General features: G+C 42.9%; 1 protein-coding gene across 1 annotated transcript; it reads right to left on the bottom strand.

Annotated features, from left to right (window-relative positions):
- Nucleotides 1–5,149: 5,149 nt before the first annotated feature.
- Nucleotides 5,150–55,875, bottom strand: LOC124722670. The gene is made up of 2 exons (XM_047247814.1): nucleotides 55,686–55,875; nucleotides 5,150–5,664 (listed from the first exon to the last, which is right to left on the bottom strand). Exons 1-2 carry the CDS (start codon nucleotides 55,873–55,875, stop codon nucleotides 5,150–5,152), a joined length of 705 nt encoding a protein of 234 aa, XP_047103770.1.
- Nucleotides 55,876–72,089: the final 16,214 nt, after the last annotated feature.

Below are 72,089 nucleotides of genomic sequence, written 5' to 3' on the forward strand. Positions count from 1 at the left end.
CCATGAAATCCAAGTTTTCTCACCTCCCGCCTAACTGTCATAATACTTGCAGTGGATCCTGATGCAGTTTGAAATTCCTGTGTGATGGTCTGGATAGATGTCTGCGTATTACACATTACGACCCTCTTCAACTGTCGGCGTCTCTGTCAGTCAACAGAAGACATCGGCCTGTACGCTTTTGTGCTGTACGTGTCCCTTCACGTTTCCACTTCACTATCGTATCGGAAACAGTGGGCCTAGGGATGGGTAGGAGTGTGGAAATCTCGAGCACAGACGTATTACACAAGTGACACCCAATCACCTGACCACGTTCGAGGTCCGTGAGTTCCGCGGAGCGCCCCATTCTGCTTTCTCATGATGTCTAATAACTACTAAGGTCGCTGATATGGAGTATCTGGCAGTATGTGATAGCACAATGCACCTAATATGAAAAACGTATGTTTTTGGGGGTGTCTAGATACTTTGATCACATAATGTAGCTGAAGCTGGAGACCGGACCCACAGATGCAATACGCCGCCAATATGGCAGACAACTGGAGATAAGTTTATTTTGTCTGGTATTTGCTTGTGTTGAAAGACTTGCCATTTTGGAAGAGACTGATGGTTTTGTGAATGTGAGGGAAAGGGACGACGCTAAGTTTTGTATGAGTTTCAATCAAACAAGCACTCCTGACCAAAGACAACCAGGGGATCTGATACATAATGTTGTTCCAGTGGAGAATGTACCTCAGTTATTTCCAGTTGTTGGCGCAGAACTGGAACAAATGCTTCTACAGATGCAACTATTGACAGTAATCAACTGAACGATTTGAGTGATACTCATTTGTTTGGTGTGAGTTTATTTAATGTAAATGAACAGGAAGATGTGGAAGCAGATGCCAAACTTGGTCTGATGTCTGTTGAGACCAGAAAACAGAAGGAGTATATGGAGGAAGTAGGACAGAAAGTACCATAAAAACAATTTTGCGGAGATAAACAAAAATTTTAATGATGTGAAACTAATATGGGAAAACAATCTGATGATATTAGTCGTTTCGCTATTGAGCTCAAACAACAGACTAGTAACCTTGAAAATAAAACTGAACAAGCAAAGTTTGGCTAACGAGCTTAAACAGCAGTCTCGTAGTCTGGAGAGGGGAAACAATTGAAAACTGAAATTAATATTAAATTGGAAAATCAGACTGATGAGTTAAAGAACACGTAGAGAGAGATTTGTATTTGTTTGACACTAACATTGACGAACGAATTTCTCAAGTTGAAAAATAAATATAGGCAATCCTCAGAAAGTCTGAAAAGTCAATTGAGAGAGATTGTTAAAAAGGCAGCTATTGGAAACACACACAAAATACGGGGATCGAGCAGAAAGGTGCTACTGTAGAATTTGTTAGTGACAATTACCATGAAGCTTTGGACAGTAAAATTAATGCCGAAAGTGCAAATTGTTTGAGATTTGTAAAGGCTGTGTCTGATCATTTCGAAGTGACGGAACCTAACGTAGATCAGCTGACTAACCACGCTGAAATTAAATTACATGAGCATGAGAGCACATTGTCTAAAGCAGAGCATAATATCAGAATTGGTCTAACAGTGTTGATTGTAATTTGGTGACGAAATCTTCTGAAGTTGCTTATATTACCAACAGACATGTTTTACGTTTTGATAGATCTTGAAATGTGCATCCAAAAGAATTTTGGTATGATTTTGAAAATGTTTATGGACTTATCGGTAAAATATCTGTTTTATTACGTCAGAATTCTTGGAATTAGTTAAACGTGGGGTGTGATAGCTACTCGAGGCATTTTTAAAAGAATATTGGGGCAAACAGAAAGAAATGGAGCTGCAAAATAGTTTCTGAACAGAGGAATGGCTTAATCCCAGAAAAGAGAGTGTAAGGACGTTTGCCTTGAACTGAGTTACTAATTTATCGTATTTAACGAATAAACTGAAGCGTGAGCAAATCATCATAGGTTTAGATGGGTAGCTGCCTATGAATTAGCGTAATAAAGTTATTGCGGCTCCCAAGGATGGCACTGGCAAGTTTATTAGTTACTTGGAGAACGTAGAGAAGTTTATTCAGGAAGAGGAGCAGGCTACGCGGAACTTTAGACCCCAAAATAATGTGGAAAACCGATAAAATGTAAATGTAAGCAGAATGTGTTCCAGAATAACAGTGAGAGAGGTGTAACTAGGTGGCGCCATGCTACAGCAAACAGACCAATTCACAGGGAGCATGGACCTGAGTATAGGTCGCTTTCTACAATTTGTGGCGATAATGATTTTCAAAATAGACCTCAAGTGGGAGACCCAAGTTGGAACTGAAGCAGACTCATAGAATACGGGAAACTAGATCCCATCTGTGTGGCCGGCCGGTGAGGCTGAGCGGTTCTAGGCGCTTCAGTCTGGAACCGCGCTACCGCTACGGTCCTATACTTGAGTATTGCTCATCAATGTGGGATCCGTACCAGGTCGAGTTGACAGAGGAGGTAGAGAAAATCCAAAGAAGAGCGGTGCGTTTCATCACAGGGTTATTTGGTAAGCGTGATAGTGTTACGGAGATGTTTAACAAACTCAAGTGGCAGACTCTGCAAGAGAGGCGCTCTGCATCGCGGTGTAGCTTGCTGTCCAGGTTTCGAGAGGGTGCGTTTCTGGATATATTGCTTTCTCCTACTTATACCTCCCGAGGAGATCACGAATGTAAAATTATAGAGATTCGAGCGCGCACGGGAGCTTTCCGGCAGTCCTTCTTCCCGCGAACCATACGCGACTGGAACAGGGAAGGGAGGTAATGACAGTGGCACGTAAAGTGCCCTCCGCCACACACCGTTGGGTGGCTTGCGGAGTATAAATGTAGATGTAGATGTAGAGGGTTCGAATCCTGCCTCGGGCATGGATGTGTGTGATGTCCTTAGGTTAGTTAGGTTTAATTAGTTCTAAGTTCTAGGGGACTGATGACCTCAGATGTTAAGTCCCATAGTGCTCAGAGCCATTTTTGAACTATCTCTGTGTAGTGGTGAATATTTGCAGAATGGGTAACAGTAATGTGAACACACTAGCCATGCGCTTTGTGTAGAAAAACAAACAAATGATGTAATTTCAAACTAATGACAGGAGTGATAGTATGAAAGCTTCCACGATCGGATGACATTGCTGCTGGTAAACGTTTTGGGGTATGTGTCAGCGAAATTCTTGGTTCCCAACTTAGTAACATTTCGACAGTAGCACTGCAAAATCGCTAAACAGTTTTTTGTCTCTAACGACGCGACAATCGATAGTTAAATTTTATCTTATTGCGTGTAACTCAATTCACGCCACCTTTTCTACAGTATATATGTCGCTCTCAGACGTCCGATCTGTCAGTCCGTAAGACTCAATGTAGGAGCAATGCGGCTGAAGATGCCCAGCGCCGTTCCGAGCGAAATGTTTGAAACAGAAGAGTTTCGTGGACCACGACCTTATACCCCGAAAGGTTTACCAGCGTCGACAGGAGTGATATAACTAAGGCTAATGAGACTAATGAAGTTCGAATATGCATGCTAATGGTGGCTTAGAAGGGTTTTTTGGAATAGGAAGAACAAAGTAAACATTTGCAGTACAGGTAACTTGTTGGATGGTTTAAGCGTAAATGACAAAGCATCTGATATACAGGAAAGTGTGTACAGTGAAATGGACGAGGAATCTTGTATAGAAGATAGCGATAGCACAGATAATGAAGGATTGTAGGAGCTAAACAAAAAAGGATTAAGAAAATACTGGAGGGAGTTAATGAAGATTTATGTGCAGTAATGGAAGATGTGCAGGCAGATGGTGACGCTAATGGCGATCGGTCAATTAGTGAGGGTTTGGAGGAGGATAATGTTGAAATGGAATCTGAGGGGATTGATTTGTCGAAATCTTTTGATCTGTCATTAGTGGACAGATTGACTAATGCTGAAAAGGTGATTAGTGAGAGCAGTCCTACAAACAGGTGCGTAATCTCTAGGTGAAGAGAAGGTTTGATAGAAGGCAAAATGTATACAATTTACTGGATAAAGATGACGTCAGTAATAGTGGGAAAAGACAGGACCACCAGTAATTAATTTACCCTGTTGTATCACATCTTTCTAATAATTCCAGGTCGGAGCATTGACATGTTGATTGGTATAGACTTTTTTAATAAATACAAACAGAAGTTGGATTTTGATGAAGATTCTGCAATTGTGGGTATAAGTGGGAAGGAAGTGAATTATATTTTTAAGGAAAGAGAAACTGACAAATGAGGAAATTGACCATAATCCTATAAGATATTGTGGAAAAAGGAACAGCTGGAAGGGTATAATCAGGGCCGAGCAAGCCCAAGTGCCGCCCCGTGCGAGCTGCTAAATTTTTATTTTTATTTTTATAAAGCATTTGTGGAATTTTACTGAAACAAATGTGTAGAAAATGTCAGCAATAAATCGAAATTTTTTGTTTTTACTTTTCAGATCTACCTAGGTTTCGGCCACTGAGTGGCCAGTCTCAAAGCTTTTAATATGTGCTTATATTTAAACTGTCATGTTGACAGTTAGTTCAGCTTGACGGTATATATGTAAACATAACTCAAAGCATTGAGAATAGCCACACAGTCCCGAAATCTATGTAGATCTGGAAAATAAAAACAAAAATTGCAACTGATTGGTGACATTCTCTACAGATTTGTACAAAACAGTCGCTGGGCACCAGCTCAAAAATGGAGTCAAACCTGATTGAAGAAATATAGTTAATTTTAATAAGCCTTATGAATTTACAAAAATGTTCAAATGTGTGTGAAATCTTATGGGACTTAACTGCTAAGGTCATCAGTCCTTAAGCTAACACACTACTCAACCTAAATTTTCCTAAGGACAAAGACCCACACCCATACTCGAGGGAGGACTCGAATCTACGCCGGGATCAGCCGCACAGTCGGCTCGGCTAATCCCGCGCGGCATGAACTTATAGTTAACGTAAATAAACATTTTTCAGTGGTTGTTAACAGATAATGTATTCAACGGAAAACAAAATATATTTACAATTTAACGATAATTTGGTTTGAACAATAATATTTACAATAACTATTTAATGCCGAACAAAATAAGAAACAACACAGTAAATAACCAAGACACAGATCATTATACAAAAATTTTAAGAAATACTAGACAAGTCGAACCTTCCTGGCTTTTGTTTGTGCAAGCTCTTTCACACGATCTCTGTAATTTAAGTCCTCTGCAAGCTCGTGTTCAATCGATATTGTTGCAAGATCATTCAAACGAGTTTGGCTCATCGTTGATCGGAGGTATGTCTTTATCAATTTCAGTTTTGAGAAACCCCTCTCTCCACTCGCAACTGTCACTGGGAGTGTTAGGAGAATTCTCAGAGCAATGTTAACATTACGGCAAAAATTATGTCTTCCTATAAACTTCAGAGTCTCTTTTGGACCTATTCCAGGTTTCAACAATGTTGAAAGCACCTTTAGTTCTTCCCTCAACTCCAGTGCATCAACGTCGCTTGACTCATGATCTTGCAAAATCGCTGTGAGGTTTCTACACTTTGTGTTCAGGCTGTCAGGAGGTGCATTCTTCAGATCACCGATGTCGTAGAGAGAATCAAAATAATCACAATGAGATTTCAGTTGATTGAATCTCTCATCCAAAAATGTGGTTACTATATCTAAAAGATAATAGTAGAATTCAATCTTGTAACATTTTGTTGGGTAATCTATTGTCTCATCCCTTCCTTCATAGGTAAAGTGTACTGGCTTCTTACTTCGTCGCCGGGAAACGCTTACCCGTGGTAACGTTAGATCTTCTAGCTCTAATTCTGTCGCCAATTCTTTTGGAATTCGTCAAGAAAGGCACAAACTTTTCTTCTGTTCTGCAGGTCTCAAAATATGCTTTCGTTTTTTCAAGCATTTCCACAGCTTCAGAAACATTTATGTCAGTGGTCTGGAGGGTCTTACTGACTACACTGATGTGAAGCAGAACGTCGTACCAGATTACCAGAGAAGTGAGAAAGATGTAATTTTTGATTTGATTCGCAAGTGACGTTGCTTCGTGAGCGGTCATGCCATCGAATTCTTCTGATATCTGAACCAGTGCATCATAAACGCCTCCAATTTGAAACCTCAGGGGAGTAAGTGCATCGATGCGACTTTCCCACCTTCTGTCGCTCAGTGGCTTCAGCGACAGGTTAGGCAGATACTTCTTCAAGACATCCCAACGTCGTACGGAGGACGCGAAGAAGTCATACAAGCTTGCCGAAAACATGGAAACAGCATATTTAGAAGACATAGCGGCATCGTTTACAACAAGATTCAATGAGTGATTGCTACATGGTACACAAAATGCTGTCTTGTTCATATCTGAAATTCTTTTCTGGAGACCAGACTTCTGTCATGTTAGCTCCATTGTCGTATCCTTGCCCTCTGATATTACACAAAAGGATTTTTTTTATCTTCCAAGAACTTGAGTACGACCTGCGTCAAAGTGGAGCTTGAAGAATCGGGCACTGTAAGAAATCCCAGGAAATGCTACCGAATTCGGGTCTTGTCTCCTGGACGAAACGTACCACAACTGTCATCTGTTCAATTTTTGAAATATCTGGTGTGCAGTCCAGAATTACAATCTAATATTTTGCAGATTTCATCATTAATAGAATGTTGTTGGTTATAGATGATCCAATAAGATGAATTGTTTCATTCTGTGTTTCTTTCCCAAGATAATGATGACCCTTCTTCTCACCTTGCTTTGTTCTGTGCAGGTGTTCCATCACAGTGTCGAACGTTCCGAATAATTCAACGAGTTTCAAGAAGTTTCCGTTGGCAGACTGAAAGAGTGTACCTGTACTTTCTCTCAAAGGTATACATTGCCGAGCTACGGTCACAGGTTCGAATCCTGCCTCGGGCATGGATGTGTGTGATGTCCTTAGGTTAGTTAGGTTTAATTAGTTCTAAGTTCTAGGCGACTGATGACCTCAGAAGTTAAGTCGCATAGTGCTCAGAGCCCTATACGTTGCCGACCCAGGAAATTGTGTCTTCCAGTTTAGGCTCGCCTTCAATCCCTTCTCCGGTGGTGAGTAGCTCGGCTGATGTTCCTCTGGTATTTTCCGAATCGGTCGCCTAATTTCAATTCTGTGTGATGTTTCAATCTCGGAGCTTTCGTCTCAAAGCAGGTCTTGAGTCCAGATGAGGTATGTTGGACATGTCGTAGATGGCCCACCGGCAGCAGTGTTACTGTATGCGGTGGTCGCGGTACTGTGTTTGTCAATTTTCTGGTCATCTCCTGAAAATAAAGATGTAGCTGCAGTAGCTCCACTAGTTTCTGTACTTTCAGGATCTATTTTTCCACCCTCGCCGCTGCTAGTTCGTTCTCTCTTCGGCTTGAAATATCGTTGTAGTGCATCCTTTTGCTTCTTATCGTCATCTTCCTTCAGCGCCCGTCTTTTCCTATATTCACTGCCAGACAGTCTTTTTCTATCGTCGGACATATTTCGATCCAGCCTGTAAAGAACGATTACCTGTAACTAATTGTTGATGTCAGTGTACTAACTTTATTTGCAACACACTTCGCAGACAGTTTCCTGATATTCCACTGCACGTAAACGGAAAATTATATTACTGTAGGATACACTGTTCAGGAGATGAAATCATAAGAACTGAGCCTCGTGAAATTGAATTTCAGGCCGAATTTCACTACAGACGCAGGTGAAACGGTCAAAGAATGGGGCGGAAGACAATGGAGAGACGAAGAATAAGAAGATGGAGTAACATAGTAATGCAATAAATACACACCCGGGCATCGACGGGTACTAATGCTAGTCGAAATATATTAACTCACAGCACTGCGGTTGTTCATGTCAAAGAACTAACACTCGTCATCTGTCGTAATTTCCATGTGTCACTTCTTTCGTGTCTGATTATGGAATAAGAGGTAACAAATTAGTCATCGCCGTATCTTCACTTTTCTTCGCATTATTTTCATTCTAGCTTTTGGGACGACGCGTGCTTATTTGCTAACTTGCCAATTTTTGATGTAACAGATCATAAGAAAAATAAGTTTTCCTATTCTGCAATCTTGAAATAGAAAAATTCTAACTTATGAGTAACGTGCACGCGCAATACTAATTGTACGTTATATGGAAAGCACTTACCTATTACATTCCAGGTTGCGAGAAATTCGGACGCACCAATTCTTCTGTTCTTACGAAACGCAATGAAAGTTCTTCTGACCAATCTTGACTCCCTCGGCCAACTACCAAAACGAATTCTCTAGTTTTCGTTGTAGAGAATGCAACAAGACCTATTGCCTGGAGTCACGTGACGAGGTACAGCGGGGATACGTTAAACTAGCGCCCAAGAAGAAGCAAGAAGCTCACAATAAGTATGCGACCGATGATATAGATAAATGTATTATGAGGCAGCAATTCCTCTGGCATTACGACCGATAGAAAGAAATACGAACTCTGCGAAAACTACACAACTTTCGTCAAACAGAAATGAGCTTCAAAGTTGGCAAGGAAACCCTTAGAAGCAATGTTCTGTCTATGGATTTTCGTTTTAGAAGGTGTCAAAATTAACGTTTTGTTTTGTGGGCCGGCCGTTGTGGGCGAGCGGTTCTAGGCGCTTCAGTCTGGAACCGCAGGTTCGAATCCTGCCTCGGGCATGGATGTGTGTGATTTCCTTAGGTTAGTTACGTTTAAGTAGTTCTAAGTTCTAGGAGGCTGATGACCTCACATGTTAAGTCCCATAGTGCTCAGAGCCATTTCAACCATTTTGTTTTATGCGGACGAGAGGGCATTGTTGCTAAAAGACCATACTTTCAGGTTTTCATCAGAATCAAAGCGACCAGTAGTTTACCAAGATGAAACATGGATTCACACGCATTATACAGTAAATAAATGTTGGCAAAGTGATAGTGTGCGAGTAGTATTGTCAAACAAAAGTGCCGGTCAGAGTTTAATTATTCTTCATGCAGGCGGAGACAGATGTTTCATGGCTCCAAAACCAAAACGTCCGACTATCACTCAGAAACGGATAGCAAAAATTTTCAAAAATACGTCGAAACCCAACTTATGCCAGGCTAATTAGCAATGTATTTATCCCTTGTAATTACTCGCAGCATATTTACCCACTAGGAATACTTCTAGGCATTGTAGGTGTTGGACATGTTTGACTGTAGTAATGTTCAACCATTTTTTTCCATAATGCGGGAAGAATAAAACACTCGGAAACTACCATTGAAGGGCTTAGCAAAATTGATTCAGGCTTAACATGTAACCGCAGTATCGAACATTGCATTCGAATTTCTAAATTAGATTTAGACCTCCTCAAAATTAGCTGTGAGTAAACGCACGGCGCGTAGCAGGCTGACAGCTCTCCACTCATAAGAATACTGGAGTGGAGTGTACGCCAGACTGCTCCCCCCTCTCTGTTCCTCCGGCGTAAATACGACGTCCTGCCACAGTGGCGAGGAAGAAATTAGTCCTCCTCCCTCCCCTTGTTCACCAGGGGCGGCCGGCAGTTAGTTGAGGCGCCATGCCACAGTTTCCGAAGCCGCTCCCTCCGAGGTTTGGTTTCGAATCCCCTCTTGGGGGGGGGGGGGGGCGCCAGATTTGCCGCCCCTCGGAAAGTGCCGCCCCGTGCGTCCGCACGTTTCGCACGTGCCTTGCGCCGTCCCTGGGTATAATGAATATGGTGAATAAGCAGGAGCGGATCCAAGGAAGTGCTGGCAGTTCCAAATAAAATAGATGGAAAGTTGGATGTCATGAAGTAAATAGGAGCTGGGGGTAAAGACGTCAGAGGACATTGCACTCTTTGCAGTGCTAGGTAACTGACGATCCCAGGCACTTGAGTTATTGGCTATATTACTCAATTTTCCTTTCGTATTGTCGTTCTTCCTCTTCTGTCATTCTGAACTTTGACTAGCATCTTTAACCTTCTTTGCTATCGAGAGAAAAATAGAAGTGTTAGGGGGTGCTGTTGTGCTGAAATTAACTAGAGAAAGTACAATGAAATTCGGGAGAAAGGGAAAGTGTTAATCATTTTGACATAGTGACAGAAAGACTGATGAATGTGGCATATAGAAAATTAAATAATAATGGAATAAAGTAAGTGGATGCAGTGAGATGTGTTTTCATGATGAAAATTAAGAAATGGGTTTTGAGGTAGTAAAAATTACCAAGTGTGCTTTTTAAAATGAAGTAACTAACTGCACAAGGATGCATTGTTGTGATGGAAGGTGGATAATGAATTTTGAAGTAATAATGTGGAAAATTTCCATGTGTGACTATTAAAACAAACTAAGTAATATGGTGTTTTGGAAGGTAAGTGGAAATATTGAATGTACCTACTAATGTTGATATGACTAATCACGAAATGTGAAAAGATAAGAGTGGAAGAGAGTGGTTAGAGAAGTTTCTGTAAATAAATTCATGACATTTTGATGTACTCTGTTCTGTATTGTGGCAAAGATTTTACAGTGAAGATTTTGTGAGGCAATATGGCCTACCTACAATACATGTGACTGTAGATAAACTGTGTGTTATGTTGTGAATTTGGTAAAAAGTGCTTTATATGAATATGTGATGCCTGTTCTTTCGGACAAGTCCAAAAAAAGAAACCTAGCAGAATCCGCAGCTGTGATACATATTATGTAAATTGAAGATGGAGGAGGGGAGAAAGGGAGTGAAAGGGAAGGAACTGTTGATGTCTGCTGCATCAGGACTTTATGGGGAATCAGCGACGGTTAGTGAAAATGTATGCTGGATCGGGATTCAACGCGGGAACCTCTGCTTACTAGGCAGTTACGTTAGCCACTGCATCATCCGGACACAGTATTACCAGCAGTTCTGCAGACTATCTCATCACGCTCCCGGTCAACCCATATTCCCACCTAGTGCCACCTATCCACAGTTCTCTTCCATGTCCTACACGCCTGCTAACTTTGAGATTCCCGCAGCAGGTTGAACGCAATTGTACGTTCGCAGTGAAGCTGGTGGCCCATTGTGGCGAATCAATTATATGAATGCGTGGTGTCTGCTTTTCGGACATGTGTGAAAGAACAGACACGACACATTCATATAACTGATTCAGTCATGTTCTAAAGAACAGACACCATGCATTCACGTAACTGATTCTCCTCGATGGGCGATGAATCCACGACCTCCAGTGCAGATGCACAATTATGTTCGACCCCTGTGAGAATCTCAAAGTAGTGAGCACGGAGAACATGAACACGGACTGCGGATAAGTAGTGCTGGGTGGGAATGAAGGTTGACTGGGAGACGTGCGAGATAGCCGATGCAATGGCGATAAACACTGTGTCTGGATGGCGCAGTGGTTATTGCAGTTGCCTAGTAAGCAGGAAATCCCAGTCTGGCACACTTTTTCACTCGTCGTCTGTGATTCCGCCTGACATCAGTAGTTCCTTCTCTTCCATTTCCTTTCCATCCCCTCCACTTTAAATTTACTTAAAAAGCGATTTGTGCTAGAACCAAGATTTGTTTTGAAAAATTTTTCAGCATCCACGAATTGGTGAAGTAAGTCTAGCATTTTGAGAAGTAATATTTCTCAAGTAATTTAAATTTGTGTCACTTGAGAGCACTATTTAAAGATAATTCTCTGTTAATTTTCTTTCATTGAGGAGAATAATTAAAATTATCTAAAGAAAGGCATAGCTTAGAGAAAGAGTATGTACTAATATTTATATTTCAGGAAGATATATGCAATAGTAGTCTTACACAGAATTATGCTTGCAGGAAAATCATCATGTAACTGCGGCATGACCTGAATTTTAAATGAAGGTGGAGTGTTTCGGACGCCACATAAATACGGGGCCATGACGTTGTAAGAAAAATCATCCCAAATGTAGAAGGACTCAAGTGCATTGGCAACTGTAAGGTAGGAATGGATTTACAATTATACACGCATGCACTATAAAGGGAAAGGTGTAGGAAAAAAATTAAAGTGATCAGAACTGTAGAGACGCACACCGGAGTGTATAAACTAATAGTGAATTTGACATTTAAAAAACGTAACTTCAGTGCCTAACTAAAATCGTACACATTATAAAATCCTAAACAGTCAAATATATTTTGAAAGCTAAATGTTATCTCCTGTCAATATTGTGTCCTTTATTAATTATAAAAAGTTTTGATCCAGACGGCGTTCGTTCATTTAGAATATGTTGTTTATAAACGCGATATATGATAGTAAGAGAAATGTATCTAGGCAGCGTGAGTGAGTCAAATGTTCAGGTGAAATACTGTAAAGTGCATTTTGCCATTTTATGGTACTGGGAAACCATGAACATACTATGATAATTCACTTGAGTAAAGAGAGGAATATTTTGATATTGGTATGTTTTATGAATTTCTTCGTTTAATATATCACTTTGAAAAGATATTACGTTGCGATTAGTTCATAGTGGAAGACACGGGACAGCGCAGTTTAATACTGCAACAAGAAAACATTTGTTGTACCCGTTAGACGCAGATGGAGAGCCTGGTTCCACTACAGCGCATCCAGTAGAGAAACATTGTTCGTTCTCTAACAGGGCAGGCGTGTGAGCTGCTACAGCAAATGATATTACTGTAAAGTGAGTGAACCGTATTATGTAGGTGAAACAAAACAGCGCCTCCGCCTCTGAATTAATGGTTGGCCCTTTTAGCAGTGCATCCACCAGAATGATAGCACTGGAACACCAAAAGACTGTCATGATGCCTTTGCTAGAAAAGGTAGTTGCCTTGAATTTCTTCTTTTCTGGTGATTGCAAGTGGTGCCACTCCACTGACTGCCTTTCCATTTCCAGTTAAAAATGATGCGCCTAGGTTTTGTCACCTGTAGCGATACATGGCAGAAAGGTCTCTTTGTTCGCCTCAAACTACTCCAAAAGTTCTCCTAGGTAGATCACTGCAGGCCTTGCAGCCTTTACCGGTACTCGTGTTTCTGCTAGAACCATTTCGTGGCGATTAAATCAGGCTGGTTTGGATGCTCATTAGCTTGTTGAAAGCGCCCCATTTGAATCACGCCTCGTCGAGAAAGAGTTCGATGGTGTAGGGAGCGTGTTGGTTGGGGTAAGGAACAGTGGTCCAGAGTGATGTTCTCCGACGAATCCCGCTTCTCTGTGGCAAGTGATTCTGGCTACCAGTTAGTATGGAGAGAGAGGGGAAGACATTACACACCACAGAATGTTCATCAACGTCGTCAGTATGGCCCAGGTGTTAAGGAGTGGGCAGGCATTGTTCAGAATGGCCGAACACCGCTGTACATCATTGCACGAGGTGCCGTTACAGCACAGCGGAACTGCAAGGAGATTATTCAGGATCATGTCCGTCTGTTTAGGGGCGCGGTAGGTCCGAGTTTCTATTTATGGACGACAATGCCCCCCACATAGGACCGCTGAGGTGTTGGACACACTGGAAAGCGAAGATACCTGAACGTGTGGGGTGGCCTGTGTAATCCCCAGACCTAAACCCTATAGAGGATCCCAGGGGTTCTCTTGGCAGACCTGTTTTTATCAACGAACACCCCCTCCCCAAACTGTGCAAGAGCTGAAAACCGCCTTGAGAGAGGCGCAGAACGATATGCTCCAAGGGTTCTTGAGCTGTTTGGTAACCAGCGTGGACAACAGGTGCAAGATATGCATTAGTTTCGGAGAAGGGTGTATTCCTTACTGAGAGTCCGATATCGACCTTTATTTTGGGAGTCTGACCTGTGTTAAGCATGAACGTTATTTATGTTTGTTATTCTCCTTTCCAGTGTTATGGAATTTGTGCTATTTTTCGTTATAAATGTCCCACTTCACCTCTATTATTTATATGTACATACTGTGTTTCATCTCGTCCATCATTGCCTGTGATTATTTCTGTTCAACAATGTCTCTGCTCCTTAACAATTGTACAAGAGTCTCAGCCACTGCGGACAAGCTTACAATGCTCACCAATAACTGTAAAGCCAATTGCTAATTTGTGACGCGCCGGTCTGCCCGTATAATGGCATTTGAATGGTTCACCATGTCTGAAGCAGTGGCTGTGGCAGGACGTACCAAATGTGGGGCTAAGTTTCTACGCGTCCTGATGCTTTAAATATCTTAACTCCCCCCAACAATACTCTTATCAAATGGATTATCAACATACACTGCACACAAACGTTAAAGTTTACGATTTTCACCACGATTTCTTCTCCAGCAATCAAGAATTCAATTACAGCTCATTCATTGTAACGGGCTAATTACATAGACGTGATTCTGATGGTTCACAACGGTTCTGCCATCTGTCGAAATTGTTCGAAACTTCCAAAATGGTTCAAATGGCTCTGAGCACTATGGGACTTAACTACTGTGGTCATCAGTCCCCTAGAACTTAGAACTACTTAAACCTAACTAACCTAAGGACATCACACACATCCATGCCCGAGGCAGGATTCGAACCTGCGACCGTAGCAGTCGCGCGGTTCCGGACTGCGCGCCTAGAACCGCTAGACCACCGCGGCCGGCTCGAAACTTCCAAATGTGCAGAAGAAACAACCAATTTGGAGCGTCTCAAAGGATGTTTTCCTATATAAATTAACGGTTGTAAAAAACATTTGAGGCGTTATTGAAGGATCCTAGTAGATGAAAGGATGGTAACAGTGAAAATTCGAGGAAAGAAGATAAATCTGGTAATAATACGGATGTGAATGTTTCACCCTAGGCAGTGTGAAAGGAAGTAAACGAAAACTATGACAAGACTGAAGATGTAATATAAAAAAAGGAGGGCACATGTAAAAAAGTAATGAGTGACTGGAATGCGGTAGTAGGTCAAGGCCAAGATGGAAGCACTGTAGGAAAATACCGGTCAGGAAAAAGAAATAAGCAAAGAGAGCTCTTGGTGGACGTCGACAAAAGAAACTCCTTAACTATTGGAAAAAATTGTTTGAAAAACACTGATAAAGAATACACACATAGAATAGTAAGCTGACTCAAAAAGATTGCAGATCGACTATATTCTGATCCGGAAAAGTTTAGAAATTACTCAAAAAATGCTTTTAAGACATTGTCAGTAGTGGATATCAATGCAGGTCACGTCCTTGTGACAAGCGAAGTATTTAGTAGTTGAAAAAAATAGAAAAAGGAAACCAAATACACAACTGATCAGACAGCAGTAACAAAAATGCGGGAGAAGATTGAAGAAAATATAAAAATTCTGTCACAGAAGAAGGTAAGATGTCGAGCTCTAACTAATCAACTCCAAACAAGAACTGATAAAGGTGGTGCAGAATGACAAGAGAAATGTGAAAATATTGAGAAGCTAGAAAGAAAGAAGAGATAGAATTTAATGTATTGTCATCTAAAGTACTTGGACTTCAGGAAGAGGACTGGGAACAAATGTTCAAATGTGTGTGAATTCCTAAAGGATCAAACTGCTGTGGTCATCGGTCTCTAAACTTACGCACTACTTAAACTAACTTATGCTAAGAACAATACACACCACACACATGTCCGGGGGAGGACTCGAACTGGGATCATCATGTTAATGATAACAGAAGAGAATACTAAAGAAACTGCAGAAAGTCCAGAAGTAATAAATGACTGGAAGAGGTACTTAGAAGAGTTATATGATGCAAGTGATCGTCCAGATGCTTTGGATATGGAGAAAGAAAAGCAGTTATTCGAACAGGACAAAAGATTTCTAGCCATTCTGGAAGAAGTTGGCCAATCACTATGGAAGGAGCTGAGATGGCACTGAGGACATTAAATGTGGAAAAGCAACTGATGGAGATGGAGTTCCAATTCATCTCTTCAAAGGTTTAAATCAAGGACAGGGGTAAGTACTGAATTTGTACAATAACATTTATGAAAATTGTGATTGGTCAACAGTGATGATGCCAATGCTGAAGAACACGAATGATATAAAATGTACAGAAAGCAGGACAATATGTTTGATACCTCATTCGGCAAAATTCTACTAAGAATAAAGAATAGAAGATTGCAGTCAAAAGTTGAGAGATAATTGGGCGAAAAACAGTTTGGCATCATAAGGAGCAACAGGGCTGTTACGAATGACTGGTGAAAGACTTGTAGAAAGAGGTGGAGAAGTCTGTGTCCCTTTCGTTGACTTGCAAAGAGTCTTCGACAGTGGATTAAGCTTTTACATATCCTGAATAAGAACGGAATTAATTGGAAGGAAAGAGGCTGATAACCAATTAGACATCACACAAACAGTAAAAGTAAGAATTGGAGATGAAATGACATAGGGAATCAAAATTGGGAGAGTGATTAGACGAGGCTGTTGTATGTTCGCCTACTCTGCTTATTACATATTTAGATTATTTAGTCAGTGCTTCTAACGAAAGTGTGGCGTGACAGTAGAAAGAAGGATAATAAAATGTGTAAGACTTGCTGATGGAGTAATATGAAAAGACAGTTACTAATATGTTAAAAGAATTGACCACCAACTGTGAGGATTATGAAATGAAGATAAATGTGAAGAAAACTGAGGCAATGATTCTTACATAGCAGTCAATGAATACAAAAGGCAAAATCTGTGATGAGTTAGTGGAATAAGTTCATAACTTCAGGTACCTAGGGTGCAAAGTTACCAGTAACATAACATCTAATCGAGAATTAAAAACAAGGATAACTCTTGCAAAATAAATGCTTTAAGATGGAGGAGCATTTTCTGTGGCATATTATATAAACAATGAAAGAAAAGTTTAGTGAAGTGTTTTGTATTGAGTGTGGCGCTGCATGGTGCCGAAACTGTGTGGACACTGTAGAAGAGAGAGAAGAAGCGCTTAGAGGCTTTCGGTACGTGATTCTGGAGAAGAAGAAATGGTGTGAAACGGACAGAGAAAATAAGGAATGAAGATACGTTACGGAGGGTGGACAAGGAAAGAAGAGTACTGGCAACAATTAAGATGAGGGAAAGAAACTGTCTAAGGTACTGGATGAGAAGAGACTGCAGAATAAACGTTGCACTAGAAAGAGTGGGGTCTGGGAAGAGGACGGGAAGTAGAAGAAGAGTCAGTCAGTTGACAACATCAGTTGACAACAAGTGCATCATACACAGGTGCGAAAAGGATGGCGGAAACTCAAGAGGACTGGAGATTGATGAACTTGGAGTGATGGAGCTGCCCAATTCCAAAACACGTCGTCTACATCAAAATATTTTATATATTTTATTGTTATTATCACTAAAATCGTACCCATCTCTATGTCATAAGTGGGGGTGACGGCAAGCTATTCTGTATGGGGGAGGGGGGTGGCAGGACGGTAAACAGAGACAGAAACAAACTATGATAACCAGCCGTTCCTCCATCCACAGCGAATCGAACACTGGATACGCCTGCGCTTGTTCCACCACGAAGAAAAGCACAAGGAGGAAAAATTGCTGAGGATGGAAGGAAGACATGTTGCATTTGCCCCCTCCCGCCGGAGGTTCGAATCCTCCCTCGGGCATGGGTGTGTGTGTGTTGTTCTTAGCATAAGTTAGTTCAAGTTAGTTTACGTAGTGTGTAAGTCTAGGGACCGATGATCTCAGCAGTTTTGTCCCTTAGGAATTTACACACATTTAAACAGTTTGCATTTGCCCACCAAAGAAGAAGTCGCATTTGCAAGGCTCTAATCAGTTTCGAATGCTCAAGTAAGGTGTGTCCACAACGCGTGTAAGGTGATGTGGCGTGCGGTCACTTTGATTAGTGCAGGTTGATTCATTGTCGAGAGTGTGTGCCAATATTAACAAGAATGAGACCTTTGTAACAATAATTTAGAACAGTTGAGCTTCAAGGAAGTAACTACCCTTTATTATTTTTACTGGCGGCCATATCTGTAAATTTTGACGAGAATTTTGAGTGTAATGTGAATGGAGGCGTATCAACATTTTGTAAATATATAGTACTAAAGGCAAAAATTACCGTCAGACGGCGGTTTTTCGTATTTTCCCACCTCTAGAACGACGCGATCCACAGGACGGCATAACGAAGTACTCACAACTGTGGTTAAGAGTATGGCAGACTGCCGGGCATGGGATACTACAAGGATAATTACACTATGGTACCGCAGTTGTTTGGGAGAATCAGCTTGAATGTACATATAAAAAAATCTCAGCTGTCTGCCGACATTTTACTTCCATTAGCAGATTGACAAAGAGATTTATAATTGTGTTTTTCTCTTATTTCTTTCTCCCAGTTAGATACACTAGACAGAAAAACATATTTTTCTTTCTGGTACTGTATTTGTTACTATTTATGTTACTCTCAAACTGCAATGTGTTTGTCCCCACAAACGATTTCGCTCCATGTAAACACCCGTCGTGATTGGGTTTTCAGCTTGCTACTTGCCTTTTAAGATGTTCGTTGGTGTGGATGGAGTGATGTGTGGCACAAAATAAAAGGAAACTTATTGTCAGATACTCATTTTCTGCAACCTACGTAATTGAAGAGAAACACATTGTTCTTTTCACATGTTCACATGTGTGTGAAATCTTATGGGACTTAACTGCTAAGGTCATCAGTCCCTAAGCTTACAACTACTTAACCTAAATTATCCTACGGACAAACACACACACCCATGCCCGAGGGAGGACTCGAACCTCCGCCGGGACCAGCCGCACAGTCCATGTCTGCAGCGCCAGACCGCTCGGCCAATCCTGCGCGGCACATTGTACCTTTATTAGATAGAATGAAGCTTATATATTTGCTGTGTTAGCAAAATAGAACTACTTGGTAACAAACATAATTTGTAAACTCCTATACCTAGTCTCACTTTCAATGGAAAGGCCCTCATACACAAATAATGTCTGGTGACAAAACATTCGTTCAATTCTCGGATGTTTTCTAGTCATTCAAATGAATCCAAAATGTCTGAATAGAATAAAGTTCCCCAATGGATCACTTCATTTCTTTTAGAAAACTGCATGATCACTGAGTGTGTAATAAAATAATTTCGCACGCATTAAGTGGCATTAATAAGATTTGCAATCATCTCCTCTTTAACAATCTCCTCCTCCATATTCCTGACAAGTTCACAGGGGCAACAACACTCACTCCTTATTAAAAAATTAAACCTGATTTCTCTATGTTGACGAAATGAAATAGCAGATTTAGAGACACCATTTTTGTAAAACAACTTACGTTCCTAAAACTAGCAAAATTTATTCAGGAATAACAAAGCGAAAATCGTTTTCAAAATTCTATTTTCGTCTTCCGCAAGTTTTCCTGCATGTAAACATGGTCGTCGATGTAGCGAACACAGATAAGCGAGGTTGATTCAGGCTCTGTCGACAGATTATCGGAGTGGGAAATGAACCAATCGATTTCACCGTTCTCTGAGTACAGCTGGACAGGTGCGTGAGAACCTTGGGGCGCCAAATGTTCGGCGGTTGTGCGCTCTGTGCAGGGAGGGGAGCAACACAGCTGCTCACCCAACGGTCGCACCCCCTCCCGTAACCCGTCCCCCTCGCCCCTGAAAACGATTCAGCTCAAATGGCCTTCCACCGTCCTTACGTAACAGCGGAATCACCAGTCCCTCATGCAGACTAATTCTTTACGTTTATAGTCGCTGATTACGACACATATACCACGTCCTTACTTGCCTTCAGAAAGCATAATTCCCATTACAAATTACTCTGTGTCCAAACGACAGCAGATCGTCCAATACGCAAAGTTCAGCGCTCTGACATTTTCGGGGTAGTGACCGTTTAAGAGTACATCATTGAGAGTCGATTACAGCTTGGAGTGTCACGAATTTCAACCAACTTCCTTTCATATTTTTAGACACTCTGGGAATCAGAGATGGGCAGTCCACACTAGTAGGTGTAATTAATTAACCATATATTTCGTATTCGATATGATTTTAGTAAACTTTTAGGCGAGCATTATCACACTTATAGAACAGTCTCTTCTCGGAAGCACATCCAATATTGCAACGTTCCTGAAATTCTAAACCTTTTCGAAATCTACGTCTACTACATCTACGTACTCCGCAAGCCACCTAGCGGTGTGTGGCGGAGGGTACTTTATGGACCACTGTCACTTCAAAAATGGTTCAAATGGCACTGAGCACTATGGGACTTAACATCTATGGTCATCAGTCCCCTAGAACTCAGAACTACTTAAACCTAACTAACCTAAGGACATCACACAACACCCAGTCATCATGAGGCAGAGAAAATCCCTAACCCCGCCGGGAATCGAACCCGAGAACCCGGCACTGTCACTTCCCCTCCTTTCCTCTCCCAGTCGGGAATAGTTCGCAGGAAGAACAATTGCCGGTCGGTGTGGTCCCAGATCTCTCTAATTTTATCTTCATGGTCTTTTCGCGATATGTACGAAGGAGGAAGTAATATATTCGTGACACTTCTAGGAACTTACTCTCTCGGAACGTTAACAATAAACCACACCATGATGCAGAATGCACCTGTTGCAGCATCTGCCACTTGAGTTGATCATTTCTGTGACGCTTTCGTGCTTGTAAATGAACCTGTAACGAAAGGCGCCGCCTTTCTTTGGATCTTCTCTATTTCCTCTATCGGTCCAGTCTGGTACGGATCCCATAATGGCTCTAAGCACTATGGGACTTAGCATCCGAGGTCATCAGTCCCCTAGACTTAGAACTACTTAAACCTAACTAACCTAAGAACATCACACACATCCATGCCCGAGGCAGGATTCAAACCTGCGACCGTAGCAGCAGCGCGGTTCCGGACTGAAGCGTCTAGAACTGCTCGGTCACAGCTATGGATCCCATACTGACGAGCAATATTCATTGTGAAAGGTACCACAACCCTTATCATCAAAAGAAAATATATAATTATACAGTTTCTACAAACATCTACTAGTTAGCTGCATATCTTTACTCTACTGTTACATTATTTACAACACACTATCAACAGTCGAACGGTAATTAAAAGAAATATTTCCCGACAGTCTTTCCCTGATTCCCTCTCGTCCTTGCAGTTGCTATGCCTCCCACGCCGCTTACCTTCGCCGCCAGAAGTATTGTGTTTGTAAGTTGATGACGTCAGCTAGACACATTAATCTGGATAACTTTTTCACATTTTTGGTTACATATTTACCTTTTACCTCCCTGTTATATAAGTTTCAAACAAAACTGAGTTTTTAGTACTTTCTAAGTACTAGTATCTGAATGTGGAGCTGCATCCGTGTTTGCCATTGTACTTTATTTTATAATAGTTTGCTTATGGCTAAAACAAAAAAAGGCAGATAAGAGTTTAACGTACCGTCGACGACGAGGTCATTAGCGACGGTTGTAGCAAAAAGAGTATGGGCTCAAACGACCGTGGCGTCGCGCGCCATAAGGACAAACTTACCATCGTCAATATGTATTATCAACTGAGAATGGGACGGTAGGAAACGGTCGCTGTATAAACAAGGTTAAGTGCCGACTGGCACGGCGCAGTGGTTCTGGTACTGTACACACAGTCGGAACGACTGCGGTTCAAATCCCTGTCCGGCCATTCAAGCTTAGGTTTTTCTACAGTTACCCTAAATCGCTTACAGCAAATTCCGGGACTGTTGCTCTGGCCTGAGCTTGTTCTACGTCATTAATGACATCGTCTTTGGCAGGAGGTTAAACCCTAATCATCCAACCGTTTACACAATACGCCTTGTCGAGAGCAAATAAGACTCGAGTTTGCCCATAATTTCCATCCGCTGCTGTCTTCTGCGGGACGACAAGGAACCAGTGCGAGACAGGACTGTAATGTGCTAATGCGGTTCACCAGAAGTGCCCAGGGAGGCAGCCAGTCCCTAAAACTTGTTTGCGCACCGCCAGCCTCTGGGCTGGTTTTTTAAACGGAGGAGAGGATATTACCCCTCCCAAACTTAGCTTGTCACCACCGCGTAAGACAGGCCAGACTCACCACAGACGGTAAAAAACTTTGCAGACGCCGATATTTTTTGGGCCTTCTACAAAATGACTGGGTATCAATGTGATCACCCAGAGTTGTAGGCGGGAATGAAAATGGTTTATTGTAACATCGAAACCGGTTTAATATAAACAGAACCAGTAAATACCATTGATAGTGTTATCGTTATAGTTAGTAGGATAATAGCTCTTGTATCTAAATCCACCTGAAGATGGGTGTACGTTAGGGTGTCCATTTCATTTTTATTGAAAAACTGGACATTATAAAAAGTTTAGAAGAAACTGGAGCAATTAAGAAAAGAAACGGGACACAAACTTTATTGACGAAATTTAATGGGCAAGTTTATCTTTGCATCATGCACTCAGATGATCTCAAAAGACGTTTTACAATTATTATGCTGCACTGTCGCCATACTTACGTATTTTATCAAGACGTGCTTTTCCTTTTAACATTCTGTCATCAAAGTGAGCGCATCTTACCTCATTCAAGTGTCTTTTGACAATGAGCAAGGCCGTCACTGTTTAACTTTCATTTTCTTTTTTCACTAACTGTTAAGAATTCACCAAGGAAAACACCCGTACGTTCTAATGTCTTCACTGCCAGCGATAAAAGGAAAAGCATTTTTTATATTGCTGTTAAAATTACACTTTCCGTTTGGTAAGACGAAAGAGTGATTGCATAGATCTAAAATTGTCATGTATCCTTTATAACGTCTTCAGACGTGCTTACTACATCTTAACATGAATCGATAGAACGAACAGTGCAAAACTGTAACGGTAAATAAAAAATAAACAAAAAATGTAGAGGAAGTTGTACAACTGGTGCTTCCTCGCGTATATCACTAAAGCCTCGTTTACACGACGACATTGGGTTGCGTCATTTATTGAGTGGAATGAGTTACGCGCAAGTGGTTTCACATATGACTGTAGACACGGCGACACCAGTATACACTTCAGTTTCTTCGTTTTGTGGGTCCCTGAGTCGTATCTGAAATGAAAGTCTAGGCAGCTGCATGTCGCACGAGCTGTGATGGAGTTAAAGTTTGTTGTGTTGTATCGCTGCATTAGAAAAAAAAATAAGAAAAGTGTTTTCGATTCGTGACTGGATAAAAAAAGACGTCAGCTCGGTTGCTCAACATCCTTGCTGAAGTAATTTATAATGAAAGATCCAAGAAGTTCTTTTAATTATCTTAGAATATCACCAGAACTGTTCACGTTTCTTCTAAATAAAGTTAATTATGCGATAAGGAATAAAGGTACTGTAATGCATGGAGCACTGTCGCCAGAACTGAAATAACATATCATATTGCGTGCATTACAATCGAGAACATTCGCCATGCTATAAGATACGGTTTTAGTTGGTGATGACGATATTTCATTAACACCAATAATTATTAACAATAACAGTAATAATTATTAGCATTAGCAACAATAACTATTCGAAGCAGGTCACATTAAGAAGAGAATAGTTTGCAAACTACTCTCTTGAAGACAGATCTTTACAGTGGCAATATTTCAAAATAACATATATGAATGGGGAGCACTGCAGCGACGTTTTAAATAGATGAATATTGAATAAAGAATGCAGCTTCTTAAATTTGTATAGCCTTCCCTCCTGTCAACAATATTCCTTAACAAGGAGTTAGCCAACTCGGACGATGGTATTTTAGTCTTGCAGACGAGAGCATTGCCACAGCTAGAATTACACTTGCTTGTATTTTTCTTAATTCAGTTGTATATATGCTCCTAACTCAATAAATTTTACCCTGCAGCTCAGATATTGTCAAACCATCCGTGTTATGATCGCACTTGACCGTCTCAGCCGCAGCAATATGTTGCTTATTTTTGTAATCAGCATCACTGAAATCCCACAAACACCTATGCAGTGCATAGATATCCAAAAAGCGAACATTATTCTCCGTTCCCTACTTCATATTTCAGTTTGTTTACACTCTACGAACAAACATAACCTCAAAACGCATGCAGCTAGTGTCGTCTAAATTGGAACACGCCGAAAGTGTTTAGTTTTACCAACGAGTTGCGCAAATGCGCGGCGCGCGTGCGCAGTAGCCGGTAGCGCAGTTGTTTGCAACTTAGTGTCGTCGTGTGAACTGGACTCAACGTAAAATACCTTAGCCGTGCCGGATCACAAGAAAGCGGGACATTTGAGCGTCCCCAAAAGAGCTTTCGGTACAATGGGACATATTCAAAAATAACGGGGGTGTCCCGGAAAAAAAGGTGACGAATGGACACCCTATGTCTGAATATTTTGGTATAAGTGACCCGTGGTGTCTGGTATCTCCTTGCAGAGTAAATGCATTTAGTTTGATTCCTCATTCCCATTTATCTTTGTGTTTGTATCGCACTGAAGTAATCTGCACAACAATGCAAATGAATACGGTATACGCTGTTTGTCTTGTTTGGAAACAAAAGTGTTGCATCCACTCACGGTACTTGCTGCTCACAGCAGTAATACCCCACTTTACTCTTCGTCCTCAGGCTTGCATTCAGCACTGCCCGGTTCTGTTTAAACTTTGCTTTTCTCAAGCAGCGTTAGTTGTACACTGTCTGATCAAAAGTAGCCAGACACCTCTATATAATGCGGAATTGACCATTAGATGTCACGAGAGGCGGACTCGTCAATACAAAAGATGGCGGGGAGTATTGTGTAGTCAATAAGGAAGCAGTAGCAGTACAGTGGGTCGGACAGGAGAGCTCAGTGACTTCGAACGTGGACTATAGCCCGATTAAAATTACTTGACAGTTTACGTCTTTCACTTACCATTACACCGAGCGAGGTGGCACAGTGGACTCGCATTCGGGAGGACGACGGTTCAATCCCGCGTCCGGCCATCCTGATTTAGGTTTTCCGTGATTTCCCTAAATCACTCCAGGCAAATGTCGGGATGGTTCCTCTGAAAGGGCACGGCCGACTTCCTTCCCCATCCTTCCCTAATCCGACGAGACCGATGACCACGCTGTCTGGTCTCCTTCCCCAAACAACCAACCAACTTACCATTACAGTGTTGCCACATAGGCTGACGCACGGTTAAAGCCGAGACGCGAACACAGCGTGTCACTTCACAACTACTGAAATTCGCAGCTCGTGGTCTATGCCAGCACGGTAGCTCAGCGTGCTCGGTCAGACGGCTGTGTCTTCTCTGTAATAAAAAAAATGAGTCAAGGAATCAACGATCAACTTGAATTGATGTATTGTGACGTCCGTCCAGACCAAACGCAACGAACTATATCTAACAAAAAAAAAAAGGTGGCTAGCGTTGCTGTCTCTGGATCACGGGGTCCCGGGTTCGATATTCGACCGGTTGGGGATTTTCTCTGCCAGGGAACTGGGTGTTTGTGTTGTCCTTTTCATTTCATCCTCATCATCATTCGTGACAGTGGATAGACTGCATAGTGCAAAAACTGGACTGTGTAAAAAATGGGACTTTGTACGGGCGCTGATGACGGCGCAATTGAGCGTCCCACAAACCAATCATCGCACCATCAGAACTACTGAACCGTTTCCAGAATGAGATTTTCATTCTGCAGCGGAGTGTGCACTGATATGAAACTTCCTGGTAGATTAAAACTGTGTGCCGGACCGAGACTCGAACTCGGGACCTTTACCTCTCGCGGGCAAGTGCTCTACCATCTGAGCTACCCAAGCACGACTCACGCCCCGTCCTCACAGCTTTACTTCTACCAGTACCTCGTCTCCTACCTTCCAAACTTTACAGAAGCTCTCCTGCGAACTAGCACTCCGGAAAGAAAGGATATTGCGGAGACATGGCTTAGCCACAGCTTGGAGCATGTTTCCAGAATGACATTTTCACTCTGCAGCGGAGTGTGCGCTGATATGAAACTTCCTGGCAGATTAAAACTGTGTGCCGGACCGAGATTCGAACTCGAGACCTTTGCCTTTCGCGGGCAAGTGCTCTACCAACTGAGCTACCCAAGCACGACTCACGCCTCCTCCTCACAGCTTTACTTCTGCCAGTACCTCGTCTCCTACCTCCCACTCCGCTGCAGAGTGAAAATCTCAGTCTGGAAACATCCACCAGGCTGTGGCTAAGCCATGTCTCCGCAATATCCTTTTTTTCAGGAGTGCTAGTTCTGCAAGGTTCGCAGGAGAGCTTCTGTAAAGTTTGGAAGGTAGGAGACGAGGTACTGGCAGAAGTAAAGCTGTGAGGACGGGGCGTGAGTCGTGCTTGGGTAGCTCAGATGGTAGAGCACTTGCCCGCGAAAGGCAAAGGTCCCGAGTTCGGGTCTTCTTCCGGCACACAGTTTTAATCTGCCAGGAAGCTTCTACTGAACCGTTGTTCGTGCAATGCGGGGCAGTGTCGGAAGCGCTGCCGTCAGGTGTAGCGGGAAGGCGAGAAACTCTGGCTACAGCTGTGTTTTGGTGACCAATGTTTGAACTGCGGCAGACGGCGCGTTTTGTAACCTAAAATTTATATTCGTTTCCTCACCTAAATACAACCTCGTGATGTGCAATGCACCCGAGAAAACGGCGGTCAACGACTTTCCGCAGAACTATTAATCACGCTCGCTTTGTTCATGGCAGTTGTTCAAAGCAGACTTCTACGAGCAAACAAAAGATAGAAAAATTTCAGTTTCAGCACTAAAACCGAACTATAACTTCTCGCTTTCATCAGCTACCTGAAACTAACCTCATAGTGGCCAACCGAGCGGAAGTGATACCAACCGATGAGCAGTCCTGGTTGGCACTAGGAGCAGTCCTGGTTGGCACTCGGTTACAGGCTTTAGGCGATACAGACAGATTCCAAACGAAAAACGCGTGATAGAAAGAAAAAAATAAAAGCAAATGAGAAAGTCAATCCGATGGTGAAAATGGTCCGACAAAAGATTAAAAATAAGAAATTACATTTAAAGCAATTAATTAAAATTAATAATGATAAGAGTAAATTTGATAAAGATTTTGAATTAAAAGACAATTATATCACCCGAGGAGATTCGAACGTCAGGAACGTCACTCATCCATTGCGCTACGACACCACTTACTGTCCTAATGTTGTGTTAACTCCCCTAAAGAACTAGTTATAATGGTGATTTGCTGCTTTGAAAGAGTTTGGGTTCATGTAATGTGGCATGAAGCTTATTGACACTGTAGGCCAATCCATGTGACGATGATAATAGATTTTTTTATTTTTTAGTCGTGTCTGATGAAATGTGAAAAGACCCAGAACTCGGTATCCAAACACATCAAGAACAAAAGCAAGACTAGGACCTGGAAGTGAACTGACAATTTGTTGCGGCAGTTCGACAACGCGAACTGTTCGGGCGTGAGCGCCCTGACTGGAGGAAGACAGCTCCACCGTGTGAAATGTCAACTGTCAAGTAATTTTAATCAGACTATCACTGGATGTCACCTGAGTAAAAAGTCGATGAGGGGCATTTCAACGTCTTTAAAGCCTTCCAAGTCGACTGTCGGTTATGTAACTGTGCTGTGGAAACATGAAGGAACAAGTACAGCTCATCAAAACCAGATAGACCTCATGTACTGAAGGACAGGGACCATCGAGCACTGGAAGGAATCGCTCGTGAGTTCGAAAGGGCTACCACCAGTATAGATAGCACAACAACTGTGAATAGGCTGTTAAAAAGAATTAAGTACAATGGTCGAGCTGCTCGTAATAAGCCACACATTTCCGTAATGGGTGTTAAGCGACGCTTGTGGTGGTGTAAAGAGCGACGCCAATGGACAGTGAATGACTGGAAACGAGTGATTTGGAGTGATCAATCACGCTGTACCCTGTGGCAATCCGATAGAGGGGTCTGGGTTTTGCCCGCATCTCGTGGTCGTGCGGTAGCGCTCTCGCTTCCCACGCCCGGGTTCCCGGGTTCGATTCCCGGCGGGATCAGGGATTTTCTCTGCCTCGTGATGGCTGGGTGTTGTGTGCTGTCCTTAGGTTAGTTAGGTTTAAGTAGTTCTAAGTTCTAGGGGACTGATGACCATAGATGTTAAGTCCCATAGTGCTCAGAGCCATTTGAACCATTTGGTCTGGGTTTGGCGTATGCCTGGTGAGCGTTACCTTCCATCATGTGTGGTGACAACAGCGGAATAGGGAGGTGTTACGATATGAAAGTGTTTCCCCTGGTTTGTATGAGACCCTATTATTGTGCTTAAGAAAACCCTAAATGCTGTAGAATATGAACCCATTTTACAGCGTTGTGTACTGCCTACAGTAGAGGAACAGTTCGGATATAATGTTTGATTGTATCAGCATGACAATGCATTTTATCATAAAGCAGCATCTGCGAGGCAATGGTTTGTGGATAATAACATTTCTGAAACGCACCGGACAGCCCAAAGTCCTGACTTGAGCTCAGTGGAACATCATTGGGATGAGTTAGAATGTTGACTACGCACCAGACCCCAGCGTCTAGTTTCGGCTCTTCAAGAAAAATAGTCTGTTACTGCTCCACTGACATTCAGACAAATGGTTCAAATGGCTCTAAGCACTATGGGACTTAACATCTGAGGTCATCAGTCTCCTAGACTTAGAACTACTACAACGTAACTAACCTAAGGACAACACACACATCCATGCCCGAGGCAGGATTCCAACCTGAGACCGTAGCAGCAGCGCGGTTTCAGACTGAAGCGCCTAGAACCGCTCGGCCACAACGGCCGGCGACATTCAGACACCTCACTGAAACTGTCTCTAGCAGAGTTCAAGTTATCATAAAAGCAAATGGTGGTCACACCTCACATTAACGCCCAGTTATGTGTGCCTCGATACATTAGATCAGATAGCGTGCGTTAACAGTGACACACAGCAATATGGCTAGGTTTACTGGTGGAGAACTGGGCGATATAAATTCACTAAATGAAAACTGACTGAATTTGAAATTCATGCGACCACAGACGTGAAGACGACGGAAAAACAGCAAGCAAGATAACAAAAAAATGTTGTCAGAGTGTCTGGCTGTTATGCGGAGGACCTATTTTCGATTTCCGGTCCTCCCAGGGATTTTCCCTTGGTGGGAGGACTGGAGCGGTGCCCACTCAGCCTTGTTATGCCAATTGAGAAACTACTTGAGTTTGAAGTAGCGGCTCCAAGGTCTAGAAGCCCGACAGCTGCCGGGAGGGCGATGTGCTGATCCCATGCCCCTACATACCGCATTCAAATGACGCCATTGACAAGGGATAATACGAAGATCGGTCCGTCCTGATTGGCCCGTCCGGTCCGGAACACGGAGCTTTGTATGCTTTTTGTACATTATTACGCTGTAACGAGCCACCGGATTACGCGTGTACCTTAAACAAAAGACTCGAAAAATGTGCACTTAAGACAAAAAAGAAAAATCGACGCACTACGAAGGAATGTACCGAATGTGACACTAGATGTGATGTACAAGTACAGACAAACATATGATTACAATTCCAGAAAAACTGAATGATTTGTTCAAGAGAAAGAACTTCACAAAGTGAGAGCCGGCCGGAGTGGCCGAGCGGTTCTAGTCGCCACAGTCTGGAACCGCGCGACCGCTACGGTCGCAGGTTCGAATCCTGGCATGGATGTGTGTGATGTTCTTAGGTTAGTTAGGTTTAAGTAGTTCTAAGTTGTAGGGGACTGATGACCTAAGAAGTTAAGTCCCATAGTACTCAGAGCCATTTGAACCATTTGAACAAATTGAGCTAGTCAATAAAACGTTGTGCCACCTCTGGCCCTTATGCGAGCAGTTATTCGGCTTGGTATTGATTGATAAGAGTTGTTGGATGTTCTCCTGAGGGATATCATGCCAAATTTTGTCCGACTGGCGCGTTAGATCGTCAAAATCCCGAGCTGGTTGGAGGGCCCTGCACACAATGCTCCAAACGTAAATACATAAATGATGTTTTGGATAGGGTGGATAGCAATGTGTGGCTGTTTGCTGATGATGCTCTGGTGTACGGGAAGGTGTCGTCGTTGAGTCACTGTAGGAGGATACAAGATGACTTAGACAGGATTTGTGATTGGTGTAATGAATGGCAGCTAAGTCTAAATATAGATAAATGTAAATTAATGCAGATGAATAGGAAAAGAATCCCGTAATGTTTGACTACTTCATTAGTAATGTAGCGCTTGACACAGTCACGTCGATTAAATATTTGGGCGTAACATTGCAGAGCGATATGAAGTGGGACAAGCATGTAATGACTGTTGTGGGGAAGGCGGATAGTCGTCTTCGGTTCATTGGTAGAATTTTGGAAAGATGTGGTTCATCTGTAAAGGAGACCACTAATACGACCTATTCTTGAGTACTGCTCGAGCGTTTGGGATCCCTATCAGGTCGGATTGAGGGAGGACATAGAGGCAATTCAGAGGCGGGCTGCTAGATTTGTTACTGGTAGGTGATCATCACGTGAGTGTTACGGAAATGCTTCAGGAACTCGGGTGGGAGTCTCTAGAGGAAAGGAGGCGTTCTTTTCGTGAATCGCTACTGAGAGCCATTTGAACCAAATGATCAAAATGATTTAGATAAAATATCTGTATGGTGTGAAAAGTGGCAGTTGACCCTGAATAAAGAAAAGTGTGAAGTTATTCATATGAGTGCTAAAAGAAATCAGCTAAATTTCGATTACGCGATAAATCACACAAATCTAAAGGCTGTAAATTCAGTTAAATACTTAGGGATTACAGTTACAAATAACCTAAATTGGAACGATCACATAGATAATATTGTGGGTAGAGCAAACCAAAGACTGCGATTCATTGGCAGAACACTTAGAAGGTGCAACAGGTCTACTAAAGAGACTGCTTACACCACGCCTGTCCGCCCTATTCTGGAGTATTGCTGTGCGGTGTGGGATCCGCATCAGGTGGGACTGACGGATGACATCGAAAAAGTACAAAGAAGGGCAGTTCGTTTTGTATTATCGCGAAATAGAGGAGATAGTGTCACAGACATGATACGTGAATTGGAATGGCAATCATTAAAACAAAGGCGTTTTTCGTTGCGACGGGATTTTCTCATGAAATTTCAATCACCAGTTTTCTCCTCCGATTGCGAAAACATTCTGTTGGCACCCACCTACATAGGGAGAAATGATCATCACAATAAAATAAGAGAAATGAAGGCTCACACAGAAAAATTTAAGTGCTCGTTTTTCACGCGTGCCGTTCGAGAGTGGAACGTTAGAGAGACAGCTTGAAGGTGGTTCATTGAACCCTCTGCCAGGCACTTTATTGTGAATAGCAGAGTAATCACGTAGATGTAGATGTAGATGATACAGCGGCCGGTCAGCATCGCGTGGACTTCTGCGCGTGATCGAGAAATTATTTTGTATAACTATATGACCACAAATTGCACAGCTGCGGTTTTTTGGGTGGCACAACTTTATGTATTACGCATCCTGGCACAGAGATATGAGACGGCAAATAAAAATGCACTAAATGTGTAGAAAGGTAAATAGGTAAAACGGAAAGGATAGTAAATTAATTTTAAATATCTTCGAGAAAACATACAAAAATGGATCAGAAAATTCTGCAACAGGCGTGAGAAATAACAAAATTAAAAAAAATCTTTCTGTTATAGTAAAAACAAGTACAACGAGAAACGTATCACTAAAAGCAAAAAGCGAAAAACAAAAACTAATATGCCGGCCGCGGTGGTCTCGCGGTTCTAGGCGCTCAGTTCGGAACCGCGCGACTGCTACGGTCGCAGGTTCGAATCCTGCCTTGGGCATGGATGTGTGTGATGTCTTTAGGTTAGTTAGGTTTAAGTAGTTCTAGGTTCTAGGGGGCTGATGACCACAGATGTTAAGTCCCATAGTGGTCAAAGCCATTAGAACCATTTGAAAAAAACTAACATCAGACCGGAAACTCTTCCTAATGTTCGCAAAATTATTTTTGTTTGGTCAGAAACTAGCTTTGTGCTTCGTAGGCCCTCATGAGATGACAACTGAATGTCGCAAACACAGATAAAGTGATGGGCGGCTTACGCAAGTATTACTTATACAGCAGATGAAAAAGATGCTACGTCCCGCAGAAACAGTTATATTAACTAAAAACAAAGCTTTGTATATGAAGATACAACTAATGAAAAATAAAGTTGAATTTACGATCTTGATCTGCTAATTGCAACTAAAACTTAATATAACAGAGGGGAAAAAGGAAACCGAGTTTAGTCTTTTATCATCGTATTGTGCTGGCTTTCTGTGGCACGTATTTGTTGTTTTCAAGCATTTCCCGTAGAGTCATCTTTCTGCTTTTCTCGACAGAATATAAACCATCACCTTCTGCATCATATGAGTGGTTTACTGTTAAAAGACATAGGTTGAATCTTTCTTTCTTAATCTCTAGCTTCCGTCATGTTCAGATAACTTAATTGACACAGCTCTGCCTAACTGGCCAATATATACTTTCCCACAGAGCTTGGCTATGATTGTTAAACGTATCTCCCAAAAAAAAAAAAAAAAAAAAAAAAAAAAAAAAAAAAAAAAAAACCTGTATTTTCTCTTTTAGTTGCGGTTACTTCTTGTGCGTGACATGAAAAAGCCTGTAATACTTTCCTACGTCAACACTCTGTCATCATCCTTTTACAGGGTGATATTTATTGAACTATATGAAAAAAAACGTAAATTAATTACAAACTACGACGTGCACACACTTCATTCAACATGTAAACGTCACTACATGTATTCGGATTTAGATTATGACTTGTTCGATATGTCTGCCGTCATTGGCGATGATGTGGCGCAGACGAATAGCGACATTCTGCATGACCCTTTGAAGTGTCGGAACATCGATGCTGTCGATGACCTCCTGAATGGCTGTTTTGAGTTCAGTAATAGTTTAGGGGTTATTGCTGTACACCTTGTCTTTAATATAGCCGAACAAAAAAGGAGTCGCATGTGTTTATATCCGGAGAATATGGCGGCCAATCGAAACCCATGCCAGTGGCCTTTGGGTACCCCAGAGCCAGAATGCGATCCCCAAAGTGCTCCTCCAGGACATCAGACACTCTCCTGCTTCGATGAGGTCGAGCTCCGTCTTGCGTGAAACACATCTTGTCAAAATCAGGTTCACTTTGGATAATGGGGATGAAATCATCTTCAAAAAACCTTCTGATACAGATCGGTAGTCACAATGCCACCAAGGAAAATCGCAGCGATTATTCTGTGAATGGACATTGCACACCACACAGTCACCTGTTAAGGGTGAAGAGACTTCTCGATCGCGAAATACGTATTCCCAGTCCCCCAAATGCGTCAGTTTTGTTTATTGACGAACCCATCCAAATGAAAGTGGGCTTCGTCGCTAAACAAAACCGTAGAGCGCATACTAATTCCCATCATGCCCCGCGGCCAACCGTGCAGTTTGAACGTTCTAACGCTAACCATTCAGAAGTTATGACGATTTTATTTCATATAGTTCAATAATTGTCATACTGTATCTTTTGTATAAATAATGTCTGTGTATGTTGCACGTCATTTTATGTGTATTTGCGACATTCAGTTGGCAGCTGACGAAGATCTAGGTAGCCAAAAGCCAGTTTGCGACCAAATAGATACAGTGTTGCAGAACATTAGGAAATGTTTCCTATTAAAGTTTTTTATTATGTTCTGCTAAGCGTCGTCGAAAAATTCATTCAATATTACTAAACTGAAACACTATACTACAATGGTTAGGGATGTTTGTACGATTGGCTGTACTTTACAGTGACTTACATGCTGAACGGATTACGGGGTACTTGAAAAATGGGTCATTAGAATGGCAGTGGGTGGAACGCAAACAAAAGAAGGCTTGAAAATAGGGAGCACTAAAGAGACCTACCAAAATATACAAAAAATTCTGGAGCTAATGGCAAAGCAGAGGTAACTGAAGTTGTTGCATGATCCCAGTCGGTCAGTACGAAGAAAATGTAAAGTAGTAGCAAAGCCAGCAATCATTCATAACTGCTAAATACAGAGCCCGCCAGCAATATGTAAACACTCTTTGTCAGATTCTATTGAAATATCGATATTGTTGTTCGATTTGAGTTATGAGTGTGTTGTACACTACTGGCCATTAAAATTGCTACACCACGAAGATGACGTGCTACAGACGCGAAATTTAACCGACAGGAAGAAGATGCTGTGATATGCAAATGATTAACTTTTCAGAGCATTCACACAGGGTTGGCGCCGGTGGCGACACCTACACCGTGCTAACACGAGGGAAGATTCCAACCAATTTCTCATACACAAACAGCAGTTGACCGGCGTGAAACGTTGTTGTGATGCCTTGTGTAAGGAGGAGAAATGCTTACCATCACGTTTCCGACTTTGATAAAAGTCGGATTGTAGCCTGTCGCGATTGCAGTTTATCGTATCGCGACATTGCTGCTCGCGTTGGTCGAGATCCAATGACTGTTAGCAGAATATGGAATCGGTGGGTTCAGGAGGGTAATACGGAACGCCGTGCTGGATCCCAACGGCCTCGCATCACTAGCAGTCGAGATGACAGGCATCTTATCCGCAGGGCTGTAACGGATCGTGCAGCCACGTCTCGATCCCTGAGTCAACAGATGGGAACGTTTGCAAGACAACAACCATCTTCACGAAAAGTTCGATGACGTTTGCAGCAGCATGGACTATCAGCTCGGACACCATGGCTGCGGTTACTCTTGACGCTGCGTCACAGACAGGAGCGCCTGCGATGGTGTACTCAACGACGAACCTGGGTGCACGAATGGCAAAACGTAATTTTTTCGGACGAATCCAAGTTCTGTTTAAAGTATCAGGATGGTCGCATCCATGTTTGGCGACATCGCGGTGAACGCACATTGGTAGCGTGTATTCGTCATCGCCATACTGGCGTATCACCCGGCGTGATGGTATGGGGTGCCATTGGTTACACGTCTCGGTCACCTCTTGTTCGCATTGACGGTACTTTTAACAGTGGACGTTACATTTCAGATGTGTTGCGACCCGTGGCTCTGCCCTTCATTCGATCCCTGCGAAACCGTACATTTCAGCAGGATAATGCACGACCGCATGTTACAGGTCCTGTACGGGTCTTTCCGGATACAGAAAATGTTCGACTGCTGCCCTGGCCAACACATTCTCCAGATCTCTCACCAACTGAAAACGTCTGGTCAATGGTGGCCGAACAACTGGCTCGTCACAATACGCCAGTCACTACTCTTGATGAACTGTGGAATCGTGTTGACGCTGCATGGGCAGCTGTACCTGTACACGCCATCCAAGCTCTGATTGACTCAATGCCCAGGCGTATCAAGGCCGTTATTACGGCCAGAGGTGGTTGTTCTGGGAACTGATTTCTCAAGATCTATGCATCCAAATTGCGTGTAAATGTAATCACATGCCAGTTCTAGTATAATATATTTGTCCAATGAATACCCGTTTATCATCTGCATTTCTTCTTGGTGTAGCAAATTTTATGGCCAGTAGTGTAGTATGGTCTCTGACTCAATAGACGTTAGTACCTTCATCTCGGTATTGAGAAAACAAGATGGCTGGAGCACGCTTGACATTCAAGCAACGAAAATGTATTGTGAATTGGTTTTTGAGTTTGATAATGCCGTTGAAGTGCAGCGTCAGTGGAGGCGGGAGTTTGAAACAGAACCGCCGACCCGCCTAACAATTAAACTCATCACTGACAAGTTTGAATTGCATGGAACGATTTGTGATATTCACAGAGGAAGATCAGCAAACAGCGTACAGCCGTAAGTCCTACTTCATCGTCTCTAGTGTTGAAAAGGTTTGTTAATTCTCCACAGAAGTCTGCTACATAGTGATCACGTGAAGCGGGGGTTAGCAGTACAAGTGTATGACGAAATCTGAAAGCTGTAAAGTGGAAAGTTTACATTCCACGATTACTGCACGCGATTAATGATGATGGTCCTGATCGCCAATTGCAGTTTTGCGAATGGTATCAGCAAATGGTAACTGATGAACGATTTGTGACGAAGGTGGTGAGGAGTGACGAGGCACAATTTAAACTTAATGGAACCGTGAATCGGCATGACAGTGTGTATTGTACACCGGAAAATCCGCATGTTTTTGTGGATAAAGCGGTCAATCTACCTGGGGTTCATGTGTGGTGTGGACTATCATCTATGGACGTAGTAGGAGGCTTTTTCTTTGATGCTACTGTCAGTGTACATGGAAATGTTACACATATCAATTTTGCCAGGTATACGTGCGCTTTATGGAGCTGATGAAAAGGTCTTCTGCCAACAGGACGGGACCTCACCACACTACCACCTAGCCGTACGAGCTTTCCTAGATGACAGTTTTCTGCGGCGTTGGATTGGACGAAGAGGGCCCATTGAGTTCCCTCCACAGTCACCAGATCTAAGATCTGTGGACTTTTAGTTGTGGGGAACTGTGAAAGATATTCCTACTGCACTGATTATCCCCAATTGTCGACCTTTTTTTGGTTTATATTGATTGGGCTATTGTAAGCCATGCACGCTGAAGGAACTAATCCACGAGGTTACAGCGACGTGTGCACTGATCTCCAGTGTAACACTGACTGACGGAGTTGCGGCTACCGCTCGTCGTTCTGTTATGTGTATAGCCGCCAACAGTGAACATTTTGAACATTTAAAGAAACCATGTTCTAAACTGAAGGTTGTACAATATGTGTGATCAATTATTAAACGTAAACACGTAAGTAATACTTCTCATTCCTTAAAGTGTGTATATATTTTTTTGCCGGCCTCTGTATATACGGGAATTCGGTATACTGTGTGCTGATCTCCTTCTCCCTCCTCTCTCTGCCTATCTTCTCCTTCCCCCGTGTCTATCCGTATCCTCTTTCCCCCTCTCTGTGTGCATCTCCCCATTTCCCCCCCCCCCCCCCCTATGACCAAGTCCACCTCCCCCCTATCTGTCCATCTCCTCTTGCCCGCTCTCTTTGACCTTGTTCATTGTTATTGCAAATTCAGATTTCGTAGTAGTTCTCTATCATAAGTCGATAAACCATAAATATAACTTTCATGTTTTCTGTGATAACCAACAGCGAGGAAGAAAACAAAACATAAAACGGTTGTGTAACAATTTTTGTTAAAAAATATATTTAATTAGAAAGAATATAGATGGGAGAAACAGTTTGTCTAATGATTTAAATGCCCAGCTATCGTAGTTAAAACTGACTGTGAGGAAAAACAAACTGAACCGCACATTTTCACATCAGAGCGCAGAACCGCATATTCTTCTTGCAGTTGCTGTAAACTGAAAATTTGTGTATTATTCCTAGAAAATTTATATAGCTTATGCCGGTCACAATGTGTATTAGAGTATCGCGTAAAAATTTGAAGCAAATCAGCCAATAACTTTTTCGAGATTTTTTTTAGCAATGTTACCTTATTGTACAGGGATATTCATTTGCCTTTATTGCTGCCGTTTCATGCAATCCGTAATAGCTGGCTTTGATAAACCATATTTCATATTCCCTTGCTCGCTACGCGCAAGCTATTAGTCCTCCAGAAAAAAAAGGAGCAGGACCTTTTTGTAATGAATTAAATTTAGTTAGCTTTTGTACTGGTTTATGTTTTCGCTGGAGGTCAAGGTTTTCGAGTTATTCACGAACAACATTCAAAAGTGACCACCAAACGCACCCCCACCCCACGCTCATCTCTCACCAGTCAGGATTTCACGCGGTTCCACCACTGTACAAAAATTTCGTACTGCACGGATTATCCCCAATAGTTGACCTTATCTTGGTTTATATTGATTGGACTGTTGTACTACCAGCGTAGTAGACTACTTCGTTAACATTTTTGATTTAAACGTGCCCGTGAGGGTAATGAAAGAAAAACAACTTTTGTAAACGTTGCGCTAAAACTAATTACGTTGACAATTCGATCCAAACTTAACCCTTACACACACAATAGTTCCGTAACCAGAAGGCCTGACAAATACAACGATGTAATTTTTTATTTTGTGCTATTAAAATTCACAAAACTGTTAGGTAAAATTTACACAAACGTCAATCTTTCAATTTGCAGATGCTCGACTAAGCCGGAAGCGTAATAAGTCCAGTCAGTGAAGATCATAAAAGGTCGAATGTGGAAAATAATTCGTGCGGTCGCAAATATATGTACAGTGATAGGAGGGAGTACCATGAACAACATACTAGAAATGCTGACCGTTGAGGGCAGAATGTGAGAGTGGAGGTGCGTTTGGAGATCACTTTTGTACTTTTTTCTTCAATAACTCGCAAACTTTGGCCTCCAGCGAAAACGTATCCCAGAACAAAATGTAATTAATGTAAATTGCCTACAAAAAGATCCTGCTCCTTTTTTCTGCAGGACAAATAGGTTGCGCGTAGTGAGCGAAAGAATACGAAAATCTGGCGCATAGTCCATGAAAATTAGATGTAACATTACGGGTTGCATAAAATTACATCGGTAGGGGCAGATGAATCAACCTGTGTAAATATTTATATATTGAAACACATATAGCCTGTGACCGTCCGAACGTTTATTAGAGTAACGTATAAAAATTTGAAGTAAATTGGTCAATAAGTTTTTGAAATTTTTGATAACAAAGTTTCCCCTTTGTATATTACGTATATATTTATGTATTATATGTATTAAAATATATAACCTACGTCCATCAAAATGTTAATTAGAATATCATGTAAATTTTTGAAGTAAATCGCTTAAATACTTTTCGAAATTTTTAGTAACAATGTATCCCCTTTCTGTACTAAACATATATTAATATATTATATACATTAAAACAATATAGCATAGGTCCGTCCGAATGTTCATTAGAGTATCGCGTCAAAGTATGTATTAAATCGGCCAAGAACTTTTCGAGCGTGTTGGTAACAACGTTAAACGATGACTTGTCTTTACCAACATTCCCATCACAACCAAAGGGAGTGAACCTCATGTTAATTTCGTGGAGAATGGCGAAATAGTTTAGAGATTTCAAGACAAATGGCTTAGAGAGAACGTTAGGGAGGTTCTGAAATAAATGAACTGGCAGACACTTTAAGATAGAGTTAAACAGTCCCGTGAAACACTCCTTACAAAGCTTCAAGAACCACCTTGAAGTGATAAATGTAGGAATATGCTACAACTCCATACGTACTGCTTTCGACTAATTACAGTGCCCACACGGCCTTTGAAGCACATTCCTCTTGTGCTCTGTACGCGAACGGAACGGAATGAGGTCTAGTAAGTGGTATAATGGAAAGTACTCTCTGACGTGTACTTCACTGTGGCTTGCACAGTGTAGATTTGCTACTAGACTATATTCGGTAAATGTTCTACTTTCTTTCAGAGTGATACTGAATGGGTGAGTCTGTCTGACTGGCCAGGTGGAGAAGACTTTCTCTTCGAAATCCCTAACATAGCAGAGGTAAAATACAGACAGCGAAGATTTACATACAACTTGTACAGAAACGAGGCAGTAGTTATAAGAGTCGAAGGGCATGAAAGGGAAGCTATGGTTGACAAGGGAATAAGACAGGGCTCTAGGTGGTCGCTGAAGTTGTTTAATCTGCACACTGAGCAAGCAGTAAAGGAAGCCAAAGAAAAATTCGGAGAAGGAATTAAAGTTCAGGGAAAAGAAATAAAAAAATGGAGGTTTGCCAGTGACACTGTAATCATGTCAGACTGCAAAGGACCTGAAAGTGACTAAAGATGAGGCACTGAATACAATTAGCGAGAAAGGAAATTTTTGGCACAACTTGACTACATGAAGGAATCGGTTGATATGACACATTCTGAGACATCAAGGAACCGCCAGTTTAATACTGGAGGGAAGAGGTAAAAATTGTGCAGGGAGACCTAGAGACGAATACAGTAAGCAGGCTTAAACGGATGTGGGTTGCTGTAGTTATGCAGAGATGAAGAGGCTTGCACAAGATAGAACAGCGTGGAGAGCTGCATCAGACCAGTCTTTGGACTGAAGATCACAACAAGAACAAGATTGTTTCTTTGGAAGGGAAAGAACGGACGTTGCAGCTGGACTCCCCTATCCGTCGTTGGGTCCGCCCTTGATCTGGCCATCCAGATCCAGGATTTACAGTTTCCCTAAATCATTTCAGAGAATGCCTGAATGATTTCCTTGAGAGAGGCATGGACATGATTCCTTTCCTGTTCTTGTCGAATCAAAGGTCGTGTTTCTTCTATAATATCCGCGCTGTCCACGGGACATTGAAAGTTACACTGAAGGTTTAGGTTCCAAGCTTCCACGTGCCGCTCAGGAACAGCTCCGATTAGTACCGGGGTAACACGGTACCTGACAAGCGCTGTCAAATGTTGTCGTTGTTGTTGTTGTGGTCTTCAGTCCTGAGACTGGTTTGATGCAGCTCTCCATGCTACTCTATCCTGTGCAAGCTTCTTCATCTCCCAGTACTTACTGCAACCTACATCCTTCTGAATCTGCTTAGTGTATTCATCTCTTGGTCTCCCTCTACGATTTTTACCTTCCACGCTGCCCTCCAATGCTAAATTTGTGATCCCTTGATGCCTCAAAACATGTCCTACCAACCGGTCCCTTCTTTTTGTCAAGTTGTGCTACAAACTCCTCTTCTCCCCGATTCTATTCAATACCTCCTCATTAGTTATATGATCTACCCATCTAATCTTCAGCATTCTTCTGTAGCACCACATTTCGAAAGCTTCTATTCTCTTCTTTTCCAAACTATTTATCGTCCATGTTTCACTTCCATACATGGCTACACTCCATACAAATACTTTCAGAAACGACTTCCTGACACTTAAATCTATACTCGATGTTAACAAATTTCTCTTCTTCAGAAACGATTTCCTTGCCATTGCAGGTCTACATTTTATATCCTCTCTACTTCACCGAGCGAGGTGACGCAGTGGTTAGACACTGGACTCGCATTCGGGAGGACGACGGTTCAATCCCGCGTCCGGCCATCCTGATTTAGGTTTTCCGTGGTTTCCCTAAATCGTTCCAGGCAAATGCCGGGATGGTTCCTTTCAAAGGGCACGGTCGACTTCCTTCCCCGTCCTTCCCTAATCCGATGCGACCGATGACCTCGCTGTCTGGTCTCCTTCCCCAAAACAACCCAACCAACAACTCTTACTTCGACCATCATCAGTTATTTTACTCCCTAAATAGCAAAACTCCTTTACTACTTTAAGTGTCTCATTTCCTAATCTAATTCCCTCAGCATCACCCGATTTAATTTGACTACATTCCATTATCCTCGTTTTGCTTTTGTTGATGTTCATCTTATATCCTCCTTTCAAGACACTGTCCATTCCGTTCAACTGCTCTTCCAAGTCCTTTGCTGTCTCTGACAGAATTACAATGTCATCGGTGAACCTCAAAGGTTTTATTTCTTCTATATGAATTTTAATACCTACTCCGAATTTTTCTTTTGTTTCCTTTACTGCTTGCTCAATATACAGATTGAATAACATCGGGGAGAGGGTACAACCCTGTCTCACTCCTTTCCCAACCACTGCTTCCCTTTCATGCCCCTCGACTCTTATAACTGCCATTTCGTTTCTGTACAAATTGTAAATAGCCTTTGAATTACAATGTCATCGGTGAACCTCAAAGGTTTTATTTCTTCTCCATGAATTTTAATACCTACTCCGAATTTTTCTTTTGTTTCCTTTACTGCTTGCTCAATATACAGATTGAATAACATCGGGGAGAGGGTACAACCCTGTCTCACTCCTTTCCCAACCACTGCTTCCCTTTCATGCCCCTCGACTCTTATAACTGCCATCTGGTTTCTGTACAAATTGTAAATAGCCTTTCGCTCCCTGTATTTTACCCCTGCCACCTTCAGAATTTGAAAGAGAGTATTCCAGTTAACATTGTCAAAAGCTTTATCTAAGTCTACAAATGCTAGAAACGTAGGTTTGCCTTTTCTTAATCTTTCTTCTAAGATAAGTCGTAAGGTTAGTATTGCCTCTCGCGTTCCAACATTTCTACGGAATCCAAACTGATGTTCCCCGAGGTCAGCTTCTACCAGTTTTTCCATTTTATATCCTCTCTACTTCACCGAGCGAGGTGGCGCAGTGGTTAGACACTGGACTCGCATTCGGGAGGACGACGGTTCAATCCCGCGTCCGGCCATCCTGATTTAGGTTTTCCGCGGTTTACCTAAATCGCTCCAGGCAAATGCCGGGATGGTTCCTTTCAAAGGGCACGGTCGACTTCCTTCCCCGTCCTTCCCTAATCCGATGCGACCGATGACCTCGCTGTCTGGTCTCCTTCCCCAAAACAACCCAACCAACAACTCTTACTTCGACCATCATCAGTTATTTTACTCCCCAAATAGCAAAACTCCTTTACTACTTTAAGTGTCTCATTTCCTAATCTAATTCCCTCAGCATCACCTGATTTAATTTGACTACATTCCATTATCCTCGTTTTGCTCTTGTTGATGTTCATCTTATATCCTCCTTTCAAGACACTGTCCATTCCGTTCAACTGCTCTTCCAAGTCCTTTGCTGTCTCTGACAGAATTACAATGTCATCGGTGAACCTCAAAGGTTTTATTTCTTCTCCATGAATTTTAATACCTACTCCGAATTTTTCTTTTGTTTCCTTTACTGCTTGCTCAATATACAGATTGAATAACATCGGGGAGAGGGTACAACCCTGTCTCACTCCTTTCCCAACCACTGCTTCCCTTTCATGTCCCTCGACTCTTATAACTGCCATTTGGTTTCCGTACAAATTGTAAATAGCCTTTCGCTCCCTGTATTTTACCCCTGCCACCTTCAGAATTTGAAAGAGAGTATTCCAGTTAACATTGTCAAAAGCTTTCTCTAAGTCTACAAATGCTAGAAACGTAGGTTTGCCTTTTCTTCTAAGATAAGTCGTAAGGTTAGTACTGCCTCTCGTGTTCCAATATTTCTACGGAATCCAAACTGATGTTCCCCGAGGTCACTTCTACCAGTTTTTCCATGCGTCTGTAAAGTATTTTGCAGCTGTGACTTATTAAACTGATAGTTCGGTAATTTTCACATCTGTCAACACCTGCTTTCTTTGGGATTGTAATTATTATATTCTTCTTGAAGTCTGAGGGTATTTCGCCTGTCTCATACATCTTGCTCACCAGATGGTAGAGTTTTGTCAGGACTGGCTCTCCCAAGGCCGTCAGTAGTTCTAATGGAATGTTGTCTGCTCCCGGGGCCTTGTTTCGAGTCAGGTCTTTCAGTGCTCTGTCAAACTCTTCACGCAGTATCTTATCTCCCATTTCGTCTTCATCTATATCCTCTTCCACTTCCATAATATTGTCCTCAAGTACATCGTCCTTGTATAAACCCTCTATATACTCCTTCCACCTTTCCGCCTTCCCTTCTTTGCTTAGAACTGGGTTTCCATCTGAGCTCTTGATATTCATACAAGTGGTTCTCTTCTCTCCAAACGTCTCTTTAATTTTCCTGTAGGCAGTATCTATCTTACCCCTAGTGAGATAAGCGTCTACATCCTTACATTTGTCCTCTAGCCATCCCTGCTTAGCCATTTTGCACTTCCTGTCGATCTCATTTTTGAGACGTTTGTATTTCTTTTTGCCTGCTTCGTTTACTGCATTTTTATATTTTCTCCTTTCATCAATTAAATTCAATATTTCTTCTGTTACGCAAGGATTTCTATTAGCCTTCGTCTTTTTACCTACTTGATCCTCTGCTGCCTTCACTACTTCATCCCTCAGAGCTACCCATTCTTCTTCTACTGTATTTCTTTCCCCCATTCCTGTCAATTGTTCCCTTATGCTCTCCCTGAAACTTTCTACAACCTCTGGTTTAGTCAGTTTATCCAGGTCCCATCTCTTTAAATTAGCACCTTTTTGTAGTTTCTTCAGTTTTAATGTACAGTTCATAACCAATAGATTGTGGTCAGCGTCGACATCTGCCCCTGGAAATGTCTTACAATTTAAAACCTGGTTCCTAAATCTCTGTCTTACCATTATATAATCTATCTGATACCTTTTAGTATCTCCAGGATTCTTCCATGTATACAACCTTCTTTTATGATTCTTGAACCAAGTGTTAGCTATGATTAAGTTATGCTCTGTGCAAAATTCTACCAGACGGCTTCCTCTTTCATTTCTTCCCCCCAATCCATATTCACCTACTATGTTTCCTTCTCTCCCTTTTCCTAATGACGAATCCCAGTCACCCATGACTATTAAATGTTCGTCTCCCTTCACTACCTGAATAATTTTTTTTATCTCATCATACATTTCATCAATTTCTTCATCATCTGCAGAACTAGTAGGTATATAAACTTGTACTACTGTAGTAGGCCTGGGCTTTGTGTCTATCTTGGCCACAATAATGCGTTCACTATGCTGTTTGTAGTAGCTTACCCGCACTCCTATTTTTTTATTCATTATTAAACCTACTCCTGCATTACCCCTATTTGATTTTGTATTTATAACCCTGTATTCACCTGACCAAAAGTCTTGTTCCTCCTGCCACCGAACTTCACTAATTCCCTCTATATCTAACTTTAACCTATCCATTTCACTTTTTAAATTTTCTAACCTACCTGCCCGATTAAGGGATCTGACATTCCACCCTCCGATCCGTAGAACGCCACTTTTCTTTCTCCTGATAACGACGTCCTCTTGAGTAGTCCCCGCCCGGAGATCCGAATGGGGGACTATTTTACCTCCGGAATATTTTACCCAAGAGGACGCCATCATCATTTAATCATACAATAAAGCTGCATGCCCTCGGGAAAAATTACGGCTGTAGTTTCCCCTTTCGCAGTACCAGCACAGCAAGGCCGTTTTGGTTAGTGTTGCAAGGCCAGATCAGTCAATCATCCAGACTGTTGCCCCTGCAACTACTGAAAAGGCTGCTGCCCCTCTTCAGGAACCACACGTTTGTCTGGCCTCTCAACAGATACCCCTCCGTTGTGGTTGCACCTACGGTACGGCCATCTGTACCGCTGAGGCACGCAAGCCTCCCCACCAACGGCAAGGTCCATGGTTCATGGGGGGGCGATGTCACATAGGCACGCGATAACTGAGCACTTCTTGTCGGAGTGGTGGGGTAGAAGGGCGCGCACACAGCCCTCTGGTAGGCGCGTGGCAGTGATCCCTTTATAGTGAGTGAGGGGTGAAAGATGTTTTTGTTGTTTTTTATTTTGGCCTCGGAACAGGACTTTTACAGCAGTCATCATACGTACATGATTTAAACGCATTGAAGCCATCGCACATATAAGCTTTAGTACGTTGAACATCAACATAAAATTACAATAGTCATATTAAAAGTTGACCAACAAAAGGGAATATAGAAGGTGATATATTCTCATATCTTTCAGGCAAAGCAGCTTAAATCACTTAATAAAGGCACCGCCTCCGGTCCACGTTGTATACGAGTTAAGTACCTTTCAGAATATGCTGATGCAATACCTCCATATTTAGCAATCATATAGAACCGCTCCCTCGACGGAAGATCCGTACACTACTCAAGAAGAGAAATAGGAGTAATCCGCTGAATTACAGACCTCATACACTGAAGTTAATTTGCAGAATGATTTTGGAACATATACTGTGTTCGAACCTTATGAATTTCCTCGAGGAAAACGACCTGTTGACACACAGCATGGATTGAGAAAATATCGTTCTTGTGTAACACAACTAATTCTTTATTTGCACATAGTAGTGAGTGCTGTCGACAGGGGATCTCAAATTTGTTTCATATTTCAAGATTTCCAGAAGCCTTTTGACACCGTTCTTCATAAGCGACATCTAATCAAATTGCGTGCCTATGGAATATCATCTCACTTGTGTGACTGGATTCGTGTTTTCCCGTCAGAAAGGTCACAGTTGGAAATAACTGACGGGAGGTCATCGAGTAAAACAAAAATAACATCTGAAGTTCCCCAAGGAACTAAAGAGCCTGCCTACACTGCGCTTGTCCGTCCGCTACTGGAGTACTGCTGCACGGTATGGGATCCATATCAGATAGGATTGACGGAAGAAATCGAAAAAGCTCAAGGAAGGGCAGCTCGTTGTGTATTGTTGCGAAATAGGGGAGAGTGTGTCACGGATTTGATCCGTGACGTGGGTTGGCATTCATTAAAACAAAGGTGTTTTTCGCTGCAGCGAGATCTTTTCACTAAATTTCAATCTCCACTTTTCTTCTCCGAATGAAAAAATATTTTGATAACTCCCACCTACACAGGAAGAAATGATCATCGAAATGAAGTAAGATAAACAAAGCTCGAACCGAAAGATTTAAATGTTTGTTCTTCCCCCGTGCTGTTCGAATGTGGAACAGTAGAGAAATAGCTTGATGGTGGTTCGATGAACCAGCTGGCAGGCATGTAATTGTGAAGTACAACATAGTCATGTGGATGTGGATGTAGAAGACAAAGCAATACGGTGACGCACATCGACAAACAGCAATCAATGGTTGCCAAACGTTGTAGAGGTGTATCTGTTTGGGAATTGCGAGATTGATACGCAAACTGCAAATACGTTTTGACATCAGCTGTACGTTTTATTACTGACACTTCAAAATTTATGCTGGACTGGCACTCGAACCCGAACTGCCGTCGCCTTAACCACTCTTCTTTTCTTGTCTTTTATTTATTTATTTTTTTAATTTTCCCCTGGGGAGTATAAAAGGGATTCAAAAAAAAAGAAGGAAAATTGCCACCACCACTTTGACCCAAAATTTAAAAAAAAAGAAAGACTTCAGGCGTTGGCCCCTATCTAATCGTACTCCCAGTACGAATAACCAAGAGCTATGAGGGGCCGAGAAAGGATAAAGGGAAGGAAACCGCAAGGGAGCCATGAAAATTAACCGTATTTAGTTTATTTTATTTTGTATTTATTTTTATATATTATTATTATTATTATTGTGTTATATATGAGCACCTTGAGTAGCAGATCCTGCGTCGGCCAGCAAGTCCAAGCATGTCTTCTCGTTGAGTGGGCGTAGATTCCGTTATCGGTTCTGTTCAGTTCGGGTAGGTTCAGATCAGTTTTCAGCTTCCCATAGCTTGGACGTTCCAGCTGTGAGGCGGATCATTAAAGGTACGCCCTAAAAAATTGGAGAAGTATTGCTGATAGCGTGGGTCGCGTGTTAGGACACAGTGTCGTTTGTTGAGATAATTCCAATATCCTAGAACTGACTTATGGCCAGAATTAAAAAGATAACGGATCGTGTGGCTGCAGATCCAGTTCACAGAGTGTTTTGGTGGTGGGGTAGAAAGCCCCCTTCGGGAATAAAAGTGTGTGGATGTCGATCTGAGCGGGTATTTGGCGTGTAAGAAACGCCATAATACGCCGCGTCGGACGCTGGACCACAATGGAACCACTGGTCGCATGTGTCGTCCACTCCACAGTGGGTGCAGAGGGGCGAGCCGGCTAGATGGGTGCGATGCAGTCGATGTCAGTTAACTTGTCTGCCATTCACTGTGATATATCACGCTGATTGGACGTCGGATTCAAGAAAGCAGGCGTGGACCGCTTCCCATATGTGTCGTCACACATACTGGGGATACTTAATTTCGATGGGGTTGAGCGGATGGCACTGTTGTAATACTTTGTAAACTATTTTCGTCTGAAACCAATGTGTAAAGGGGTAAAGACTGGTAGACGTAACTGAAGTCCAGGAAAAATTGCCGGATGTGATAAAAGGGGGATGGGATGGTCGACACCAAAATTGGGACAAACAAAGATTCTGGCGCAAAGTCTTGGATAGGAGTCCAGTGAGACTCTGCAGGCAACGATGCCAGTGTTTGAATTTGGAGCTGATGCACAGTGCCGTGACTCTGGTCGGCACATGGTGGGAGTTTAAGGGAATCATACGGCACGTTGAACTACATCCCTGGGCTGATGAAGCAGCCCAATTCCATCAACAGACGTTGGCCCAGGAAAGTTGGGACCAGTAGTACCTCAGCCGCATGTGGTATACGGGAGTCATGATAGATGTCCACATATTGGGTGCGTTGGATAACGTCGGGGCCCGTAGCCTGTAATCTGCAAGGCTAGCTCTGATGGTCTACAGTAAACGCCTACAGATAATAGCCGCTGAGCGATGGAGACCGGCTGCGAATTCAAGCCCAGACATCGAACGATGGCGGCGACGCTAAGAGAGGCGACGATTCCCCCCAGTAGGCCCTCACCACTGAGCAAGACCTTGGATTTTGACACTTTGAGGGAGCTGCTCGATGCTTCGCAGTAAGTCGCCACCCATGTCAGGGCTGCTCAAACTCCATCTTCATTGCGCAGATAAAGGACGAGGTCATCTGCATAGGCCATGCAACAGAAACGGCTACCATCCAACGTCATACCTTCCAAACGTTGGCGCAGTCCCTGGAGCAGGGGATCCAAAGCGAAAGCATATAAAATCGCAGATCGTCCTATGACCAGGGCGGCGTGAGGCAGCCGTTGTACATGATTCTGAAGGTCGCGCTGCTCAGAAGGCGCAAAATTACCGTGACAAAACCACTGGGGAAACCCACATGTTGAAGAACTGTCTGCTAATAGGAATGGTCTACATGGTCGAAGGCCTGACTACCTAATAGGAATGGTCTACATGGTCGAAGGCCTGTCTTAAGTCCAGCGATGCCAAATCACCAGGGGGACGTTGGTGATGAGCAAATGCTATCATGTCTTGGTAATGGCAAAGGGCCATACGGATATTGTTGTCGCATCCTAGGGAAGTCTGGTCGCAGGAGGTGATGTAACATGTGACCTTCTTGAGCCACAATGCCAGTAGCAGTGTAAATATTTTCATATCGCTGTTGAGCAACGTGGTTGGTCGATAATCATGGACGCTCGATCGCCTGTGCGGTTTCTGGGCAGATATAATTATACCATCAGGAGAGGTGTTAGGGACCGCTGTCATCGGGTACATCAGCTCTTGTGCTATGGTCGTCCATGTGGAAGTCAACAAGAACTTAAAAGTTTTGTAAAATTCGATGGGGATGGCATCAGGCCCTTGGGATCTGTTATCAGATCCCGCCTTGATAGCACCGATTACTTCATGTGGGTCACATGTTCTTGGAGTTCATGTGCTACCTCCACTGGGCAGCACTCGTGTTAAGTCATGCGACCTCTGTGATCAGTTGTATGGAATGCGATACAGCCTCATGCAATCCGGCAAAATGAGTGTGTAGAGCATGGCAGAAGGTTTGTTGTGTCTCATGCCAGTGGCCTTTCGAATTAGTGATGGCATGGATCAGAGCCCTACGTCGTTGTTGTCTTTCCTAGAGGAGGTGGTAAACCTACAGATGTTCTTGAGGTATACGATTAGAGGTCCAAGATTGGACTAAAGTGCGTTCCAGGTGACGGCGCATTATCGAGGAGATCTGCGCCTTTGTTCAGTGGACCATCGTCTAAAAGGCATCATTGGACAGTCGCGATGCAATAATAAAAGTGCAAGTTATTAGTATGCCAAACCTTGGCTTCTCTACCACAGCTCATCAATGTTTTACGTAGGGTCGGCTTTACATAGGAGAGCCACCAAGATAAGTTGGAGTCATAGGTGTCACGACTATCCAGCATTATGCCCATGCATCTTTCACCATATGGCGACAGTCTGGAGAGGTCAGGTGGGCGAAACTGAATTTCCATAGACCTGACTGTGCCACACATGTTGTCAGGCAAGAGCGACGTTGCATAGGTATGCTTCATGGCCATGGACCGGACTTTTGCATGGTGGGTGCTGTTAGCAAGCGGGAGGGTGAGGTAGATGTGGTCTGTGCAGCTTGTCGAGTGAGTGGGGTAAAATTTGTAACCCGGTTGTGTTCCATGGAGCTTCATCCTAGTGTCAATGAGTCGCAGGCAGTCGATGGCAGCAGAGTGGGAATTGGTGAGCAGGCCCTAGTGTCGAGTTGAAGTCCCCACCGAGTACCAAATCGTCTTGTGGTCCTGTGAAGAGTGGTGTGACCTCCTCTGCAAAGAATGTATGTCGGTCATGACGGCGGCTAGAGCCAGATGGCGCGCAGATGTTAATGATACGCACACCAAATAGGGCGAGGGCAATACCCTGTGCAGTAGGGAGGTATGCAACATCCTTTTTAGGGAGCCCGTCGCGCAGAAGGATGGCGATGCGACTACCAGTATCGGAGGCGTGAGAAACGTGGGCGGTGTACGTGATGGCCACTTGGAAGTCAGCAACGAACCCCTGTAGGAGTTCAGTATCAACATCTGCAGAGTAGATGGTGTCTCAGAACATGGCCAGTTTGTGAGGGGCTCGGATGGTGGTAAGATTCATTGTGACGACATGATATTGCAGTTGATGCAAAATGCTTAATGGAATCATCCCCCAGGTGTAGACCCACCAGGTCTGCTGCAGTGGTCACAATTACTGGCAGGGTGCCAGCTCAGACGCCTCCGTGGGATGCTCTCGCTCAGATACGCTGGTGGTCTGATACACTTCTTCAAAGTAATTGGCCCAGGATGTTGACATCGAAGACATGTGACAATCAGCTACTGTCACAGTGGGGGAAGCATGTGCTGCGACAAAAGCTATGGGGGCTCTGTCGTCCTCATATACTGGCAACATTGGATACATGTTTGGATTGAGAAAGGATCTGTTACAGGAGGGGCGTCAGGAGTAATCGCACCATGTCAACTCGATTTTCATCTGCTGGACACCATTTAACACTGGGTAGGTCGTAAATGTTTGCCACTTCTCCGCGAGGTGACTCAAGACCTTATCATATGGTTGGAAAGCGGCAACGACTGCTTCTTGAGGCACCTCGAAAGGGAGCTCAGACACCCGCAATGTTTGGAGACAGAATCTCGCATGGTCCACTGTCACTGCACCTACATGTCCACCAGAGTGTTTAAATTTTAGTCCGGCGGCATGATGTTGTACAATTTCAGCGGATAGGCCTCCGTCGAGATCTTGATATACACAACATTTTCTGTGTTGGAAAAATGTATGCCGATCACGTCCAGGGGGTTCAAACGCAGATCCTCTCGTACCAACAGTTCAGCTTCAAAGGCTCTTGGTCGTGGATGTTCGGCTTGAAATGTTACTTTGATCGTCGCTCGGCGGTAAGAGTGCGCCATGAGGCAAGTTAGTAGTTTTTTTTTCTTTTTTGTGCGTGGTGGTGCTGAAGTCTGATCAACTTCGTTGATTTTTACTTCTGTAGGGAATGGAAAGGGTAAAAATTTTCTCTTTATTTATTTATTGTTCTTTCAGCTTTAGTTTGGGCACACAGAAGGGTCCTTTAACTCGCTGCTTTTGGTGTGTGTTTGAAAACATGTGTGTAGAAGTGCTAAAGGACTTTATGTCCTTAAATTATGGAGAATTACGTAGAGATATCATTTACAGAGGCTCAAATACTATCGCCTTCGGTACTTTATATTTGTGGTTGCGTAAGGGTTCTACCGTACCTACTGTGGTGAGTTGTGTTGTACTGTCACGTATCATGTCCAACTTCCGAAATAAGGTTCGTGCCTTCTCGTTGACCTTGTCTGAGAGGTAAGATTCGCTTTAGGCTCGATGAATATCATGATTCCGGATCCAGCATTGGGCTCCAGTAATCCATCGTAGGCATCTACTTTGTATAACCTGTAACTTCTTGTAGTTAGTGGCACACGTAGTACCCCAAGAGGTCGATCCATACAAAATAGATGGTTCGACTGTGGCGTGGTACAACTGGAGTTTCGTGCGTTGGCTGAGGTACGAGCTCTTCAGAAATGGGAGGAGAGCTCCCAGCATTTTGAGGCCAGACGTCTTCTTCTCCATAATATGATGACTATACAGCAGTTTGGCGTCCAGATGCACACCAAGGTATTTTACAGTTGTTGCCCAGGGGAGTGGCTGGTCTGATATCCGCAGGCGTTCATTGACGATGGGTCTCCGACGTGTGAAGACAATAACTTTGGTTTTCCCCGCATTGACCGTTATTTTGTTCCTGTGGGTCCAGTGGTCCACTAAATCTAGTTGGCGCTGCATCCGTGTGACGAGGTGGTCCATTCTGGTGCCTGCAGTCAGGCATAGAAACTCGCAGTAACATGTGGCATCGTCGGGAGGTCGTTAATGTATAAATTAAACAGCAGTGGAGATATGATCGATCCTTGTGGAAGTCCTACAAGGACAGGCCGTGTTGTTGAATTCTTGTCATCAATGCGAACATATAATCTGCGATCCTGAAGAAAATTGTCGAGAAGTTTTAAATAGCTGTCTGGTAGGGGAGTGGTACGTCGGAGCTTGACGATCAAGTTACGTCGCCATACTTTATCGTAAGCCTTCTCTATATCTAGAAAGACTCCAATGGTATGTTTTTCTTGTTGAAATTGTCTTGGATAGATTCCGTGATGCGCAGTAGTTGTAACTCAGCCGATAGCTTTCGCCTGGAAGCCAAACTGCTCCGGTCGGATGATGCTGTGTGCCACAAGGATGTCCAGCATGCGTTTCAGTAAGACACGTTCCAGTACCTTTCCCAGCGTCGGCAGTAAACTGATGGGTTGGTTCAAATGGCTCTGAGCACTATGGGAATCAACTGCTGAGGTCATTAGTCCCCTAGAACTTAGAACTAGTTAAACCTAACTAACCTAAGGACATCACAAACATCCATGTCCCAGGCAGGATTCGAACCTGCGACCGTAGCGGTCTTGCGGTTCCAGACTGCAGCGCCTTTAACCGCACGGCCACTTCGGCCGGCGCAAAACTGATGGGTCTGTAGCTGTCAGGGTGTGAGAGATCCTTGCCCGGTTTTGGTATTGGCACTATTCTGGCAATCTTCCATGCCTCTGGGAAGTATCCAGTCCTGAGGCAGCTGTTCACTATCCGGGTGAGAAGCACAATAGGCTTTCTCGGTAGGTGTTTCAATTCCGTATTGCTGATACTATCTGTTCCTGGTGAGGTGCGTTTGCTATACTTGATAATCCTCCGAATTTCCTCCGGCGTTGTCAGCCGGGGCGTAGTGTTAGTCGGGGCGTCCCGAATAGCTTCCCATTCCGCCGCTGTGTCCTCCTCTGCACTGTGGAGTGCATCATCTCCATCCTCCGTGGGGGCGTAGTCATCTGTTGTTGGTATGTATCCGCATACAGCTCCGCCTGCGCCAGTGAGTCGTACAAGAGGCCATGGGGTCCTCGAATTGCCCTTTTGGGGGGCTGTTGCTGTCTGAGACTTTTAACTATTCGCCATTCATCTTTGGTGCGTAATAGAAAGTTGTCCAGTCGGAGTACCCACGTGTGTTGCTTCCAGTCCTGAACCTTCCGCTGGAGTTCTCGGGTTAGTCTGTGAGTCTCCCGCCCATCATCCGGATGGCGGTAACGGACCCATCGTTTCGGAAATCGATTGCGCCTTGTCTTAAGTTCCTGCAGTGGTGGTGGAAACTCGTCATAATTGACTTCTGGTTGCAGGCACTCCGTGAGTGTTCGTTGTTTCGCACTGTTAATCTTCTTCGTGAGTACTGCGACTGCCACATCAATCGCTTCTGTGGTAGTGACGACCTGGGTTGGTCACACATTGTTGTTGAGGTACGTTTGGAACTGCTGCCAGTCGTAAGTTCTTGTCGTCGGCAGTGGTAGTTGCAAAATAGTCCTCTCTATGAGTCCTAACACCGGTCTGTAGTCCGACGAAAGATCATCCAGCGTCCGCAGATGGAGATTTGGGTTGATGTTCTTGATTATGGCGATGTCTAGAACATCAGGGTCTTGTGTCTGGACGTCAGGTATCCTCGTCGGTTCCCGTGGGCCATGGACGGAAACATGTAAATTCTCAGCCAGTGCAGACAACGTATGTCCTTTTGGGTTAGTCTTACAGGAATTCCAGGCAACATGTTTACTATTAAGATCTCCTCCAAAGAGGATCTTGTCGTAACCCTCTGTAACGGCGTAAACATCTTCTGGGTGGAGAGGCTTCTTTGGGCTAAGGTAAACCGCAATACAGGTAATGTTTCCGAGCGTCGTGTGGATTGTTACTGCCGTGGCCTCTAAAGTCTGGAGTTGGGGTAAACTTTCTTGGTGGTGACGAATGCATTTTTTGATCAGAACTGCTGTCCCTTCACCCCGTTGGTCCTGTCTGTCCGTCCGGTAGATGTGCATGTTCCTCAAGCGGAGGTTGGTTGACTCGCGGAGATGTGTTTCGGAGACAAATGCTATGTCTATCCTGTGGCGATGTAAGAAGTCCATGAATTCTATTTTCTTCAGTTTCAGGCCGTTGGCATTCCAGATGCAGAAGTTAAGATTCCTCGTGTGATGCCGTCTATCCATTTAGGGTGTTTGGAAATCTATCAGTACGCTTTCTACAAGCGAGAGGATAGACGTCAGCTTCTGCTGGAGGGCGGTGGGTAGTTGAAGAATATCTGTTAACGCTGGTGTAAAGGTGGTCGACCAGGCAGATGATGTCTCCGCTGGTGGTGACGTCGGTGGATGGGCATGTATTGCTTCGGATAAGAGCGCTGTTGTCTTGTCTGTCGTAGAGTCACTCTGGGTGCCGGTTGTGGTCGAGAGGCGATTGTTTCCACAGGGAGAGGTGCCGCTTGTTGTTGGGTGGCCGGAATCGCTGCCATGGCGGAGTTCGTAACAATTATAGGCCGTTGTGAGGTCGACTTCTTTGGTGTCCTTCTAGTATATTTCCGCAGGAGTTCTTGAAATTTGGGGCAACCACGGAAGCTCGCTGGATGTTCTTGTTCACAATTGGCGCACTTTGGGGGCGCCGTCCTAGGATGGGTACAATTCGATGATTTATGGGAGCCACCGCAGCGGACGCAGCGGGCTGGCATGCTGCAGTAGTTCGCTGTATGCTCGAAACGTTGGCAATGTCGGCACTGGACTGGTCCTTCTTTACTATTATAGTTTTCTATTATCACTCGTGTGTAGAGCAGGTATTTGACATCATATATCTCGTCACTGTCTTTTCCGGATGGGAGGGTGACTCGGTACACAGGTTGCGGTATCAGTTGTTTCGTCTTCTCGCCGCGTTCCTTAAATTGGTAGACTTGTAGCACTTTGAAGCCTTTTTCCTTGAGGGCATAGTAAAGTTGTTCTTCGGTAACTTCCGCCGGAAGGCGTTTGATAGCTACTTTCAGTTCCCTGTCGTCTGGTGCTTGATGCGTAAAATAGGAGAAGCTGTGGTTCGTGAAGAATTTTATTGCACGTCTTTGGTCTTCGAAGGACTCAAAGTGGTATTTGATGCGGTCCTTTTGGTATATAGCTTTAAGGTTGCCCTCTAGAAGTCTGTTGAGGTGAACGTAATCCTTTGTGTAATAAATAGTGACTGGGGACACTCTGCGAAGCACATTCTTGTCTCTGTCCACGGCTTCTGCGGTATTAGAAGTTTGTGCCTGTGGCTTGTTGGTGGGTGATGGAGGCGCAGCTTGAGGTGTCAGTGGGGCGAATCGGTTCGTTGTGGGGATGGTCTCTGTTCGTCTCTTAGCCGGGTTGGCTAAGTCCTTGGCTAATGCGTTGCTTCTGCGCCGTTTGTTGTGTAGGAGCGTTAAGTCCCCCTCTGCGTGTGGGGAGTCGTTGTCGTTTTCTGCTGGAAAGGCCGCTGCCATCTCCGCGTCGTCGACCGTTTGGTGGGAGTGCTGTGATTCGCCATCTGAGTCCATAGATGGAGATGCCAGACAGGTGTCGTTATCCTGCTATTGCGTTTCCCGTGAATTGCGGATAAGGCGTTGTATGTCCTTCAGCGTTTCTTTGTCCTCCTCCCGACATATATCGAGTCTCCTGGCGTAGTCCTGGCGGTCGTCTTCATTGCTGCGTCCGTCGTGATGTGACGTATGGCCGACGTCCGAATACGGTTTCGTCGTGTGGTGTGTAGTCTTCTGCGGTCGAATAGCGCCTGTCGATCGTTCTTGACGTTCTATCCTGTCATGAACCGGTGCCGTAGCCTGGGTCGTCAACCTGGGATCCGTCCTGTGTGGAGCGGCCGCTGGGGCGTCCGACGGGCCAGACCCGACCGACCGACCGACCGACCGACCAGCGGCCGACTCCGGCGCGTCCGAGGCGGCTGCCCCGGCCGCGCGCGCATCGTCCTCGCTCGTCGGCATCGCGAACTCAGCTCGCAAGTTAGTAGTGGACACGATAAACACAAATACCGCGACGCGGAAGTAAACAACTCCGAGAGTGGAGCGTTGGCCGGCGTGCGCGGCATTTCCGTACGCTACCATGGCTGAGAGCCGACTAAATGGAATCGTCATTTTAGATCGTCATATACAGGGTGGTCCATTGATCGTGACCGGGCCAAATATCTTACGAAATAAGCGTCAAACGAAGAAACTATAAAGAACGAAACTTGTGTAGCTTGAAGGGGGAAACCAGATGGCGCTATGGTTGGCCCGCTAGATGGCGCTGCCATAGGTCAAACGGATATCAACTGCGTTTTTTTAAACATGAACCCCCATTTTTTATTACGTATTCGTGTAACACGTAAAGAAATATGAATGTTTTAGTTGGACCACTTTTTTCGCTTTGTGACAGATGGCGCTGTAATAGCCACAAACGGATGAGTATGTGGTATCACATAACATTCCGTCAGTGCGGGCGGTATTTGCTTCGTGATACGTTACCCGTTTAAAATGGACCATTTACCAATTGCGGAAAAGGTCGATATCGTGTTGATGTATGGCTATTGTGATCAAAAATAAGGTCAAACCTCAGGCGATTCTTCAGAGAGGCGTTGGTTAATGATTAAGTTTAGGAATTTGATATAATTGTTTTATTTTTGCAATTGTGGCTATTGAGTTGGTGTCGGAAGTAATACTAGTTTATTTCTTGTAAAAGAGAGAAAGGTAAATTGCACAAAAACGGCACAGACACGGTCAGATAGTACTAATGAGGCGATAGACGCTCTTACAGAGCAAGTTTCCAAATTGTTAGAGGATAATGAACAACAGGAAGCACTTAATGAACAGCTAAGTCAGTAATTACAAGCTGTATTGGTAGAACACAGGGCACGATCAGGTTTGAATGAAGTTAAAACTGTAGTAAATCTTCCCCCTTCATCCGTTGATCCTTCAGCCGCGAATCTCAGACTCCTCTTCTCTGGGAAAACAGCAGAAGACGTTACTTTGTTTATTGGCGATATATTAGCTAGAGCCATGTTAAGTAGCTGGTCAGATGAAATATGCTTGCGGATATCCAAGTTACGTATCACGGGCGGGGCAAAAACCTATATCTTGTATCATGAAGTGCTTAATAGGTATCCACATTCAGTGAGCTAGCGGAGGGCTTGTGTCAGAGGTACAGGAAACAGAAAAGTACACTTTTTTTAAGGCGTAACTTAATAGTTGAACACAGAAGGCGAATAAAACAATGGAATCATTTTCTGACAGAATACGCATAATCAGTGGACAGACTTATGATCTGACGCACAAGCTATATGTGGACAGAGTCTTGCTAAAAGAAGCGGAAAATAGAGCTTTGAACGCGTTTCTCAAAGGGAGACACCAAGATTTTTCATTTGGGAGGGAATAGAAAACCCAGAGGGTTTAGCCACAGCACTTCGCGTTGTTACTCATTTATAAGAAGTGGTTAGTGCAACTTGGTTGCATATTGAACGGAAGATATTCAGATCTGGTAAAGAATGTGCCGTTGCTGTCAGCAAGAACATTTAAAAGCGCAGTGTCGCCAACTACTATGCTATAACTGCCAACAATTCTGGCATAAGGCTCGGTATGTGAACTTAACAAAACAGGGCAAGTAGAACTCCAAAAAGGAACAGTTAAACACCAAGAGGTATTTTCCTTCTCTTGGGACGCGTTTCCAGTAAATCGCAGTACCTAAAAACGTACGCAGAGACATATTGTTGCTTGAAAGCTTCGATAAATAAAAGGAAGTCCAAGTCTTTAATAGATACTGGAGCACACGTATTGGTTGACAGTCTGGACTTCATGGTCAAGAGAAAACTGAAGATGCTGAGATATAGATTGTACACATCAGGGGGTAACAAAATAGGTACATTTGGGACAACAAAGCTCAAGTTTAGGGCAGAAACACATGACTTGACTAGCGAATGGAAGTGTCGCCAACTGTGGCGTAAGGATTTTCTGCACTACTACAATTAGACTTTACGGTTATGCATCATGCTAAAGTCGACCTTTAGCAACAAACAGTTGAACTCAGTGGAGATTCGGTTTCAATGGTACAAAAGTTGCAAATGTTTCTGTGTCACAAGATACACCCATTGCCGAGGTAGTATAATAACACTAACCTTTGTACAAGTACATTAAAAGTTGAAACTTCCTGGCAGATTAAAACTGTGAGCACGACTCACCACCCCACCACACAGTTTTACTTCTGCCAGTACCTCATCTCACACCTTCCAAACTTCTCAGAAGCTCTCCTGTGAAACTGGGCCGCGCGGGATTAGCCAAGCGGTCTTGGGCGCTGCAGTCATGGACAGTGTGGCTGGTCCCGGCGGAGGTTCGAGTTCTCTCTCGGGCATGGGTGTGTGTCCTTCGGATAATTTAAGTTAAGCAGTGTCTAAGCTTAGGAACTGATGACCTTAGCAGTTAAGTCCCATAAGATTTCACACACACACTCCTTTTTTTTGTGGAACTGGGAAGACTAGCACTGCTGGAAGAAGGGAGAGTGAAATTTTCATTCTGGAAACATCCCCCATGCTGTGGCAAAGTAATATCTCCGCAGTATCCTTCCCTCCAGGAGTGCTAGTCTTGCAAGGTTCGAAGGAGAGCTTCTGTGAAGTTTGGAATGTAGGAGATGAGGTACTACCGGAAGTAAAGCTGTGAGCAGCAGTCATGCGTAGTGCTTAGGTTGCTTAGTTGGTAGAACACTTATGCGCAAAAGGCAGAGGTCCCAAGTTCGAGTCTCGGTACAGCACATAGTTATAGTCTGACAGGATGTCTCATATCAGCGCGCACTCCGCTGCAGAGTGAAAATTTCATTCTGGAAACATTTAATATTATTTTGAATGACAGAGTACCAGCAGGTACTGGAAAGTTAATTTGAGTTACAATGGGTGTCGATGTTCCACGGTAATGACATGTGGGACGAACAGAAGTGTTTTATATGAAGAATTATAGCACATGATAGGGAAATAAATTTCCTGTTATGGTGCCAGCAAGCCTGGATAATTTCGGAATGAACGAAGTAAGTCTTCCAAAGGGATTGGTAGTAGATACACTACAGGTGGAGGAAGAAGAGCACAATGACAAGCAAACAGTCAGCGTATCCGTGATATGTAACAAGGTTAGTCACTTAAGGGGTAACGTTCGATCAGTCATGGAGTCATTGCTTGTTTGGTACAGAGATTTGAATAAGTTCCGAAGGTCCTTTACCAGCCACACCCATAACACGGCATTGCATTCCAACATGTAATCATGCACCAATGCACCATAAGCAATACAGGTTACAAAAATGTCTCCAGCCATTAATAGAACAGTCGATAGATCAACACCTTGAAGAAGGCATAATAGAGCACAGTCTAAGCAAGTACAGAAATGGTGCCGAAGAAGTCACCTGGCAGAACAAACAAAAGAAATAATTGGTGATTCTGTGTGATTATTGGTTTTTAAACAAACGTACAGTAACCGATGCATATCTGATTCCAAATATAGCTGAAACTTTGGATGCACCAGATTGAATTACGTTCAGATTTTAGGCCAGAAACAGCTTTAACAACATCATCCGGTCACTGTCAGTGTCGCATAGTGCCTTTCAGGTTAAAAAAAAAACGCACCTGCCACATTTCAGTGCTTATTAGGTGGAGTCCATTGAGGGCTAAAAACAAAAAAAAAACAAAAACAAAAAAAAAACGCATGGACTATTTGGATGACATCATCAATTTTTCAAAAGATCTAAATGAACGCACAGAACACCTAAGTGAAGTATTTGATGGATAGAAAACAGCCCATCTCACGTTGGCGCGCATTGACAAATTATAGAATGGTTCAAATGCGGTCGCGCGCCTGTAGCGCCTGGAACCGTTCGGCCACCCCGGCCGGCGACAAATTACATTTTGCTGTCACAAGTTACTCACCCGGGGCATATTATTAGCCAAGATGGAGTGAGGATAGAGCCTTGTCTCACTTCAGCTGCCGTGATTCTTCAGTTCCACAAACAGTTAAGCAATTACCATCATTTCTTGGGATGGCAAATTATTAGGAACAGTTCAACCATGGCCTTGTGGAAATTGTTCCATTGCCATTTCCATTGACTAGGTTATTGAAAAAGGGGGTTACGTTTCAGTGGACACCAGAATGTCAAGCAGCATTTCAAAATTTGAAAGAGATACTGACTTCAGATCCTATATTAATTTTTCTTGAGTTTGCTAAAGAATTTACATCATCACGCAGTGCAAGCAATACAGCTGTGGGTGTCATTTTAAGCCTAACTGTAGATGGACAATGACATCTCGTAGCTTATGCCTCTGTGTAAGGCTGAGTGCAGTTATTCTGTTACAGAAAAGGAGATGTCTACTTTGATTACGGTATCTTCCATTGCTACCTAAATTTAAAGTTTTTACGGTTCACGCATCCTTGAAGTGATTACTAGGACCAAAATACCCTTGAAGTCGATTAACAAGATGGGCACTGAAACTGAGTGAGTTTGAATATGAAATAGTTCACAGGCTGGGTGTCAAGCACACGAATACGGATACGCTCAGTAGGAGAACTCCAGTGTTGCAGGTATCAGAACTGAATCTAATAGATCTGAAAAAGGCACAAGCAGTGGATACAGAATGCCTGGTGCACAGTAAACAACTTCTGTTGCTTATGCAAGGAGGTGTACTGTGTAAGTCAACTAAATGCGGACAACGCATCATTGTTCTTGCACCACTAGAAATCAAAGTGTTCTGACAAGCATATGATCATGTACTTGTGGGACATGTAGGTAAGAAAGCTACTGAAAGACGAGTCACATACAAATTTCCGTACAGAACACAAAGTGGTGATGTGGAAAAATACGTAAAAAAAAAATTGCGTTCCGTGCGCTTACCGAACAGACTTGAGTCACAAAGATGCAACTTCAGAGATTACCAGACTTGGAAAAACCTTTTCAGATGACGGTAATTCACTTATCGAGACAATCTAATAGAAGTTTAGTAGGTAATAAGTATATACTGATGATCATCGAGCAGTTTTAAAGATACCTCGTAATGATAGCAAAACCAAATCAAAAAGCGAGTAATATATCTCATACAATGGCTAAAAATTTATGTCTTGAGTTTGATGTACCAGAAACTATAGTCACAGATCTAGGAGCTAATTTTATGGCTGATCTGATGACACAGTTATATCGTCTACTTAAAGTAAAGAAATTACGTACTAGTCCTTCACCCATTTGCAAATGATCGTACGGAACGAGTCCACCACACCCTGGCAAAGATGTTAAGTCACTATGCGAACAATCAACATATAGACTGATATGTCTATTTAGTCCATGTGGTCACTGCGTCCAACTCTGAATCCACACAGGGCGCGTCTTCGGGTCTTTCACCACACAAAATAGTGTATGGGGGAAGTTGCTTTCACTTTTTGATTCAGTGCAACCAAAATTAGGGACACAGGGTGAACATGTGAAGCAATTTTGGCAGTGAGTGAAACATGTAAATACAAAATTATTGGAGCGCTGGAGCGCCAAGAGCGAATAGCGCAGGAGATGAATAAATCCGCTCACTACGGAGAAGGACAAAGGGTTCTACTAGCAAACCAGTATACCCAGCCCTGGATCTACGATATTTCCGAGCTGGGGCAAACTCTTGGTAGTGGCCTCCGCCTCCCCCCCCCCCCCCCGCACCTCCCTCCCCCCTCTCGAGCGTTTGAGATAGGACGTCAAAAATTTAAAAAATCGATTTTTAAAAAATATGTTCATTTTGTAGGGCACACCTTTCTGAAGAGTTTGATATACAAAACATATATGTTCGAGGAGGTGTAAGACATTTTACTTGGTCTTACGTGTGCCAAAATGCAGTGATACCTCTCTCCAGACAGCATTCGTCTATAGCATGTCACTGTATTTTGCTCTGTGGAATTGAAACGTTTATATTTTGTAATGGAAACCACGAAACCTACATTCAGGACAGTGGAAATTAAAATGTCCTGTGGCGCCTCTCCTGCTCCCCTTGGTCGGTTTGACATCCTACCCCTCTTTTTTTTTTTAAAAAAAAAAAAAACCCTCACAATTAATATTGGGTGGGATTATTTGTAACTGGAAGAATAAGAACTCTTCAGAAAATTTGCACTCTTTATTGCCTATTAGCTAACTTTCTCTTTTGTATGACATAAAATTAAATATAGGAAGCATAAAACCAGTAAAGACAAGAGACAAGCAAGGCAGTACACATTTCTTCAATCCTTAGCTCCCGCCATTTTTTTTTTTCTTTAATCTTGGTTCAGCTTTACATGGCGTACTTTCCATTCTGCGAATGAATCTATTACCTCATCAAAGTTCGTCAAACGTTTTGCTACAAGAAAAATCAAAATGTCGTTGCCTAATATTGAAAAAGATGTTAATACGAATAGTACTCAACACGTGTTGTTTCTAAATTTGATTACGTCTATTTTGTCACTGTCTGCTAGATGGGATGAAATAGGTCTTTCTAATATTGCAACAATTGTAACACACGCCAAATAAGCGAAACTGGTTTTGGCTGTTTTTATCTACCTCATTTGCGTAATTAACATGACAGAATATAATTCACGATGTACCAATATTAAATGCCTATTAAGCCGACTACAAGCAGAAAGTCTTATGTTAGGAAATATTTTCACATTTCATTCATACGCTCCAGTTTCCCAAGCATGAGATCGAAAAGTAGTACGGTAGTATGAAATTTGTATATAAATTTGGAATCGTCATATTCTTCCATATAATTTGTGCGATGTCCCCCTTCTGCTCCTTCCTCGTTCTAACAAACGATCTTGTCATCACTGATTCTGTAACTATTCTTGCCATTGGTCATCACCGATTCTGTAACTATTCTTGCCATTGTCAAAATTTATTCTCTGGTTAACTTCACTAACCCTGCAAGAAACCCCAGTTTTGTTATCCCGCGTTTATTCTCCGGTTAGGCGTTATTACGTGTTTGTACAACGCGTTTTGCGCGCTATTCCGAGAGTAGAACTAAGTGGCCGCTAACTGGGGACTATGCAACTATAGTGTAGCGATCTGGCAAAAATTTTCTGTCAAAATTTCATTTTCTTGGGTACACCAAGAAGATTAATATGTAATCTTTCTTACCTGTTAATCTTTTATTTCTACTCTGGTAGTCTGAATCTACGAATTTCGCAAATAATTATAACAACGCTGACCATTCGCACATCTATCCAGTAACGTAAACAAACAGCGATTGGCATTCACCAGTTCGGATTTATTAGGCTCACCTCATATAGCCCCGCCCTTTTTGTCTGCAGGAAAGTTTTTTATTTCTGAATCCGACGGAAATTCCCCAGAGACATCACGTACACTATGCACACATTCAAAAATCAACTTATGATTTGTTCAGAAACCAGTCTAGCATGTGTTCAAAGATGTTACAAAAACCAACCGGGATGCGTTTGAAACTCGTATGAATAATCGATAGACCAACGTGTGCTGGATGCTACGCGCTTCGTGAAACAAGTTTTTTTTTTCTTCAAGAATACAAATTTGGCGTTCCCTGAAATTGCCGCCCGAGTCAGAACTCGAGTTTGCCCCCCCCCCCCCCCCACACACTCTCGAGCCGGGTCAGCGTATACCCCAAAAGGTAAAACCAAGGAATTTTGAAGACGTTTCAAGGTCCATACCAGGTAGTGGAGACGACTTCGCCGGTCAGTATCAAGTCCAGTTACTGATAGAAACATCGGTTGTACATGTTCGTCGACTTAAACCATTCAAGGATGCAGTTGAGGCATTACCACAAATAACTGCAATATTACTATAGAAAAAGAAATTACTGCGTGTAACTAGACTAACACAGAGCATACCTTGTGAGCTTAGGCTTAGAGATAAGTGACAATATAGCAGTGTATTATGTTTAAATTTGTGTTGTGTCACTTGGATTAACATTATTTTTTTAGTCTACTTTAGTAGTTTTCTATGAAATACACTTTTATCCTGAGGAGGGAGGGGATTCATGGGAATTACTTTCTATTGCGTAAAGCAGAGACGATTAAAATACAACCGTTGGTGTTGTCTTGTCATCACGGCAACCAGACCTACTTCTCACAAGCGATCATGTGAAATTCAGTCGTTCGTATGAAATATGGAAATACCAGAGTGTAAAAAAGTGGTATCAATGCCGCAACCACATACTCAGTGGGTTGACAGGCACGTTTTCGCAAGAGACTGTAACGGCGAACTAGGAATTGCTACAATAATAAGACATTTACGGGGATGGTAAATATAGAGTTAAAACAATATGGATTATTAGTAAATTGAACCAAGCGTGATATAACCGGAACAAAGTTGCACCTTCCTGTATAGAACTTTAGATCCCACTTAACATCAGGCAATAGGTGAATTAGTCACTGCAGAAAGAGGACAAATTTCGGGTGATCAAATGTTACAGCTTGTGAACAATTATCAAGAGAAGCACAAACAAAATATCATTATAGTCAGCGTATCAACCACTACTGTTATGGTGATATTAGCTTTTATTTGTGCCATCTACTTTTATCTCAGAAAGAGAATAAATTGTGTATGAAATTCCTTTGAATGTATTCCTACCAGTAAGTAAGACACGTAAAATGTAAAAAAAAGCTAACTAAAAAAATAATATTGAGCTAGGAAAAGATTTTCTTCTTAGTAAAAAGAACAAAAGGATCAAAGCAGATATAAATAAATAAGTTAGTAACCAAACAAACAGAGAAAGCTAAATTCGGAACAAATTTCATTTAAGTGGAGGGGTATGTTACGCGGTTATTAATGAAACTGGAGAGTAAAATTTACTAAGTTCGAAGAGCTGGCATTACTCAAATCAGGTTGAAGTGTCAACAGCTGCCAACCAGGAAGCGTGAATGTTTCAGTACCATTAATCAGTCAGGAAGAGAGCAACCTCGATACTCTTAAGCGAGACTGTGAGCAGACTGTGCAGTAAATCGTAAGTAGAGTGCAAATCAAACTGTCTTCATAACATTATGTAAGAGATACGAGGTAGGACGCAACATCGCCTAGTAGGAGTTTCAGAACTGAGTGACTACTGACGACTCGAGAAGCGCAGAACCAATTAGGTCATTATGAATGACGTCGTAGAGTGGAGCCTCTCCTCGACAACATAAATACTCCATCCTATTGGCCTAGAGCACTGGATCAGTAGAACCGATAGCATTCATATCATTTGCATTCGATTCTCTGGTTATGGTATGATACCATCTTGTGTGTGTTTTGGTGTTGGTCTTACCTTTCTGCCTTATGGGAAGATCAACTATCCGTAGCCACAGATGATGAAGTCCAGCATCCATCACTGAAACCAGCATAGCAACCAGCGCTGATGGGTAGTCCGGGATGTCTACCAACATGTCTCAGGCCCAGGACAGAAGCTGGCTTAACGCTCCGGCATCGCCCAAGTCTGATAGCCCCGGCATCGGACATGGAAGTCCACGCGACGGAAAATGCAAGGAGTCATCTGGGAGGGATTGAGTACTTCCAGAAACGGCGTATGAATCACACACACATGTCGCGGGCTCCGCCATCTCGAAGCAGGGCTACTGACGGCGTGTGCCTACCTCGCTAGTGGGCAGCGAACTCCCACACCAGCGTCTCACTGATTTCGAGTCTAAGTTGACACGGCGTCCTCTGTAGCCTTGAGTCCGCTATTGGATTCAGCGGATTCCTCTCTGGATTATGTGGCCACCCGCAGTCACAGAAGACAAGGCGACCTCTTTTATTCTGTGTAATAAATGGAATAATCTTGAATACTGTTTTTTCTTTGCATCTAATGACGTCGCGCAGGTCCTCAGTCTGCATCCTGGCAAAACAGTAGGGGTTTCTAGCCCGGCAGTGCGCGATCACTGCAGAATCCGTAAGTTGAAGTTCTCATCACAGTGTAAGTGACATACACACATAGGCGCTTATAGACAGATGTGCAATGGAAACTAACAACCCTAGCCCAGAGACATGTACAGGCAAGTTCTTCTTATTGCACAAAGTTAATGGGGTTTGATTGCTCATTTGCATAGTATCAGCTGTAGGGTAACTCTCAGTCGCTTGGCGTTTGACGGCTCTGCATCCAGCTTGTGAGGCTGTTTGCTTGTAGATGATATGTGACTGCATCACATTACTTTTTGCCTACTATTCGCAATCAATGAGCGTGAAATCAGCGCTTTCCCCATGTGTGTGTGAATTCTTAATGAGGTGACGAAAGCGAATTGCACTGTACATCTCTACTTAAGATACAAGGCTTACAGCTAATATTCTTACTTAGATGATTCTTCTCTTTGTTCTGGCAACCCTTCATGATTTGGACAATACCCCTCCCGTACTGAGGGAAGATTCACCCTCGAATCTTAAGACACTAATTTTACACTTCTTTGTTATACAGGTTACAATGATGTTCACATACGCATATTAAAAATATGGGATTGTCTATTCTTTTTACGTATAAATATACATGCATGGATTTTTTCCAGCGTTACAATTAATATATCCTTGGAATGCAAATATATACAATAAGCAATCACATCTTGTACAATATTAATCTGTAATCTTTTGTATTTGGTGATGAACCACTGGAATTAGGAATAATTTCAAGGGATGCACTATTGAAATTTTTCCATGAGCTGAATCACAGTTCACACACAGACATGGTCGTAACACTTTTCTTCTTTCCACCTTCTACACTGGATGCTGCATCTCAGGTGTCTAAGCATCACTCCCATCATTACGAGGGTGGTGTTGGTCGCTGACACGTAAATAGTGATATGTGTTTTCCCATTGGATCTTTCAGTTTCTCCTACTCTTTTATGTCACAATAACTTATTTATAATTAATGCATCTGCTGCTCTACCTCTTTTAAGTCCTAAAAGCGATGTATGTTCGTAGATGCAGGGAACTGTAATTCTCCGTCTTCATCACTAGCTGACTGTACTTTAGTTTTGGATGGGACCTCCTTCATGGATCTGCTAACATTAGTTAGTGTGTCTTAGAGGACTCGCTCAGTTTGTATTATCTGCTGGGTATGCAGTATAGTCTGCTCGCCGTATCCCGTACACTTCCCTAGGAATGTCAGTTTACCTTCCCTTTCACAGTTATGTCTGTTGGTTGATGACCGTCACATAACGTTGTTAATCTTTCCTCTCTGGGGGCTACGTAGATCCATTCATTCGATTCCAGGGGTGCCCAAATGCTATTTGTGGTCGTCACTATTTTCTTCATACAGTTATCTGGAAACTCTGTCTAACAAGGGGTGTGCTCTTGTGTTGTTTTAATCACAAATGCGTGCTTGCATACCTTTTTGGCTTGTGCTACTATTTTGCAATCTAGTTGGTCCGGTTATATAGCAGCATTTTGTTGTTTGGCATTATGTGTTAAAAGATAGGCCGTCGAAAGGTGTAGGTGAGTCAAATATAAGTACCAGTCTTCCTTACTATTATTCAGAGGAACCAATATCCGTTCTCTTCTTTAAGGTCTAGTGGAAACTTCTTGTTGCCGATGTCGTCCCTAATTAACCAGAAGTATCCTATCAACTGTGAGAGGTTCATAATATGGGGTGCTAATATTCCTTTCTTTGCCTTCACAACGGCTGCCAGTAAGCGTTCTCATTCTGCTCTTAATCCTTGGAATATTACTGTCAACTGCATTATCTGCTCATTAAACACTGTCCCTAAGGTAACGCCTGCAACCTATGATCAGTATTGTTCCGAAATTTAAGACACTTCTTTTTTCATTTTCTCCATATTCATCCACGGGATATTAGTGTAACTTTGCCGACTCTCTACTGTGTTACTGTGGATTTCACTATTGTTAATTCATCCTGGCTTAGGTGCAGTAGTTGCATCTGTTCCTTTTCCCCTTGATTTATTCTGGTCACAAGGTACTCGACGTCCTGTCCGTTTTATGTGCCAAATAAAAGTTTTCTGGCCAATCCTACAAAGTTCATGAGTCCTTGCTTAGGCTGTGGTTCATGATGTGTTAGCTCCTTAATTAATGGCTGTGATTCTTATATCTTGTCCTCCTGTCATTCCGCTGTTTCCTCTGTGGAGAGTTCTCCTATAGCACCCACCCTTGCTATCCAGGTCCACTTGTCCCGATGAGTTATGGCAGCTTGTGCCATGCGTATCATTTCGTCAGCTTTTTAGTCTAGCTTCCTTGAATTGGTGTATGTCACCAGTTTCCATGTGACGCTGGTGATCTGTACTTTCCCTTCCTCATCATAGTGTACCCCTGGTGTGGCATCAAACTCCAGCATCAGGCAAGCAACTGGCTTAAACTAGACTGAAGTCGCTGTTGTCCACCTACTCATCAAAAGGGCTCCCAGCAGCATCATCGTTGGGGCCATCTGTAAAATTAAAGAGGTTACCCTTAACCACTGGACATCCAGAATTCTAACTTTATGTCTCTGTCCTTTCTTCCTGTTTGTTACTGCTGTCAGGGTTAGGCTAACACATGCAAAGTAACCTGGTGGTCAGCCTGTCTCCGAGGACCGATCATGATGCCTCTCTCACCTACATCTTTTCACTACCCTTATGTAAGACCCATTTTAATCGGTTTTAAGAGAGAATTTAGGCCATTCTTTCTCGTTTATACTTCGGAATTAATCAACTCGTTTTTGTCAAAAACTCACATGCCTAAAATTAGATGAACTCCTTCAATCTGTTTATGTGTACTCTTATGAACTCTTTATTCGGTAATTGCAGTACTACATTTGGGCCATGAGTCCTTACAACCTGAAAATCTCCTCTCCATGGGCTTTTTAACTTATTTGACCGCCCTCTTCTCACACTTCCTTTCGCCACGCGGGGTAGCCGTGCGGTCTGGGGCATCTTGCCACGGTTTGCCCAGCTTCCCCAGTTGGAAGTTCCGAGTCCTTCCTCGGGCATGTGCGTGTATGTTGTCCGTAGCGTAATTTAATTTAAGTTAGCTGAAGTAGCATGTAAGCCTAGGGACCGATGACCTCAGCAGTTTGGTCCCATAGGAACTTACCACAAAGTTCAAAATTTTCACACTTCCTTTGTGTAATAATACCTTGTCTCCTTCGTCGAATTCCTTGAGGTGTTGAGTGTGATCATAATACTCTTTGTTCTTCTCTTTACATTCATCATTAAAACTCCTTACCATCTGATTCATCTGGTGCACCCCTTCCTTTAGTTCCTTTATGTAATCATAGCAATTTGTATTGTACTTTGGCAGGATCCCACTGAAGGATATATTTTAAAAAAAGGTTCAAATGGCTCTGAGCACTATGGGACTTAACATCTGAGGTCATCAGTCCCCTATAACTTAGAACTACTTAAACCTTACTAACCTAAGGACATCACACACATCCATGCCCGAGGCAGGATTCGAACCTGCGACCGTAGCGGTCGCGCGGCTCCAGACTGAAGCGCCTAGATCCGCTCGGCCACACTGGCCGGCGAAGGATCCCAGATGTGTTGCATGTTCACCCGAAAAATAATTCAAATGGAGTGAAACAAGTTGATGAATATGGCGTGGTGTTATATACAGGCCGGCCTGAGTGGTCGAGCGGTTCTAGGCGCTACAGTTTGGAACCGCGCGACCGCTACGGTCGCAGGTTCGAATCCTGCCTCGGGCATGGATGTGTGTGATGTCCTTAGGCTAGTTAGGTTTGAGTAGTTCTAAGTTCTAGGGGACTGATGACCTTAGAAGTTAAGTCCCATAGTGCTCAGAGCCATTTGAATCATTTGTTATATACAAAAGTGGCAAATGCATCCGTTCACCCCAGTTTTCCTGCTTCTTTTCCCACAAAATGGTGTAGAAATTCTGCTAGCATTTCATTCATTCTTTCGAGTTCACCTTTCGTTGGCGGATGGTATGCACAAGAAATATTTGGAAATTCGTGGTAAGTTCCTATGGGACCAAACTGCTGAGGTCATCGGTTCCTAGGCTTACACTCTACTTAACCAAACTTAAACTAACTTACGCTAAGGACAACACACACACCCATGCCCAAGGGAGGACTGTGCGAACCGTGACAAGGCTCCTACGACCTCGCGGCTACCCCCGGCGGCTATGCAAAAGATTGAATCTTCTCGATCTTTAGTACATAACAAACCCCCTTTAAGATATCACTTAGGAAGTTTGTTCCTTAGTCACCCAAAAATGCTGGCAGTATTTCGTAATTGCAAATTATTCTCACGCGATTGTGTCAGCATCCTGTTCTGCTTGAAGCTCTGCTATAACGAATTTTTTGAGGGTATCCTGAAACATTAGAATGTATCTGTTCACTTTGTCTGTTGTGTGAAGCGGCCCAACTATGTCGATATCTCAGTGAGCAAATACCTGGTCGAGCACTTAGAGCATCTTCAGTTTATTCTTCGTAATTTTGTTCTTTTGACAACTGTCACAAATTCGAATGTACTCTTCTACGTCTTTCTTCATACCTCTCCAGGATCTATATTTCTTAATACAGTCATACATGCGGCTGATTCCTTGATATTTGAATCGTAAAATTTCTTCAGAATATATCGCGTCTCCTCTTCACTAATCACTGGTTGCTAGTCATCTTGTTGTTTCTCGTCGACCTCTTCCACATTCCTATCGACTGTAGCTGGGTCTTCTGTTATCTGTGACAATCCGGCTGCTACTCTGTTTTGCGGTTCCTTTTTATATATTTCTCAAAGTCGTATTCTGCCAGTTTAATTCTGAATTTCATTAATGTTGACGATAAATAACGTATATGCGACAATCATTTCAAGGGTTTGTGCTCAGTACATACAATGAGGTTTCTTCTGCACACATAAGGCCAGTAGTGTGCCTCTGCCCACACCACATGTAAGAGCCCTCGCTTGATCGTACTATACCCTGTCTCAGGGCAGTTCAGTGTTCTGGATGCGAAGTCTACTGGCAAATCCTGTCCTCATCCTCCTTGAGTCAGGCACCGATCGACTGCTTGCTAGCGTCTGTTGTAATTATGAACTGCTTCATAAAATTAGTATACTGTACGATCGAAAGCTGATTTGTGCTGAGTCGATCAATTGTAGTTTACTCTTGTCTTCAGTAATTCTTGTAATGGTTTCACTATGCGACTGAAGTCCTCGATAAAATGACACGATCCCTGTAAAGCTCATATATTGCTTTGTAGTACTGGGTCTTAGATAAGCATTTATCACGCTCACCTTCTGTTGGTCAAGTTTTAATCCTTCTGTCATAATTACGTGCCCTAAGTAAGTTACATCTTTCTGTAGGAACTCACACTCGTCAACCTGAAATTTTAAATTATGCAATCGGTACCTCTCAAACGCTTCTCGAAGTCTGACATTATGCTCTCCTAACGTAGCTCCGAATGGGGCTACATCATTTAGATGTACAAACATCTTGTGTCTCTGAAGTCCTATTAGTACTGTGTTCGTAAGTCCCTGAAAAGTGGCTCCATTATCTGTTATTCCCATCGGTAATATTCTGTATTCGAGAAGGCTGTTCCCTATGTACCATCCTCAATCAACAGTATCTGTTAGTAACCCTTTGCACAAATTACAGTGGTAAAGTATGTGACTTTGCCTGAGCCATCTAAAGTCTCATCAGTACTGGGTAGTTGCGGAAATACAGCACTAATGGTGTTGTCATTTAATCTCTGGTAATCTGCAACTATTCTCCACATTTGCTTTCTGGAAATGCCCATCTTTTTCTGAATCACCAACAATGGAAAATTCCACCCACTTGTGTTTGGCGTAATTATATCCTCCATTAACACAGTACCTATCTCATTTCAGAAGGTCTCCTTTTGTGCCTCTGGTAGTCGATACGGTCGACTATTTATCAATGTACCTTGTGTCTCTCATTTCAACTTACTTCTATGCATCACTGTCCCAGTGTAAATCAACCTATTTCTGGGCAGGTGAAGTACATCATGATATGCAATACACAGTTCAATAATCTAAGTCCTTTCTTATTTGTTTAAGTTATCCACTCTCACCATTTCCTTTAGTCTGCTGACTCACGACCTTGTCTCTTAGTCCACTGAAACCATACTATGCATGTGGCATTCCTCGCTTTCTCCTCTGTCAGGTACTGCTTCTATCTTTACTTTGGGACGTTCCAATATGACTTCCTCTTCTGTAGTATTCAAAATACTTATTTCGCAAGTGCCTCCCTGTGTGGCCACGAAGGTTACAGGCAAATACACGCCCATTTGGAACAGGTGCTTCTCTACCATTCTTTCAGTCAGATCTGTGTTCTGCACTTTAATCCTTAAAATCTTGTCGTATGTCATACAGACTCCCTTTCCTTTCCATGTATTGCTCATCTTTGTCCCTCATTTGCCTTA

Source organism: Schistocerca piceifrons, chromosome X (assembly GCF_021461385.2).
Source record: "Schistocerca piceifrons isolate TAMUIC-IGC-003096 chromosome X, iqSchPice1.1, whole genome shotgun sequence".
Lineage (NCBI taxonomy): Eukaryota > Metazoa > Arthropoda > Insecta > Orthoptera > Acrididae > Schistocerca > Schistocerca piceifrons.

What these genes read in the sequence shown, in the direction of transcription:
- LOC124722670 (XM_047247814.1), bottom strand. Translation starts at nt 55,875, where the DNA reads ATGGTAGCGTACGGAAATGCCGCGCACGCCGGCCAACGCTCCACTCTC. An exon ending in CGCGCCGGAGTCGGCCGCTG is followed by an intron (nt 5,665 to 55,685) that starts GTCGGTCGGTCG and finishes ATTATCTTTTAG; the next exon opens with ATATAGTAACCACATTTTTG.